General features: G+C 39.8%; 2 protein-coding genes across 2 annotated transcripts; one reads left to right on the top strand and one right to left on the bottom strand.

Moving 5' to 3' along the window:
- Positions 1-8,417: 8,417 nt before the first annotated feature.
- Positions 8,418-31,779, bottom strand: LOC124263565 (dynactin subunit 3-like). The gene is given in 9 exon segments (XM_046698229.1): positions 8,418-8,856; positions 11,256-11,315; positions 11,572-11,630; positions 13,293-13,376; positions 13,676-13,762; positions 14,589-14,673; positions 25,886-25,906; positions 31,668-31,710; positions 31,712-31,779. Coding segments are annotated over 9 exon segments (582 nt in total). The 5' UTR covers positions 31,765-31,779; the 3' UTR covers positions 8,418-8,766.
- Positions 31,780-38,956: 7,177 nt separating this feature from the next.
- LOC124263556 (la-related protein 6-like) lies at positions 38,957-41,566 on the top strand. Its single transcript, XM_046698218.1, has one exon. The coding sequence runs from the start codon at positions 39,125-39,127 to the stop codon at positions 40,661-40,663; it is 1,539 nt and encodes a 512-aa protein (XP_046554174.1). The 5' UTR covers positions 38,957-39,124; the 3' UTR covers positions 40,664-41,566.
- The last annotated feature ends 20,548 nt before the right edge of the window (positions 41,567-62,114 follow it).

The raw sequence follows: 62,114 nt of genomic DNA, 5'->3' as shown, positions 1-62,114 counted from the left end.
GTTCCACAGAGTGCAACCCCTCCATAGAACAATTAATTACGAACAGGGTCAGTGAAGATCTTCAGCCACCCGTACTTGTCGTAAGAGGCGACTAACGGGTGGTCGCCCTCGTTGGTTGGTTGGTGCAGGCTATCGTTTCTCAGTTGGGTAGATAAACTCTTGTCTATTAATTTTCCCGTCAAAGAGTACGAATTACAACTACGTAATCAATTACGAGCCTCATTGAACGCGTGACAAAACCTCTCTGTTCGACACCCAATCGCACAACGAACAAAATCCACACGTATACATATTGATACGCTGCTTGCCGTGGCGTGGATATACACGGCGGAGCTCCATATCTCCTTGAAATACATTTTTTTAATTTTCGTGTTGTGCAAATCCCAGATAATAGCATGGCAGGTCAATAATATAGATTAGCGGAACACTAAACGAGAGGCTTTGATCTGCTGCGTGTAATGAATGGACAGTTATTTAATGTTAATTAGATACCTGACTGGATGTTGTACAATGGACAATAACATTTCAAGTCAAATATTCAATCATCTATAAATGGGGGAAACATGTCCTTCACACTGAGACAAGCGGGGCTTTTATCAAAGACTTAACATGATCAATTATTTGTCGCAAAGTTGGTATCAGAATCATCTAATTCCGAAACACCAAAAAATGCAATGTATAAGACAAAACAATTAGCATTATCGCTGATATTGATGTTACCAATCTAAAATATACATCAAACTTTAATGAAACAGGGCCTACGACTAAGATTATGATTTTAACAATTACTGTATAAAACATACCGAAATCCGGACTCTTTGTAACCCGGCTTTCTCCATAAACCGGACTACTCCCTGTGTTCCGGAAATTGTTCTTAATTTATCATTAAAGCTTGCTTTATAATCCGGACTCTCTCAATTACGGATGACGGACTAAAATAAGAGTCAACTTGCTACGAGAGCAATGCTTTGTAATCCGGACGTAGCTGACTAAAATAACAGTCCGCTGAATAAACATCTCCTTTACCTGTGTTCTCAATGGTTAATTAATTCTATAAACACACATTATTTAATGTCATAAGATTAACTCAGTTTGAAGTCAGTTTGAAGCGGACTGAGTTATCACTTAGTGACAAAGTGAAACTTATTGACGAGTCAAATGAGTAACGGACAAAAGTTTACTAATCCGGACTGTGTTATAATCCGGACAAATGAGTGGGTCCCTGGCAAGTCCGTAATAGACAGAATCCACTGAAACAACAAAGTGAGACAAATGAGCTTTAACAAATATTTTTCACTTACCCCAATTTATACTGGAAAGGGTACATTTTCAGAGACTATAACATAGGATAATCTTTATTCAGTTTAAAGATCAAATTGACAAAATGTAGGGATCTTAGCTAAAGCGACCTTGAAACGTGAAAATGAACAGTTCGCGTTTTACTTCGTTTTCTGATTCAAATTGATCCAATGACACAATAACGAATTGTCGTTGTTCGTGGTGGTGTCGGTAAAATTCCAGATACATGACGTCGGGCTGTAATAATCAACTCTGATCCAGTGATTGATATCATGAGCATCGAGCCATACGGTCGGAGCAGGGTGACACGCAATCCATCAAATCAACGGAACTTGACCATCATGTCAGCCTCAGTCACAGCTGCTGTGGACCAATTCGAACCTGTAATCGCCATGGGGATGCTAATGTGTGACAAGCTCGTCCTTTCGTGATAACTGAGTATAAGTTTTCACACATTTCACATGCGAAAAGATAGAATGTGAGAAACTTCTCCTTTAACACAGCATTATAAATAAACACAACATCCTGCTCCATTTAACGACCTTCTTTCTCCAACATCCTCATCGCGTGCTTATTGAACAGCATCTGGGTTCAAACGACCTTAACCTTCCCTAAAGGAAATTATTACTCTTACCTCAATAAGACATTAAACACCACGTCAGAGAGATAGTGTCCCGTCTTCGCTCAATAATGGCATTAATGTCACCTACGGGGCGTATTGATATAATCTATGGGCATCAAACCTTTGCGTGGGGCATGTCTCTTGACTTGCATAAAGACAAGCGCCCGTCTTCATGAAATGATCATCAATTGGTTGCTATTTTGCACCACTTTCACCGAAGATCCGGGCGGATCACAGCATTTTGCCTTTATTACGGGATTAAGACCACAATATAATTTTGTATCCATGTGTCATAAATGACAGAAACCATTAGTAAAGAACATGAAAGGGCGTCGATTTTTTCGTTCTAAGAACAGTTCATGAAAAGTCAGGGTTTTATAACTGAGTGTTAACTTTTTTTGTATAATGGTGCAAAAAATATCAATCAGTGTGCTGGTTGAACTCAAAGCTTTCTCATGATTTTTTTATTTTGTTTTGTTTTAGGTATAATCAAATTCAAAAGGTCTAATTTTGAACTCTGATTATTGGGGTTTTATATACGTCAGATCATCCTACTAACTGTCTCATTGGTAGCCAAGTCCTCTAGTACGCGGGGTGGATTCAAACTCCAAAAACGTATTAGAATCTGTACTTTACTTACATAGTATAATCCCTAATATAACACATGTTATTTTAACAGTCTGTTATTTATAAGTTATCAATAATGTATTTACCAGCTTATGAAACCACGTAAATATATAACTAAAGAAAGTCTTGTACACAAGATTTACCATTTGAAAACTCACCTAATATATTAAGGGATTTGGTGTATGTGATTTGGATATATCTATCTCGGTATGTATATTCTACTCGTATCTGATACTGTGATGAACCGACAACCACAACCAACTCCAGCCAAGTTCGTCAGCACACTGAGAAGACGCGACTACCCATGACATCCCTCCGCCAGAACGAACACCTCAAGTGTGATCAAGGACTAACTGTCACTGCCCCCTGAAGACATAGACGTCACACTGTTCAAAGACCGCTACAGAGGGGTGCTGATGATGAACTAGTGAGGATGAAGAAGAGGAGGAGAGAGAAACACTGGACAGAGAATTCTCTTCCTATTTACAGTTACCCATGAAGATGCGGGTTAGAATTGGTCTTCAGCAACCCATCGGATGGTCAAGCCTCGGTGACTTGGTTGAGACATGTCATTGTAGCCCAATTGCGTAGATCGATGCTCACGCTGTTGATCACTGGATTGTCTGGTCCAGACTGGATTATTTACAGACCGCGGCCACATGGCTGGAATATTGCTGAGTGCGGCGTTTAACAACAAACAAACAATCCACTTTACAGATGGCGATAAAGACACGACTCATACGCATTTGCAAGTTCAACAGACAACGCTATGATCACTGGATTGTCTGGTCCAGAATCGAGTATTTAAAGACCGCCGCCACATAGCTGGGATATTGCTGAGTGCGGCGTAAAACTAAACTCCCTCACTCACTTACTCAAAGACAACGCTAGTTATCTACATGGACGGTACTTTCCTGATTTGTCGAATCGTTATGATACCTTCCATGTCATCCTCTTGTGTATGCTCGCGGGATCATCAACCGACTCCAAGCTCAATTGACACAGGGACGAAGACCCCCAATGCAATATCTGGACGGTGTTAACAGATTCAGCAGGAAGCTGAGACTTGATATAGACCGTAGTATGAAAGCTGAGCCTGCATTGCGCTGTCTCCAGTAATCGCTTCCAAAGTGCTTAATGATGTATGCCTGAATTGTACCTTGATGTGGTAATGCATCACTGAATTATGTATGTGGCTATTAAAACCTATGAAACGGGAAGACTTTTCACTGATTTATGACAAGTCTTCTATCACCACGAGGTAATGGACAAGTGATAGGGGGTATTATATATTAATGCATTGTGTAGTGGTAGTACTCAACGGTGGTATTTGTGATATATAAGTATCTGACAAATGGTGTGAGACTGCTTTTGTGTAATATCTATCGCACCCGGTATTATGAAAACAAGGCAGTAGGTAATGCACATTTGATATATTAATTACAGATTCCGTATGAAGATATTGTGGGAATTCTATAAATACACGTTCACTGTTTACACAATTTTGATGGAATAGATTTGGTTTGGTTCTGTAGTTGTTTAACCCCGCACTCACACAAAGGCTCACTTTGCCAAGTCTGAGCCACAATGACTGTTGTGCTGCCCTCTCGGTGAATCTTGGTTCGGCATCTCCCAATCATACCAGAGGATGAAAAGCATAAGTCCTTCCATTTCAGACTGATGGTTGGTTGGTTGTTGTTTAGAAGGGTACCTTATCGTACATGGTACATTCATAGCTGTGCTGACAGCGACCTCATTCGCCAGGAAACCCGCTTCATTGTATGTGTTCATGGATAGTTCACGTAATTCTTTCATTCATGCTGTTGTGGACGATCTGTGTTAAGGGACCGTTCATAATTTATGGCTAGGGGGGTTGATGATGATTTTAATGGAGAAGCATGTACAATGTGAATGACCACCACCCTCACCCCCACCCCCACCCCAAAAAAATATGTACAAAATAAGTGACCGCCCTGCATACCATGTACAAAACCAATTACAACCCACACCCACACCCTTCCCTTCCCTTCCCATGGTTTCTAAGCATAATTTTAAACATATTTTTAAGTCACAAACATCCGCTGAATTATTTCATGTACATTGCCTTCCTCGAAAGAGTCATTTGGAGATTTATGACTTACAAGAAAAAATATATGTCACCATATGAAAGTGATGGTAAATAGTTATTGTGGCAAGGAATTTATTATATTGGTAAGTTTGTAAACGAATTTTGGATTTAAGCCAGAGTGTGTTAAAATTGTCGAAGAAACGCAACCAAGCAGTGGCTGTTTGAATTACACAAAATGTGCAAGTAGCATGGCATATTCAAGAAAATGGCCAGCAATGTTAAAAAAGGACAGACAGGCAGACGCTTATTATTTCCCCCAATGCAGTTTTGAAGAAGTGCAAAAGTCAGAAAACACCTGCATTTATCGTTGTTAAACAAGTTCGACATGCCACGGGTCGGGGAAAATGACAGATGGAGAACTATAGGTATGTTTCAGTCTGAAACCGTCTCCGCAGTGGCCGCAAACCAGTAACAACCCCACGTCAAGACCGATAGATTGGAACCACACCGACACATGTTGGAGCCAGCAACCAGTTCAGTCTGTACCATACAACATAGGCATATCTGAGAGAACAGTTCGACGACGTCGACAACTTCAACTCGTCTACAGCATCCGGGCAACACACCCAGCCCGAACATCGCCGTCGACACTACAGCAGACAACTCTTGCAAAGGTCAACACGGAGCTGAAGGCAAGACATGTGTCTTCAGTCGAACAGGTGGATGTGGCATAGGGCCATGTGTTCTGGAAGCGGGTCGTTTTGTAGGTGAGGGCTTTATGGGATGAAATAACAGCTGCGGCAAGGACGTGATCGAGTCAAACTTGAATGCTGTCAGGAACCGAGAGGGGATTTTGCACATGACAGCCCAGGCCCCGATTTCTCGAAACAAATATGGAGATAAGACTAGATAGGACTGTATGAAATCTTCCAAAGCCTGTCAACAAGCTACCCCACCGCCCCTTAGAGGGTTCACCATTATAGCAGTGACGGTAGATACATTCAGTCTGAGATGGAAGGACATGCTTTTTATGCTCTAGTCTGATAGGAAGATGCCAAACCAAAGTTCACCTTGAGGGCAGCACAACAGTCATTGTGACTCCGACTTGACAAAGTGAGCCTTTGTGTTCCACCATTCTGAGCATGATAACTGCTTGCCCGATTCGGTTGACACCAGATCCGAAACTGATATCACCGACTGACAAGATCCATCTTCTGGTAATGGAAAACATTACTAGCGGCATGACAAACTTGTGGTTTAGAAATATCACATCGGGAATTTCTGAAAACACAGCTGAGCTGCTTTCAAAATCTCGACAGGGGCAGTAGTAGGACATCTTACAACAGAAACTGGAAAAAGTGGTGCTGGTGTGATTAGAGGAATGCTGAGACGCTTTGGCTGATTTGATACAGTTCCTTAGTTAATTGTTTGAAGAAAACCACTCGTACACCACTATCAGTATAATAAGATCAGTAATATCTGCTTTTCACGCGTCTATAGGTAAAAATCGAGCAATCAAAGAAGCAATGATGACCATATACAACCTTAAGAAAGACCTCCTTTGCCGAAATATGGGGGATACGTGGGACCCAGATCAGTTACTACATTACATGCAAGACGATACTTCCAACTTGACTGTTTTAACACTGACACACACGCCAGTAACACTGATTGCACAACATATCAAATTTATAAAAACTGACCTTCACAGTAGTGAAAATGACCAAAACTAGGAGTGAAGGTCAAACTCAACAGAAAGTGATCATACATTCCACAGCTTGGCAGTGTGAAAGATCACAACAATCGCATTATCTGCACAAAAACAATAACTGTTTTTAGGTTGCCCCAAACTACACAGGTTGCCCCAGTCCATGTTTCTACCATCTGTGGGTGGGTTAGAAAATATATTAGAGAGGATGGGATTCTATAAGTTATGTCATAAAGAAACCAGTAACATTAGATTTGCATCAACCATGTCAACGCCATGTCAACAAAGAACAGAACAAGTTCAAAACATAAAGGAGGCCAGAAATGATAAAATGTAGACCTTATTTCAGTTCATTCATAAAGGTTTATCCGTTGCTTACACTGAGTGGAATTATACAATTTCCAAGTTGTGTTCGTTGCACTTTTATAAGAAATAAGGACTTCATGGCGAAATATTGATACAAAAATGCACAACTAAAAATATACTGAGTCAACAAAGAAACTTCACATTCTTTCTTCAGGACACTATAAAAGAACAAGAGATGGTAAGATGGTTAAATTGTTATTATTTCATTGCTGAGATCTGTGTGATGTACTCGATACACTGACAGTGCCATAATCAGTTCCATTGGGCTACACCGCCGTTCCAAAACATGGGTATACAGAATGTCAAGTCACAAGAATAAAAATGCGAAATTTCTCACTTCAATATTGTGTATGGCCGCCCCGCGCATTCATCACTGCCAAACACCGTCTCCTCATCGACTGCCTGATGCTTGTGAACACGTGGTTGGGGATTCTGCGCCATTGCTCTTGCAAGGCAGCGCCAAGTTCCTGCAAATTCTGAGGTTGGTTCCTAAGACCACGAAGCCTTCTCCCAAGTGCATCCCAAACGTGCTCTATTGGATTATGGTCAGGGGACCTCGATGGCCAGTCCATGACGTTGATTCCAGCGTTTTGAAGGAAATTTCGTGTCAACATCGCGGTATGCGGCCGAGCATTATCATGCTGGAACTGTAGACCTGGGCTATGAGCCGCCATTAAAGGAACGAGTTCAGGGGTGAGCACCTGGTCGCGGTAAGCAGCAGCTGTGAGGTTTCCACGGATGACCAGAAGTCGGGAACGGTTGTTCCCACAGAAATCACCCCACACCATGCAACTTCCGCCCCCGAATCTGTTGACTTCCTGTACACAACATTGGGCATACCGTTCACGACGTCGTCTCCAGACTCTATGCCTGCCGTCCGTCGAATCTGAGGGTAAACCTGGATTCATCGTGGACGCCGATAGTTGGGGGTGAGAGATACAATTCAAGATCCTGTAGTTCATTTCAAGAAAATAAAAGTCCATTCTTATAAAAGTGTGTAACTATTCTGGGAAGTACAATTTCCAAGTGTTGATATGAAAAGATGAACCCGTGAGTATCTGGATTAGAATTGGTCTTCGGTAACCCATGCTTGTCGTAAGACTGACTGACTGACTGAGTTTTGGTTTTACGCCGCTTTTAGCAATATTCAAGCAACATCACGGTGGGGGACACCAGAAATGGGCTTCACACATTGTACCCATGTGGGGATTCGAACCCGGGTCTTCGGCGTGACGAGCCAACGCTTTAACAACTAGGCTACCCCACCGCCCCGCTTGTCGTAAGAGGTGACTAGGGATCGAGTGGTCAGATCAATTCCAACCCGAATCATCACAGGTAGTTTTGTCTAAGAAATAATCCGTCTGTATGCCTACCAGCTTTCCAACTAACGGAACCTTCCCAACAAGTATGGCAATAAATCAGCGAGTACAGCTCAATTCAGACTTGTTGTTTATGAAACAAGAAATTTTGCAAACACAAACAGGCTACTATTTTTGTCTAATCTCAGCAGGTCCAAATCTGCCCAATGGGTAGTGGTTGGTTAGTTGTTGTGTAACACTGTTCTCAGCAATAGTCCAGCTATATGGCAGCGGTCTGTAAATAATCAAATCTGGACCAGATAATCCAATGATCAATTCTAACCCGGATCTTCACGGGTTCCAAAGGGTAGTGGAGATCGTGGCATCAAGAATTCCCCAAGACATATGACATCAATCAGAGGAACAATATCAGCATGACAATATATTTAATGATTTATATGCATAGCAATATATACAAGAGATGAGAGCAAACAATTAACAATTTCAGGTGAAACTATGGTGAATGTACACAGGATCTACGAGAAGTCAAGAATAACAAAACAATACTTCCTCCACATACATGTACTAATACATTTCAGGAACTTATCTGATTTACGATCACGAATTTCACAAACCACGCAAAACATTTAGAAAATATTCACCTGAATCCCTTATCCCATAAGAAGTGATATTGTTCTGCAAGACAATATGGCTAGAAATAAATTAGGAGACTATTCAGATTGCACAGGAAGCCAGGGTGTTGCTGCTTGAGTTGTCATCAGTCCATGGCCTTCCTTGGCTGAGCAGCTATCTCTGCTTTAGTCAGGACTTCATCCCACTGGACAAACTGCTTTGATAACAATGTTACCTGGACAATGGTCAAGGAATCCTAGTGGACTAATTAATGTAATATGTACATGTAACTAAATATTACCAAGAAAATGTAATAAATTAACTACCACCTTCTAATCAAAGAACCATTTCATTTTTTGGTATTTTGTTTCCTTAAAAAAAGCATTCCCATCTTTTCACATTACCTTTCACTGCATGTGATGTAATGAATGCTTGGTAGAGTCAAATACACTGTCTGATTGGCCCGAACTTAGTGGGCACTGTGACTGTCCACCAATTTATATACAAAATGTTGCCACAGGGTACCATGGAAGTGGATCTGAAAGATTACTTTAATAGATTTCTTTATCACTCATGTTGAAAAAGATTTAACATCTGAAATGAACCAAGCATTCACGAGAATTTAACAAGATATCATTCTTTGTAGTTCAGAAAACCTGTCAACAAAAACACCCACAAATTGTAAGGTTTCATAAAAAGTCTTATTGGGATTAATCACCATAGCTTTTTCCATGATTACTGAGCAATGAATCTCAGTCAGCTGAGAAACATTTCCTGCCTCAACCACAGCACAACAAAAGATTGCACTTGCACGCCTCCATGTTTAAAGGGAGATAACTCCTCAAGCTGTAAACAGTCACAATGTCAAAGCAAATTTGGCCTCATTTTATAATCAACTTTTGCATGACATGATTACAAGGTTTGGTGAGAACTTTTCTACAGTTCACAGTTATTTGTGATGCTTTCCCTCTTTAGCAACCAACCAAAGTTGTTGGTTGTATTACAAGTCATATATGGACATTCATGATCACACCATACTAACAAATTCAGCATTTGTGGATGCAGGGATGATTTTGTTTTTCTTTTCAAGAATCACTGTTATCCAGGGTTTGGGAGACTGTATTTATGTGTATATTGTAATGGCATGTACATGTATCTCAAAATCACCTTTGCAATAAAACACATCGGTGAGCTCCACAAATCCCTGCATAAATACTATGGAATACTTTTTTTTTTGTTCTTTAATCAGCAATACTCCAGCAAAGTGTTGGTGGGTTGTTTAACGCCGCACTCAGCAATATCCCAGCTATATGGCAGCGGTCTGTAGATATCGAGTCTGGATCAAATAATCCAGTGATCAACAGCATGAGCATCGATCTATACAATAGGACACAACATGTATCAACCAAGTAAGCGAGCCTTACCACCCGACCCTGTTAGTCGTGACAAGCATGGGTAGCTGAAGACCAATTCAAACCCGGATGTTCACGGGTCCAGCAATGTGTAAATAATCAACTCTGAACCAGACTGACCAGTTATCAATTATTATTATACGATATTTATATATTGCACATATCCAGGCAACTAGTGTTTGCTCAAGGCGCTGGTATTTTTTCCCTCGATCATTGGATGTCAATTTCAACGGCACATCCTGTTATCAATCTCAACTGGGCTCGATCCCGACACCTCAACCTCGCTGGATCACTAGCCTGGCGCTTAAGCCAGGTCACCCACTCGCCAATACCATGCTACGGGGATACAGTGGCATGCAATCATCCCTGTCATTTAGCCTGATAACCCTGTTCATTAAAACTATTCACGTTTATGACAAGATGGCCAAGATGCATCAGTGGTAGATAGCATAAGGAATGAATGGTGGAGAGCACAGTACAGTCAGTCATGTCATACAACCCCTCAATATCACATGTCAAACCATGACAAGCATGGGTTCCCAGGTCATGTCAACACCAAGTCAGTCATACCATGCACCTGTGGGTTTAGAGGTCACTGAGTACGGTTTTACGCAGCTTTTAGCAATATTCCAACAATATCCCGACAGAGGACACCAGAAACGGGCTTCACATATTGTGCCCCTGTGGGGAATCAAACCCGGGTCTTCAGAGTGGCAAGCGGATGCTTTAACCACTAAGCTACCCCCCAGAGCTGGATGTCCACCAGGGATTAAGGGATTTGGTGTATGTGATTTGGATATATCAATCTCGGTATGTATATTCTACTCATATCTGATATTGTGATGAACCGACAACCACAACTCCAGCCAAGTTCGTCAGCACACTGAGAAGACGCGACTACCCATGACATCCCTCCACCAGAACGAAGACCTCAAGTGTGATCAAGGACTAACTGTCACTGTATTCGTCACTGGACCGTGCCCCCTGACTGACTGACTGACTGAGTTTTAGTTTTACGCAGCTTTTAGCAATATTCCAACAATATCCCGACAGAGGACACCAGAAACGGGCTTCACATATTGTGCCCCTGTGGGGAATCAAACCCGGGTCTTCAGAGTGGCGAGCGGATGCTTTAACCACTAAGCTACCCCCCAGAGCTGGATGTCCACCGATAAGGAAATCAGATTCACATCAAGATTTGAGCAATGTTTCTTAAGGATACTATAGAGTTGTAGGCTTCTAAACAGGCTCTGGCTTCATCATTAAACTGGGAGGCTTGGTCCTGCAATGACATTCACAACAATCAAATACATCTCTCAGACAACCTTCTTTGAGCAGCCTTTAACATGTTAAATCTCAATTTTGGTAACGTCAGTCTGTTTGAAACATATAACCCTCAATAACAAAAACACAAGAATTACACACCAAGGAAAATCCAAAGGAGCCATTCAGTATCATTATTAGCTTAACATTTTTTATTGATACATCAAAAAACAAAACTGCAGAAACATCGTTCACTCACTCACTCACTCACTCACCTGTTGTTTGATCTGGATTTGACTGAGTTCATGCAGTTTTCCTGCCAGTTTTGGTGCAGCTGGAATGTTAAGGTGAGTTTGCATGTCAAATAATAAGAGTTATCCCCCTTCAACCAAACTAGAACTTGTGAATACATACTAAGGCCAGACCAATTCTAGTTCTTGTTTTGTGGATCCGCCAGTCGTATTTTTTCAAGACTAAGAATAAAAATAAAAATTAATTTTCCCCGCTCAAAAAATAAATTCCTATTGTTTTTATTGGCCAAAAATGTAAACTTACAAGATTTCCTTTTTCAGACTGTTTCTTGCCCCATATAAACTTCATAAATTGAGAATAGTAAAATACTTTCAATATTTAAAAGGAATATTACTTTGACTGGTGATTTTTTTTTGATTTTTTTTCCCCTCCTGCCTTTAGGTTTTCTGATGACAAAAATCCGTAAAAACAAGAAATAAAATTGGTCTGGCCTTAACATTATCATTTTAAAGACTAAACAGTTAATACAAGTGTTTACGTTACATTTTAGTATCTTTGATCTATATATATCACAAGAATGATCCACTGGTCAACCATTTATGATCAGTGGAACATTATCTGTCACAGATTTATGCACTATGACTTAAGTATGATGCCTACCCTCAATGACATCTTCCTTGATGGACAAGGGACACGCACTCTTTACACATTCACTGAGAGCCATCTCTTATGTATTCACTGACACCTACCCTTAATGCAGTTACTAACACCCATCCTTTGCACATTCAGTGAGACCCACCCTTTATCAGTGTATGAAATAAGGCCCGTCCGACCGCCCGAGATGGGCTAGATTTCTGCCGGACTGTCTAATTTTGCAGCTAGCCAGCCCGATGGACAGGTGAAAAAAAATATTCAGATAATGTGTCCACTGGCACTGTCTATTTAGTATTTAAGAAGGACTGGTTAAATCTCTTCTGGGTTGGTAAGTTTTTGAAGGTACCCGCCCAGATGTCTGGCTGGGTTTTTAGCGTATTTCATACACTGCCTTTATACCTATCATTTATGCATTTACTGATACCCACCCTTTGTGCATTCAGTTAGACCCACCCTTTATACCCATCCTTCATGCAGTGACTGACATCCACCCTTTGCGCATTGACTGATACCCATCCTTTGTGCATTCAGTTAGACCCACCCTTTATACCCATCCTTCACCCACCTTTGGTGCATTCAGTTAGACCCACCCTTTATACCCATCCTTCATGCAGCGACTGACACCCACCCTTTGTGCATTGACTGATACCCATCCTTTGCACATTCAGTGAGACCCACCCTTTATCAGTGTATGAAATAAGGCCCGTCCGACCGCCCGAGATGGGCTAGATTTCTGCCGGACTGTCTAATTTTGCAGCTAGCCAGCGTGATGGACGGGTGGAAAAATATATTCAGATAATGTGTCCACTGGCACTGTCTATTTAGTATTTAAGAAGGACTGGTTAAATCTCTTCTGGGCTGGTAAGATTTTGAAGGTACGGGCCCAGATGTCTGGCTGGATTTTTAGAGTATTTCATACACTGCCTTTATACCTATCATTTATGCATTTACTGATACCCACCCTTTGTGCATTCAGTTAGACCCACCCTTTATACCCATCCTTCATGCAGCGACTGACACCCATCCTTTGTGCATTGACTGATACCCATCCTTTGTGACACCCACCCTTTATATGTTCATAGACACCCACCCTTTATGTGTTCACTGTCAAACAGCTCCTCCAAGTTCTGCATCTTCTCCAGTCGAGCCGCCTGCTGATGAAGGAAGTCCTCCTCTGTGAACACAATACCCAAAAAAATTAACATTACCCGGGTACATGATGTCCTACCATACAGAAAAGACCTGAGACATGATATTCCATCTACTGCTGCTGTGGGGACCATTCATTTACTTCCAGGCATTTAAGTCATCATCAATATGCAGAGATCTATGTTCATGTGTTGGTTCCATTATGATAAAAGTAAATATTAAAATTTATGCTCTATTATACCACCAAGTGAAATTTCAGCCGAGACTGACACAAGAGAAGAGACCCAGAAGGGTACAATGTTGTTATAAGTATCTTGGTCTAACCTGCAAGAATGATTTCAGCCTTGGTGTCATTGGAAGTGGTCAGTTCCTCGGTATAAGAAGGGTCAAGGTAGTTCTGGAGGTCAGGCACTGAAACACAGCAGGATGCAATATGTACAGACAAGTGAGTGAGTGAGTTTAGTTTTACGTGGCACTCAGTAATATTCCAGCCATGTGGGGGTGGTCTGTAATAATCGAGTCTGGACCAGACAATCCAATGATCAACAGCATGAGCAAGTAGTGTTCAACAATTTATGTAATTCCAATAAAATTACATGCTGATCGCCCACCTATAACCTAGATCTTCACAGTTATCAGACTTTGTGACTTGGATGTAGGAATAACTCATTGCTCATAGTGTCAATCACTGGATTGCCTGACAGGACTAGAACATTTACAGGCAGCTGACAGGCACTAAACAAAAAACAAGCAATCTCTCTCCAGTGGTGGTGGTCCAGTTAAGTAATATAATCAAAGATTGGTCGTACTGACTAAACGACCAAGCAATTGATCATGTTTTCTAATAATCGAACACAAACAATTCTGTAAAACTTGTTTGCATCAACAATATTTTTCAAAAGGTTGGTTTTGTCTGTTATTAAATTTACATTTCATAAGCACCACAAGCTCGTTCCAAGTCATGATTGAATTTATCTTAAAGACTCCATGAAATTTATGTTCCTAACATACTAGTCATCCTTTAAAGATGTGAAATTTGAAAAAAAAACACCAAAGAACTACATGTTTTTTCTTTATTTTTTGTGCACTAACAAATATAAAAGAAAAATTTGATAAATGTCGACCAACTATTTTCGATGATTGATCGGTTGTAAAGAACCAAATATCAATTATGAGATTTTACTCTCAAGTCAACCTTAAAGGTAGGCATATATCATGTGACTCATGGTAAACTCACGTCTTTCATATGCTTTAGGTATCTTCTTCCTGCCCGCAGTAGCTGCTTTCACCTTGCTCTGGATGTTCGACAAATTGTCTATACACTGCAATAAACACCACGAAACACCTGTCACCATACAGCTGTACACCTGTCTTACCTGTAAACAAAGCACACCTGCTGGAGGTGTGTCAATATCTACCTGCATGCACATGCTTGGAGAGAAAAAGGCTTTGTTGTGAGGATGAAATGACTGAATTATGCATGATTAATATGATGAAATATGAATTAATACAATAAGGCAATGAATATGAAAATCATATGTATGCATTCAATATGATAGATGAATCATGTGATTATTAAATTGTATTCCTCAATTCTTAAGTCTGATTTCAACAAAACTTGCATGTATATTCACAAAAATACCACATATATATACATGAACATAACCAAACAACTGATTTCATAAGTATCATCCTTATATTAAAAAACTAACCCTGGTTTTCAGTTTCAATGTCTAAAACATTATACAGTCAATTCTATGAAAATCCCACCCCTGCTTCCTTGACTAGTAATCGTCAACACAAATATACTAAATACACAATACATACAGGTTTGGTTACCAGGGTTACTACACTAAGAAAGGATGCAAACTGTGTCTGTATTTGAAGGCTCTATTACCATGGTAACTAAATATCAAACATATAATATGAAATGCCAATGTTCCCGAAAAACATTCATACCAGCAGATAACTGTGATGCTATCATGGTTGATATCTGCATTTTGCTTGAGTACCTGCCAACATTCAGTACCTCTCAACAGGTTCCATGATAAAATATTGAGGAAGATTGACTACTTCAACTTAATATCCTGGAAAGCTGTTAGCACATAGCTCCTCCATCCCAACCAAACTGTGTCAACATTATTCTATGCTGCAGCAGATTTTATATGTAAAAAGTTTGCATTAAATACAGTAACCTCAGGTCATCATTCACACTGCTATTCATTTGTCTTACTGCAGATGACATACCAGATGCATGAAACATGAATTAAATACGCAAAACCGTTAAAAACAATTAAAAGTGATCAATGATGATGATGAGAAACAAAATGTTTATAGGGAATCATTTGAAAGTCTCTCCTCAAATAGCCAGTGCATAAACCATTCATTCAAAGTCTCACTTTGTTTGAAAGCGAAAACACCTTCCATCTTATCCCTAGTTTCTTCCTGAAAAATTTCTTTGAAACGTTTCATAGCAGTGTCATTCGAATCAGATTGAGAAAACAGTTGTATCTAATGGATCCAGGGGTTTTCAATCACAACATAATGGAGTGAGTGAGTATGGTTTTACGTCATTTTTAGCAATATTCAAGCAATATCACACAAGACACCAGAAATGGAATCCAAACATTGAACCTATGTGGGGAATCAACCCCAGGTGTTCAGTGTGATGAGTTAGTGAGTGAGTTTAGTTTTAGGCCGCTTTTAGCAATATTCCAGCAATATCACCGCAGGGTACGCCAGAAATGGACTTCACACATTGTACCGGTCTTCTGCCTGATGAGCGAGAGCTTTAACCACTAGGCTACCCCACCACCCCTTCAGTGTGACGAGTGAAAGCTTTAACCACTAGGGGGGCGGTGGGGTAGCCTAATGGTTAAAGCGTTGTCTCGTCACGCCGAAGACCGGGTTCGAATCCCCACATGGGTACAATATGTGAAGCCCATTTCTGGTGTCCCCCGCCGCGATGTTGCTGGAATATTGCTAAAAGCGGCGTAAAAGCAAACTCAGTCAGTCAGTCAGTTTAACCACTAGGCTACCCCACCACCCCTTCAGTGTGACGAGCGAGAGCTATAACCACTCGACTACCCCTTAACACAATGAAAAGATACCCTGGATTATAGTGAATACATGACATTATGCAGCACTGTCTTTGGGGAACACTGGAAACACATATTCACTGTTATAATAGCTGATAAAAGAGACAATTTATGGACGTCAATCTCACCTGATGGAGGAGTAAGAGTACACTCTGAAACTGTGTTCCTCATAATAAATTGACATCCATAAATTTCCCCTTTATGAATATCACTGCTAAATGCCATTCAAAGAGTTAACATGATATGTTTGGAATGAACATGACACCCATGACAATATCCAGCGGGTTGTACAGCGTTGTGCAAGGTAAGCTGTGCAGGGCATGGTGTCCAGCCCACAACATGCAAGCTGAAACATAAACACCACTACACACACCATTGGGAGCATCAGGATAGGGGTACTCACTGCCACTGAAAGACACATCAAGAAACTGCCAGGACACATTAAATCCACCTTCCAGTTAGTGACTTGTCTTGACATGATATTAGTACATTCTAATCTCCAAGCACATCAGAACATCTCCAAGATGGCAATTTCTACATCATCAGCATAAGGTATCAAATCAAAATAGTTGGTCCTTTTCTTTTCCTGATGCGACTGAGACAAAAGGTCATTATTAATTCTGACATTTCTTTCACCCCAATACCCATTCCAAGGTTATCAAGCTTCCCTGGTTGGCCATTACAGTTTGAGTGAGTGAATGTGAATATTCCAGCAATATCACAGCGGGGACACCAGACATGGGGTTCACACATTGTACCCATGTCGGGAATTGAACCTGGGCCTTTGGCGTGACGAGCGAACGCTTTAGCCATAGGCTACCCCACCACCCCTGGTCATAACAAGTGACCTACCGGTATTAAGTACTATGATAAATGCTTAGTTTGGTGATCTGCCGAGTCCTTATCAACACTATCATTACTGACATACAGTATCCAACAGAGAGTGAGTGAGTGAGTTAAGTTTTACTTTGCACTCAGCAATATTCCAGCTATATGGCTGCAGTCTGTAAATAATCGAGTCTGGACCTTACAATCAATTGATGAACAGCATGAGCATCGATCTACACAATTAGAATACAATGACATGTGTCTACCAAGTCAGCGAGCCTGACCACCCAATGCCGTTAGTCAGATCTTACGACATGGGTTACTGAAGATCAATTCTACCCCGGATCTTCACGGGTCCATTATCCAACAGACTCATATGAGGAAAGCTAATTTTGAAAATTATGTTTTGCTGTGATGGTGTTCTTCAGGGAGGTACTACAGAATTTCAAATTTACAGGTTATTTCAAAACAATTGAACACACCCAAGTACAAATCTTCTTGACCTTATATAGTATGACCAGAAATTATTGAGAATTTTAGGAATATGTTTAATTGGATTTCTAGTATAAACAACCTTGACCAGCTATCAAGTGCTTGGTTTCATTCAAGAGAGTCAACTCCGTTAATCCTTTTTCATTAGTTTGTGAAGAGTTATCCCCCTTTGTTTACTTGTTTAGCAGACGACATTTTCAGTGATCCTCAGTATGGATGATTTAGAGAAGAGGAAGTTGATTTTAGAGTATTATAACAAGGACATCAGATCAGCTTAAGTGATTTCAAGTAGAACAATCATCCCTTTGTCCACTGTTTATCGTGTTTTGTAAAATATTGCAAATGGATATGGCATTTTTCAGGAATTAGGCTGATTTGGTGTGATGGTTTACCAATGTAGGGAATGGATATCTTGATGGGGGCTGATTCTGGTTTAGATCTTTTGGCAGGAGGAGATGGCGATGCTTGATGGCTCTGTTGACTATTTCAGGTGGGTAGTGGTTTGCGTTCCACAAAGACTTTCCTCAGGTGTTCAATTTCTTCCTGTAGGTTTGTTGAGCAGATGTTTTTGGCTCTTCTGGTCAATGTAGAGATGACGCCGGTCTTGACTTTAGGTGGGTGGTTGGAGTTGTAGTGGATGTATTGATCCGTATGAGTTGGTTTCTGTACGGAGGTCTGGAGTTGGTTGCAGGAGTGCGGGACTTTTAAGGACATCAGGAAAGGTAGTTGGTTGTTCTGCTCTGTTTCAATGGTGAATTTGATGGGGATGTTGGTGATGAGATGGGCTGAGCATCCAGCATCGCATCCAAATTCACCCATTAATATCCTCATGACAACCTGTTCCTCAAAACTAACTCATCGTGTACAATGACCATGCAGTCAACTACATCAGACATACACCAAAGTCATTGACGGCATCATGAAGCAAAACATCTGCTCAACTGCTTCCCCAGAAAGAAGTGGCTACCTGAAGTTCTTTGATGAGGCAACCACTCCTACCTGGCTTCATCGACATCGCTTCACCCTCACCTGCCAAAGATACTGAAACCGAATCGCTCCCCATCAGATATCATTCCCCTACATTGACCACCAAATCGGCGTCCTGAGAATAGCCACTAATCGAGCAGCTTCAACTTCCTCCGTACCATGCCAGCCCGTAGATCAACAACCGAATTGATTCCGAAGCCATTTACAAAGTGAATTTGTGTATTGAACGATACGATGTGGTATCCGATCAACACCGGTCAGAAACGCTATGCTCTGTTGCTAATTCGATAAACATCATCGAAGCCGGCCCCGTCATCAAATGTTTATTGGTCGGCTATCGACTTCACTAGCACTTCATAAGCGCAAGGCATTGAGCACCAGGGAGGTGCAGGTAGGCCCAGAAAATTGACTGTCGGTGACAGGAGGCGGCTTGGTATTCTTGTTTCTAAAAACAAACGAAGGAGTTTAGAAAACGTAAGGCTGGATATGATTGATAGAGGAACTGTGGCTGTCTGTAAGGAGACAATTACAACTGAGCTGCATGCAATGGGTTGGCAGAAAAGTCGAGGAATTCCATCACTGATCATGAAACCTGAACAAAAGGAGCAAAGGTTGAACTGGTGCTTACAGCATAGAAATTTTAACTGGGACAATGTGATTTTCTCTGATGAAAGTTCTGTGTGGCTGTTTCCTAATACACTGAAATTCTGGACCAAACTTACTGAAAAACCTTTGTATCAGCACCCAAAGTACAGTCCAAAATTTAGCGTGTGTGGTGGCATATCTGTGTTAGGGGCAACGCCCCTCTGTGTATTTGAAGGGAATATGAACAGTGAGCGGTACACAGATATTCTCGAGGGACATATACTTCCATCTGCTCACGTGTTCTATTGAAATTTTTGGATTTTCCAGCAGGACAAGGACCCAAAACATCGTTCAAAGCATTCACAGGCCTGGTTTCGGACCCAAAATATGACATTATTAGATTGGCCAAGCTATAGCCCTGACCTAAATCCAATAGAAAATGTTTGGAGACTTATGAAGGAAAGTGCCAATAAGAAAAATCTGACAAATATTGCTGAAATGAAAGAAGAGGTGGTCCGATATTGGGACAGCATGGACCACGACTTTCTAACTTCTTTGATCAGTAGTATGCCCCGCCGCATTGAAGCCTGCATTGCTGCTTATGGTGACTTGACAAAATACTAACTGTTCACCTGTCTTTGAATCTGGAGTTATGTTCTGCTAATATTCACATCTAATACGTGAGTAATGAGTGAAAAAAATAAATAAAATTACAATCTTAAATTCTCAATAATTTCTGGTTGTACTGTATCAGTTATTTCCAGTCATTTTAAGTCAATTCCACATGCTAGTATAAATGTTGTTGAATACTGCTGAAGATTTTATGTAGCTTGCTTGATATAGCTTTGACAGAGGAGGTTTAGGAAATTTTTCACTTGCTTTATGGATGTGCCAACATATAATCTTCAATGGAATAGTAACAAAGAGAATTATTTCAGGTCATGCCTCCTTTGTCTCCCCAACTTTTAGGTTAAGGAAGTGACAAGTAAAAATAACTATTAAAAAAAATATATTAACAGCACATACTAAATAAATACATGCCTAACACACTCACTCACACCTGTCATATAAGTGATTGCAAAGGTTTGTTTTTCACAATAACAAAACTAAAGACATGGAAAGTCCTAACTTCCGGATGTCCTACACAGGAAACAAAACATGTTGTTTGACGTCAACTACAATTTGTTTTTCCACACCACACAATGAATCATGTACTTAAGTATCAAAAATGACATTTGTGATAAGTATTTATCACAGCCATACAACACTGATCAGTCCTCAGGGTCTATGGGAACTACATCAAAGGCCAGTACCCTTTGTGTAAGCTATGTCACAAAGATCTTCAGTTTGTCAGCCCCAAGTATGACAGAGCACTTCATTTATTCAGGCATTAAACATTTACTCAATATATGCCAATATGACTGTAACCAGTTATTGTCTTATTTCCTCTTTTTGTACAAAAATGTTTATGTTAAAAACAAATGAAACTTCTTGTATTTCTAATTTCTGTTTATTTGATATTTCATTTGTTTGTTTGCTTAAATACTGCTGTCTTGAAGCTATACTCTTTAAAAAAAAGTAAGGGAACTTCATTTTTAATATATGATTGAAAAAATTGGGATATATTGGGAGTCAGTCAATGTTGATATGATAATAATGAATGTTTTGAGAGTGCAGCACCACTTGCACTTTCTTATGACCATAGTTGTTTGTACAGTAATCACTCTTGAAAGATGATTGGTGTATGACGTGAAATTTGCATGTGTACGATTTTCATTTTCAATAAAATGAAAACAGCCAGAAACAAACGCTAACAACTATGTGATGCAAGATGATTGTCAAAATTAATGGTCTACAGTGATTTATTGTCAAAATCAAGAATGACACCTCTTGCACGTTTATGGGGCTACTGCGTTGTGCACGTGCATCCCATGCGTTGTGTTTAGTGTTGGTGTTGGATGGTGGTTTAGACTACTGGTGGTGTGTTCATAAGATGTCTGTCTTTGAAGAGTTTGTTCACGCTTATATTTCCTATCCAAATTGAAAGTTCAAGTCCACTTATATTTTTTTAAGAGCATACCAGACAAACCTTTCAAAAATATTAGCAAGATTCACACCATCAGGGCATGGGGCCAGACAATCAAGCACGTCACTAAGTCTGATCACTGCATCCCTTAAGTCATCACATAGGCGGTTTCAGAGGGGGGTGCAGGGGTGCACACCGCTCTTTTTGTGCTGAAAGTTTGTTGAATTACCATTGAAACTCAGGTGAAAATGAAGTGTGCATCCCTCCTTTTCTCAATAGTGTGCACCCCCCTTTTTCAAAAAGCTGTATCCGCCCCTGCATCATGCACAACAAACACAGGTTGCTGGGGATCTATTCCAACCCAGAATTGCCTGGGACCCTCCATACATCTGCTACATACATCAGTGATTCAGCTAACAGCCAAACAAATCATCAACAAATCAACCCTTCAACAACAACCTTTAAATAAACACCAATGTGGATGGCAGGTTACCTGTAGGGGAACACAAAGCATTAATAATGACAGGCCAAAGTTTTTCGGTACATTTTCTGAACCTATTTTCTGTACAAAATAAAATTTCTTGTGTTTCAGATATCCAAAAGAAATACTGTGTCACTTGATTTTATAACAGAAGGAAACACTAGTCAAGAATCCCATATGTGATACTTGGACCAAAATCTGTTGCTTCCATATATTATCATCTATGTATCCTAAAACTCAAGTAGTTTCTGGTTTGGCCAAAACTATTCCGAGGCAAAATAAGATTTAACATCAAGCTCTAATATTTTACCACATATATAACCATGTGCAGTGGGGTGGTGGGATGAAAGTTTATTAAATGACCATTGAAACTTGGGTGAAAATGAAGTGTGCACCCCCCCTTTCTCAAAAAGCTGTATCCGCCCCTGACACTAGTAGTGTTCCGATTAATTGAAATAATCGAAGATTTCTCGCAGAGACGAAATGACCAAGCAGTCGATCACACTATTTTGTCACTACTGTTTTAGTGTTTGAAACACTTAATGATGGAACATATCTTAGAAGTTGTCAGGGCCTGAAAACATGTTTAATTCTAAAAAAACTCACTTCACTTACTGAAAAGTCATGACTGCATATTTCTTGAGGACTCCAGGGCGTTTATGAGTGAGTGAGTGAGTTTGGTTTTACGCTGCTTTTAGTAATATTCCAGCAATATCCAGAAATGGGCTTTACACATTGTACCCATGTGGGGAATTGAACCCGGGTCTTTGGCGTGACGAGCGAACGCCTTAACCACTTGGCTACCCCATCGCCCCCCAGGATGTTTATGTTCATGATATATTAGTCATCACTTTAAAGTAGCAAGTTGCATCATTTTACATTGGATGTGAAGTTTGAAAATGCAATTTGAAGAGTTCCTAAATAAAACAAAAGTAACAACAGGGAACCACGTCATACTTATCTGCAATAACAACCTGAACAGGAAAATTTGAAAAATGACGCTATGAGAATAAGAGAAAATGGTTTCTAACCCCTTTTAGCAATATTCCAGTAATATCACTAGAAATGGGCTTCACACATTGTACTCACGTGGGGAATCAAACCCAGATCTTCGTGTGATTGTAACACTTTAACCAAACGGCTGCAGGGCGATATCTTTTGAGAAAGGGGGTGCACACATTGAGAATCTGCACGCTTCATTTTCACCCGTGACGATGGCCATTCAATAAACTTTCAGGACAAAAGGGGCGACTTCCCTGCACATTGATCCGCCTATGGGCTAACACTTTTCAATTAAAGAAGGTATTAAAATATTGCAGGTAAGTGTGATATCCCATAGCTTTGACCAAGGGTACATGTTTTCACTTATATGAGGTGCCCAATTGTTGCCTCTCAATGACTCAAGGACTGGAGACTAGCAATGCAGTCACACTAGACTGTTCATATAAAACCACAATAATCATGATTAAAATTTGATGCAATTCAAACAGCATAACTATTATCATGATTATTATTCAAGGGAGCTCATACAGTATTACGGTTATGATTATCATTCAAGGAAATTCACACGGTATAATAACTGTGTTGATTCTAATTCTGTAAAATTCAAACAGTGCAACATATGATAATTATCATTCTAGGAAATTCATACAGTATATTACAATTGTCATGGTTATGTAGCTAGGCAAAACAACTTGTGAAGTAAGCGAGTATGATCGGAAACTGTTTTACTTATATTTCAGCAAATTAAGATGAAGGACACCAAGAATGGACTTCACATTTTGTACCTGTTACGGTTTCAAAAACAGCTTCTTGATATGACAAGCAAATGCTTAAACCACCAGGCCACCCCAATGAGAAATTTTAAGAGGTGAAGTGAGGTTTAAAGTCGTACTTAAGAATATTCCGCTCATATGACAACGTGCATGCATGTGCATGTGTGGCTGCTTGTACTAGCCCAGACGTAAACTGGTTTTATAGTGCTAGCTCACTGAGATACCATGCCGCAGTTAAGCATGAATACACTTCTCAGACACGTAAAACTGATTCCGAGCCGACCAGTCCTTCCTGTACCTATTAATGCTGAGCGCCAGGCAGGGACCAACAAGTACCATATATTAACGTCTTTTGGTATGACACAGCAAAGGCATCGAACCCTCCACCATCCGCTCTCCAGGCGGACGCTCTAACCACTACACCACGGAGGCGGTTGGAAATGTAAAGAAGCACATTAAGCACCACTGCTGTTGCTGACTTAATACAAAAAACAAGTACACATCACACAGCCTGAGAAAGTGAAGTCCCCATTTGTGTACAATCACAATCAATTGATAAGCATAGGTTATCATATGGTAGGTCTACATTGTCAAAGTTATTAGTTACTGAAACATGTATCACAAATATTGCCTCTTAGCTTGTAAAGACAATCTTCATGATATCATTCAGGTCATTAAGAGCATTGTACATTGATCAGCAAAATAGAAATAGTATCCTCCAGTGAGAGGTCCTGTTAATGAACACCCCAACCGTCATACATGGTAATATGTATTCATGGTAATACAGACCAAACCTGTTAGTAACAGTCGTAATGTCTTCTACAGTACCATATTGTTAACACATTTTGTTACACATATTAGTTAAAGGCCACATCAAATTAGTTCATTTCAGGCAAACATTGCTGCATAAAATAAACAGAAACTGCAAACAAATCACACACAAAAGTCAAATTAAAGTGTTAATGAACATAAATCTCAGATTACTCCATCAGGTAAGTCAAATAAACATTTTGTTTCTGAGGACTTTGTCACAATGTCTGGTTTGGGATCCATCTTACTGAAATGCAAGCCCTGAAGATATGGGGATGGGATTGAGAGGGACTGCTTATTTTTCCTTAGTTGACTTTAATATTAGACTGCAAATCTATAAATGTAAACTCTATTCTAATGCAAAATGTGACCTCTATTGCCTTTCATCCACTACAGTTGTTAAGAGCGATGACTATGAATTTCCGTGATGATAATACAGAATGTTCAGCGTACAGGGAAGACTTTGATGCATGACGTATGCTAAAAGTCGAAATTTGGTTAATAAGGAATCTGACTTGTTTTTGTAAAAACACGTAAACATGTGAAATCAACGATTGGGGTCATGGCATTTCTTGGGCTTGGTCAAGAGAAACAAGGAATTTATTTAACAAACTTATCATTACTGTGTTAGTGTTGAGAAAGAATCCTGATGGAACAACCCGACATATTTACCTAGATGTTTAGACCAAACACAGGAGATGAAGTAGACTCCCATCACCATTGCCCTATTAATCATTAACATTAATATTCCACTATACTCCTCAGATTGGGAATTGCAATGGGATTTGTCACTGTCATTTCTTTAGCAGACAACTTTACTATTCTCAAATTTCTTGACACAAAGACAGAATAATGTCCTTTTTGACAATAATTGTTTCTTACCATTCGCTGGCTTTTTACAAAAAACAATTTAGCAAACTGTAATTTGTTGTGGCCTAATGAAGATATTTCACATGAGTTCTGCTAATACACCAATAGGGCCCGTAAGTAGGTCACTGCACTTCACAAGACCCTAGTACTTCCGGTGACAAACGTTTCATACCTTTTCAATGGTCTCTTGGTTGTCAGTTGACACTAAGGAACCAATAATCCTTGCAGGAATAACAAATTTCGGATCTAACCATCCCCAAATTAGCTAACTATTACCACCGTCAACAGCTGTGACAGCATGGTTGGATACTTTAACCAGTATAGTAAAGTCATATTTGGCAGTCGCACAATTTTGAACCAGAACTGGCTCTTGAATATATGCTTGTCACTGGAAATCTGGTACTGGAAGTAAGCTTGGCAATAAGCATATCACAAGTTTGCTAACGCAAAGGGAGACGGAACCAGCTTAGTACCGGAAGTAGCGCCTTGTGAGACTTACAGGCCCTAAACTGTGGAGAAGCTGGGTTAGTGAGGTGACTGTGCAGGCAACAAGCATGTGAAGCAAGACAAGCCGTGTTTTACCTGTGGACCTAGGCTGGAATCCTGTGACAAGAAAACAAGGAAACAAACACAAGTTAATCAGGCTGCATGCACATACATGTGACATGAACAAGGCACAATGAGGAATATGAGATAAGAGGAACAGTAATGAAAGGAATAGTAAGGTGATAATTGTCTAATTCATTTGATTTACAGTTTGACCATCTTGAACAGAATGTAATAAAATATAACAAAAATTATACCCACTCTTTATGCAGTAGGATGGACAAAATATACACTTTTCTTTATAAGGTTCATTTGATAATGAGCAGAAAATGGGTACCCGGTCGGATAAGTCATGTGACTAAAACCTTCTAGCGCCTAACAGGCAGCTTGGGTTATCCGGGGTAGTAATGTGTTAGCGCTTTGAGCATGCACAAGTGTGCGGAATAAGGCACTTTATTATATAGTTTACAAATGGCTATTATTATATATCATTATATTAAAAATTTAATACTTCAGAAAATCACATTTGAAAATATATGTTAAGAAAGCTCCAACACTTAAAACAGTACTAACAATTATTGGGTGATTTAAGTATGGTTTCACTTCACTTTAAGCATTATTCCAGCCATAGCATGCAAGGTAGACCAAGAATGGGATTCATACATTTTACCCATGAGGGGAATCAAACCCATTTTCAGCATGATGAGTGAAAGCTTTAACCAGTAGGCCACCACATCACCCCTGCATCATTCAGCGTTTCATCACAGAACTATGATGCTTCTAATACCAGTGTCACTGATCAAGGAGTGAGAAGTAATTTACACAGGATCAGATGATAAAGCAAGCAGTTAAAGCCAATCAGATACAAGCTGAGTATTTTTTTTCAAGAAAGACTTAATTGCAAAGTACGGGGAATCAGTTACTCAAAATTACAACAGGTCATACCTTGCTTCCTTCAACATTATCTCAATCCTCGATAATCTCCAGGGTATACATTCCGATAAATCTCCACTACCCTGGATGCGAAATGTTACGAAAATTCTAACAATAACGACAGCAGATAAGAAAAATAAACTCAAACAGTTTAATGGTAAAATTAGGCAATATGATATTTCGTTGTAATTTCTGCGTATTCTTGTTCCTTCACTCCCTTGAACCGGAAGCGGGCAGGGGGAATGGAGGCGAAGAACAATTTGATATGCTACGAGTGGCGCTTGAAATGTTGAATTAAATATATTTTACGTGATTAACTATTAAATATGAGGTTGGAAATCAGAGAGCACAACCCTGTGAGGAAATGGGTGTCTACCTTTGATGGTGACAATATCTTTTTTGATATTAAAAATATTTTTCGAACCGAAGCGAGCGAAGTACGTTGCCAACCTTTACTCGCTTCACTCGCATATAAGAAGACTGGTCAGTTTCTCTCTGTTGCGCAACCCTATTTGCGCTACAGTTAGCCTGTGATCCAGGGTACCAGTGGAGATTTATCGGAACATATACCCTGGAGATTATCAAGGATGCATTATCTCAAAGACAAGGAAAACACTGTCTTCCTGCTTTTGTCTCCGACGTCCTGTGGTGCAATGACCATAAAGAGGTGTTACTAACGTCATGGAACTACACAGTTTGGCAGGTTTTTTTGTCAATGGTAATTGAGTGTCCTGAAAATGCTATGGCAACCAGATGCAAAATTGAAATAAGTAGAATATTGTTTTTTTATACACCTGACTGAAGCAACAAAATTTAAATGGTCTCACGCGAACATATGGATTTTTCTGATACTAAAAAGATAGCAACTGATACAGATATGTGTTTTCAAGATGTTTATTTCATTTTCGAATTCCAAACTTTGTCTAACTGCATGCCTGAACAAAGAAGAGAACAGTCTTTCGTTTACAGCTGGGAGAATTTGGTTTTTTGTTAATCTAATATTCTTGGATTAATAATGTTTCCATTTAAACCAAATAGAATATTTCATGTGCCTGGTGTATCTGTCATCTCTTGATGTGAGGAATGTCATAATTTGGCTCCACTACTCGTGAAAATATACTATTCAGACTTTGCTAAGGATCAAATCATGGATTCAACAGAAAACTATGATGTGGGGTCAAATTTGGTTTAAATATCTAAGCTTACTGTAACCATGGATACTAGATTTCAGTATGTCATTGCATCTTGTGGATCCCATACCTGCTATTGACAAGTGTTGTCTACTCGTCAATGACTTGTTCCATGATTTGCAAAATGGTTGATTGGTGCCATGAAAACCATTTTTATGGTTACTCGTGTATCAAGTGCATAAGGTTAGATTAAAGTGATTGTTTGCCTAAAGAGGGATTACCATATTATTATTTATCCAGTTTTAAATGGATACAATATCAAATTATAAATCTACGTAAAGTTGTGAATTTTGGTGATCCTTAGCAAAGTGTGAGTAGTATATCACATTTTTCATGTCACTCAATGACATACTTCATATTTCACTGGACAAGTGTTCTTGACATCATAGAACTGCACAGTTTGCCCATTGCCAGATCTTTCTCAGAGGCAAGTGGAGTTTATGAAAATGTTATGGCAACCAGACACCATTTTATTTGCTTGATGTACCTGACTGATGTAACAAAAATGAAATGGTCTCACATAAAATATCTGGATCTTTTCTGTTACAAGAGAAAGATGTCATAAAACTAAGCAACAGTCAGTGCAAGACACATTTAAGACATACAATTCTGTTGCAAAGTGAAAAAAAAGGATTATCCCCACTACAGGTTTTTTCAATGTTGTTTAACATTGGTTGGTTGGTTTGTCAGTTAACGCCCATCCACCAATTATCTAGCTCTATGGCAACAGTCTGTTAATAATTGAGTGAGTGAGTTTAGTTTTACGCCGCTCTTAACAATATTCCAGCGGTCTGTAAATAATCGAGACTGGACCAGACAATCCAGTGATCAACAGTATGAACACTGATCTACGCAATTGGGATACGATGGCATGTGTCAACCAAGTCAGCGAGCCTGACCACCTGATCCCGTTAGTCGCCTCATACGTCAAGCATGGGTTGCTGATTCTAACCTGGATCTTCATAGGTCTGTTATTTAACGCTGCACTCTGTAGTATTTAAGCTGTATTGTAAATAATGGCGACTGGATCAACAATTCTCGAGTTGACTTCGTGCATATCAATCTAAGCACCTGTCATACAATGACAAACATCAATGACAAATGACTAATCATGACTCTCTGATCCCATTAGTCACGTCATACGACAAGCATGGGTTGCTAAAGACTAATTCTCTACCACACACCCCTTTTGTGCGGACCTATCGTGTTGTGTCAAGTTCACACCTCACTTATTTGAGTTTACCTCTGTTCAGAACACTAGAATTACATGTTGGTAGCATATTTCACTTAACACATACAATATCCTCTACCTTCACTCTTAAGAAAACAAACTGTATTGCTGTATCTTTAGATGACAAACACGACAAAAACCAAATAATGGATCTTATCCACACACACACACACCCAACAACCCCCCCTCCCCCTCCCTCTCCCAAAACAAAACAAAAACAACCCATAAATATCAAAACCATAGTGTAATTCATAATAAAGACAACATATGCACAAAGGTGTCATTTATAGACATATGTATACTGAAAAATGAAAGTTGATTATGCACACACATCAAACTTTGGTCTTTTCCTTGGGGAACATGCTGTTATTAATGGATGGCTCACATATATCACCTATGCATGCAACGTTTCTAAAACTAGATTCCCATTGCTGGGGTCAATATTGAAAAGGGAATTGTCAAAAGACATTGAAATTTATCTTTAACTTAAACTTTACATAAGTACTAAAATGTTGTATCATCCTTATGAATGAAAATTAACTACTGGTAAAGCTTTTGAGAAATAATTTCCTTGGTTTGTTCTAAATAGCAACATTTACTTTACTTAGATAACAGTATCTGTTTGCTGCTGGAACTTTGGATGTGTCTAATTCAGTGTTTGCTTATTCTTATGTCCCAATCTGCAATATTACACATGTATCACCCTTAAATCAAATCACATTACTTGAATATATGTCTTAGCTTACATTTGAAAAATAACAACAAACTTGTGTGTAACTTCAGAGACCTTCAATTAACCTTTGGAACAACAAATACACTTTAATGTTCTCGTGACATTCTTTACCTGGATTCCTGTGCCGACTGCTCGCTGGGTTTCAATTACCACAAAACATGAACCTAAACCTCGTGCACAGATATGACTTCACAAATATGCTAGTAATATGCTAGTAATATGTTACGTCACAAGCTTGCTGACAAAATTCTCTTCTGATTATTCATTTGACTGTGATAGGACATCTAGTTTCCAGTAAGTTTTTATGTTAAAGTATAGATTGTTGTCAACAAATCTTAGCTTAGTTTGAAAAATAACAACAAACTTGTGTGGAACTTTAGAAACCTTCTATTAACCTTTTGAACAACAAATACACTTTAATGTTCACGTGAACGCTATCCATTGTATGATGAATATATATAAATTTATTTTTTCTCATCGTTAACATTAGGGGGGATACGGGAGGATGTCTTACGCTTTCAAATGACATAAGGTTATTCGAAGAAGCATGCTAAAACTTAGCAATGTGAAATAAATGCTCCCGTGTTATCAATGGGGGACTACTGCACATTACTGGGCGCACTTTTTCAGATTAATTAGCGCTGCTGGGGCTCAGGCGCTTCGCCGGAATACTGACTTCATTAATTAGTGACGTAATATTGGCGGACGCTCTACCTCGGGACCATGAGCACCATCACAGTTAATGAGTGCTCGTTTAACGGGTCATTTGCACAGAAGTGAGGCGGAAGCAGCGAGAAATGAAAACAAACAACTGCGCACGCGCAATGGTTTGTTTACATTTCTCACGCTTCCGCCCCACTGTGTCACGCCCTTCCCATTCATTTTTTTTCGCACCATTATTTCTTGGGCTGTACTGACGAGTACCGGATGGATCGAAATGGGTTTCAATTGGATATAATAGGATTATATTGCCCTAAGGTAAAGTCAAACCCTAAATCAGAGTCGGAAAGGGTCCCTAACCCTACCCCTCTCCCAACCCTAACCCTAAGGATCGGAAAGGGTGCCATACCCTAACCCTAAGGATCGGAAAGGGTGCTAACCCTAAACCCTAAGGATCGTAAAGGTTCCCTTACCCTAACCACTAACCCTAAGGATCGTAAAGGGTGCCTAACCCTAAGGATCGTAAGGGGTCCCTAAACCCTAAGGATAGTAAAGGGTGCCATACCCTAACCGTAAGGATGGTAAAGGGTTGTTTGACTCTAAAGATGCAAGTGAAGGGAGACGGAGCAATTACCGCGATATAGCAAGACAGCGCTTGAGACAGTGCGGTAGCGCTATAGCGCGATAATCATTGCCCCGCAGCGAGCAGCGAGGGTAGTCTGTCTCACAGTCCCTGAACCACATTAATTTCCCTACTACCAAGCCCTCTCTGCAGTGCTAAAGCCCTAAATAAAGCAAGTCTAGATTTCCTCAGGTTCTGAATCTCTGGTCTCCCTAGGGCTCCTTTTCAATATAAATGGGTTTGTTTGTCACTATCAAAATTATATATATTCAGAGACTAAGCCTTAGTCTACAGCGAGGGCTGCGCCCGGTAAAGTGCATTCTAGCCATCAATGGTATGAATAACAGATACACATCCATGTATTGGTCTCTGACAGGCATCACTCATCATGCTCTAAAGTGGATAATCACATTAAAAACACAGACATAACTAATCACACCGTCCTGTACCTTTGGGTATAACGCATCTTTATCAGCGTTACCGAAAACGAGCTTCTAGACTTTCAATTCTCTTCTCTAACACATCAATTTGACAGGTGGCCGCCATCTTTTCTACACCAGTGATGTGCTCTCGATAAATTTGTAGGAGAATCTTTCTGAATCATTCACTTATTACTAACAGTCAATTCGTTGTAATACTTTCATGATATGTTTATACACATGCTTCAAAATAATGGAGGATTAACCTTCCGCCGAAACGGGAAACTATGCCCCAGAACATCACTTTTATTGACCCCACATTATTACCTCCCTTTGATCGATGACTCATTTGAGGCACACTGTAAAGCCACGTGTTTATGACTATAAAAAATACCGTCGAATGTATTTCGCACATCAGGCGAAGCTGAGAACGAATACTTTTTCTCAGGATTTCTTCTATATTTTCATACATTGACAAAGAAGTACCCATTTATGTTGTATGCATTATTTTTGGTCAATAATAGCCTTCATCTTGCATATATGCAGTACGTTTATATATTTATTTATTGTAAGTTATATATACAGTAACCAAGAACAGGTGATGTCGTTGGTTGTAGATTTATAAACATAAATGAGAACATTCATACAGGCAACCGCGTGGAAGTCTTGAAGTGACGTCATATTCCACAAAATACTGAGACAGGAAATATATCTAAACCACTGTGTGGGCGGACCATTCCAATAGCTGACAACCAGACTAAGGCTCGGTCTCTCAGTATATGGAGAATGTCAGAACATGACATTCATATATATTACTTTTATTTTTGTCGTTTGAATACAACATACATTCAGGTAAATACTGCTACCAGGCACTCAGAACACAACAAAAACAACAACTGTAATAACTGGGTTTTTTTCAGGAATTATTCCTCTAACTTCCTTGTTTAGGAAAATAGCCGAATCAACGAGTGTTGATATATTTGATATCAGAAGACACGAGGGTGAGATTCTATTTATCATCAAAATTCACTCTTCATTAGTTTTCAATAAAAAATGTACATCTCTGAACACGGTACTGCCATTAGACTTGCAGTGCAGCGATGTCAAAGCATTGTGACGTCATCAGGTCTTTGACGTCATATCATTGTAAGTCATGAAAATGATGATGTAGTACAAAATCTACTGTCAAAACGATATCCTCTTAGGAGATATCTCTTGATCTCACACAAGCAATATCTCCTATGTGGAACAGTTTGGATGATAAATATCATTTGGACAAATAATCCCTTTAAGTTGAAAAGGAGCCCCACTGGGATGGGAGATTCAGAACCTAGAGGCAATCTAGATTTTTGTCATTTAGAGCTCTACCTCGATCAGCGCTCCAGAAAGTGTTTGGCGGAAGAGAAAATAATGCGGTACATGCATGGACCGGAGACAGATTAATTGACAACCTGCTCAGATCGTGAAATGTACACGTGTTCATATCCGTCGCTGGGGGTCTTGGAAACAGAGATAGACAACCCAGACAGATGTACATTGTAGCGTTGAGTGAACATTTGACATTGACAAAAGGCATATGAAGGTGTTTGCTTCGTGATGCTGATGTGTTTGGGTTTTGGCGGATGTTTTTTCCGGTTTTTCCTTTGCATATAGGTTGTGACAACGATTGGGGTATAAAAAGCAAATCTTCAACGCTTATTTATCCTTTGCAAAAGCAAAGCTGCAAATTTGTCCTTTGCATGTTAAACCCTTTCTCATCTGTGTTTAAGCAGAACAAAGTCTATCCCCTTTGCTGACACATAAGGTCGTGAACATACAAGGAAATCCTGATGAAAATGGGACCAAGAAAAATCTCTACTTTCTAGATTTCTTTAGTTAACTAAGTGAGTGAGTTAATATTTAACGTCACATCGGCAATATAGTTAACTAAGTACGACTTGCATGCCATTATTGAAGCATCTGCCTCACTTTCAGTATTCCTTGGTACACACGCATGAATTGATATGCGACGCACACAAAATCTGAATTTTATTTTTAACGAGGTTTGATATATTTTCTTCATTCTAATCCTAAACATACATTAAAGACTTTTTTCATCCCCAGAATCCATATTTGATGTTTATTATAACTTTACAGATCAACAGCTCACTAGCAAGAAACGTTATCTGATTGTGGAGGTTGTTTTGGTTCATGCTGCTTTGCTTGGTAACGGCAGTTTGTCCATAGTTACCATTATTTGCGAATCAGCCCTTAGCAACGTGTCGTCATATCAACGCATTGTCGGAAGCACTTAGATACGACATCATCCGTTGTTCATGACGTCCCAGTGAGTCCTATGTGACATCGTTCCAACAATATAGTTGCTCAGTTGATGTCTCCGCTTATATGATAGAGAAACGCACATTTTCCTTAGCTTATAACGTGTCCCTTATGAAGTGAACTGGACTTCCCAACAGTAACTGGTACCCCTGGGATTCGGGGTATCAACCATCTTAACTCCCGGGTTATTGTGTTGTGTATGATTTGCTCTGCCCCTCGAGTGCTATGTATGGGGTATCAAGGAATTACGAGACCCGTTAAGATCCGGGTTGGAACGCTTCCGGAAACATTTGAAATGTCCGCCTTCTCGTGTACGAAGAAAATAATAAGTGGGCCTTTCATGATTTTTACACGATATGGAAAGAAAGAAGTTTGGGCTAATGTTACACATACACACACACTCACACAGAGAGAAAGAGAGAGAGAGAGAGAGAGAGAGAGAGAGAGAGAGAGAGAGAGAGACAGACAGACAGACAGACAGACAGACAGACAGACAGACAGAGATTAATTGTTTTTATTTATTGCATAAGATTTGTGTGTCATCATTAATTCTTGAAGATGACCATATTCATACTAGTGCTGTTCAGTCTGTTCCTGAGAAGTATTGTTCTGTAAAGCATTTCGAGTCGGGGTCATCTCAAATTTGTTCGGGTTTTTTTTTAATCCTTAATGCCCGTGGCGCAAACTACCTTTTGATTGCCGGAGATATTATTCGTATGTTGTTAACACATTTGTAGAGAGCACCTGACAAGCTGTTGTTCTTTACACGAATCATGCTGATCATGACTCGGATCATTACAGACTTGCCAGCTCGTTGTTAGTCATCAGTTTCTAAACGAGCGGCCAGTGATGTGTTTCTTCCCGGCGTGAGTGACACCCCTCGTGGCGACCCCAGCAACGTCGCGCGATCCTGCAGATGTCACACAATTCCAAATAATATAGTGGTTTAAACAGATACACCTTGGGCAAATGTAATAGTTAATGTCAGAGGTTTTCCTGTGTCGCCGTACCCTGACTGTGTTGAACGATTGATGTACTGAACGACTTAGTGACCCCAGTTTCAGAACTTCAGATTTTCTATTGCATCAGTTCGCCGGCATCCGCATAGGATGTGAAAAGCTTTGTTGCATGGCAGCAATTCCATTAACCGCGGATATAAACAATTTGAGCATAAACGTGCTTACGTTTAATTTACATAAAACGAACACGTGATTTCAATGAAAACAGAAAAAATAACGTTTTAATAGCATGACGCAATAATCAAGTTAACAGCATCATATATAGGGATACGAACGAAACTTATGGGCCAGTTGGTATTCTGTGGGGATAGCGTGGGTTAGAAAACTAATTTTGCTCCCGTTTTAGTTTTGTTTGCTGAAAGCCCTGTTGTAAATTTATGTTTTTTAAATTCCGACTACTTGTTTCCGCGACAACACATGTTTTTCTAGAAGTATAGAACTGAAACATATTAAGTCTGTACTACCTTTTATAATCTAACAACCCCACACCCACGAATGTCATGGTCGCTGAGGTAGCCAAGTGACTTACGCGTTCGCTTGTCACGCTGAAGACCCGTGTTCGATTGCTCACAGTGTACAATGTTCTGGTGATATTGTTGGAATATTGCTAAAGGGACGTAAACCCATACCCACTCAGCCCACGAATATCAAATGGTTGAATCCAGAATATCAAATGGTTGAATCCATGACCATGAATGTAGAAAGACCATATTAGCTGGGTCCCGTCTCATATCACAAGTTGATGACGGAATAGAAAGCCGGGAACCCGTTTACCGTAATTTGGCTTGTGTAGTCCCAATGTGGTATGACGTCATAATGCTACAGCAATAAGAACAACACTATATGACGTCATTAATTATTCACGTCGTCACAAAATCATATCACAAAAACAGCTTTAGGAAATATACTGACTGTTTTCAGTATAGATTTTCGAACGCGGATTCGATAACTGAATACAGAACATTACTGAGACACCAAAATAGCACGTAATTTGGCATTGTCTTGGACATTACACACCTCTTTTATGTTTAGGCATTGTGACGCGGTAGACATAACGTCACAGTACGTGTTGATGTTACTGAATTTTACAATACCCATTCTCCTACCCAGAGTTCCTTGCGGTCAACCATGTGTAATGTTCAGTCTTCAATGCAAAGGAGCGTGTACGATACAATCTCTTTGCCATGTGCCACACACGCTGCATATAACGTAAGAACGACGATACAATACACAGTAATGTAAAGAAGTAAGATCACGATCTGAAACGGCCAAAATAGTTTAAAAGTTTCCAAATGTGTGAATATGGAAACCGATCCCAAATCACCAATTGTGTAGTTTCTTTTGTACGTCAGTTTATATATTCGTTTCTGGCAAGGTTGTCACCAGCAGAGTCATGGTCTAAAGTAGATTCAGTACCGCTGTCGTACCAAAAGGAATGCGTGATTCTAAAAGACCATGGCAGAATGAGTAGGTGTGTGATTATGGTTTTACACCGCTTTAAGCAATATTCCAGCAATATCACGACAGGGGACACCAGAAATGGGCTTCACACAATTTACCCATGTGGGGAATCGAACGCGGGCCTTCGGCGTGACGAGCGAATGTTTTAACCACTAGGCTACCCCACCGGCCCCATGGCAGAATGAAGAAAAGGTTGACCATGTAAGGCTGCTATTTCATTTTTTTTTAAATTGATTTTCTTAGTATTAAAAAAAGAGTAAAATTGCTATAAGAAATTGAAACCAGGAATGTTTACGAGTTAGCTTCAATGACTGCGGGGCTTATACGTCATACATACAGTCGGGATACATAACCTGTCATTTACAAACTTCTATACTTTCAGTAAATCAACAAACAGGAACAGGGAGCGATAGTTATTAATATGACCGTGACTGTATTGTGGGTATTTCTGTATTTCCTCGCATCTGAATGGCCATTGTAAAATTCTCTTTTCCGATTGGTTGAATATATTGCTTTTTCCGAACTCTTGTTACCTAACACGCCGCACAAAAGCACTTGTCTATTTCAACAATATAGGGATTGTATAGTCAAACTAGATTTAAATTTAACACTGGGCTAAAAGACAATGTCACTTGGAATTACGAAACAGCACATCAAAGGTTTCATTCACAGAAGACCGCACACCATTGTCGAAACAATAAAATTGTGTTGAGGGATTGTTCTTTGGATTTCTGTTAAGATAACCAGGTTGAAATGACTATGGGGTAAAGCAATGTATCCCCTGTTCATAAATAACACATTTGTTGTCGCACATGTCTTAGAGAGTATTTAATGTCTTTACGGGCAGAAGACTTGCAAGGCAGAGCCAGGTCCCATTATACTCGGGTACGTGTAACCTGTTGTCTGATGATTTATTAGGTGAAAAAAAGGGGGGGGTAGGTTGTGGCCTGTTGCGTGGATACATATCATCATACCCGATGACTGTTATTTCCGCTGTAATCAAAGCAACTGTATCCATTTTAAAATATTTTCATTTAAATACCATTTAAAAAGCGGTTGCTCGTAAAACTAAACCGACCATATACTTCGGTCTGTATTCTGATTTCACATGGAAATTATATACGAAGAGGGGTCATGGTTTATGTAAATCAAATCAAGTAAGGGCTAAATGAAATCCTGTCTATATGCGATCCAATTTGTTTCGGGTTTGGGTTGTTTTTTTTAAACATGAAAATATGAGGTACAAGAAAGTTATCTTCATTGTGAGGGACCCGTGAAGGTCCGGGTTAGAATTGATCTTCAGTAACCCATGCTTGTCGTAAGAGGGCGACTAACGGGATCGGGTGGTCAGGCTCGCTGACTGGGTTGGCACATGTCATCGTATCCCAGTTGCGTAGATTGATGTTCATGCTGTTGATCACTGGATTTTCTGGTCCATATCCGATTATTTACAGACAGCCGCCATATAGCTGGAATATTGCTGAGTGCGGCGTATTTTTAGCGAAACTCACACATTGTGATCCAGGGGTCGTATTGATAAACGGATATTTGTGTGGGTTTTTTGGTTAAATATTTTGAACAAGTACGGGGTGTTTTGTGTCATTGCTCTCCAGTCAAATTACAAAGGGATTTTATTTGAAATTTTTATATCCAATTTGTGCACGAGCATACTGTTGATAATCATGATTGATAAAAACATGACTGTTCTGGTTATTAGTATGTGACAGGAAGACTGGCTCGACCAATCAGGGCATCCGCTGTTAATGACGTGTTTTCCTGGGGTTTATCTGGCTGAAAGTTGAAAGAGGAACTTACACCTTGAGTTTATGTTAGATGTGCAATATACTGAACACGGAAATAGCCACACAGGTATACAAAGAGAGGTGCGGGTTTCAATAACAGGAAGTGAAGTGAAAAGAATTGTACATGAATGTGCCGTTCCATTTCGTATCTTGGAATACATATATTAGTCACTTTAATCAGGGATAATCTACAGCCTTCTATTCTCCCTGCTTTAATAAATGTTGTCAATACGAAGTTAAACACCACACAACCACAGTTGATGTTGTTCAAGGATATAACAGCAATATATATATATATCCTGTCCTCGAAACTAAACATAAACATAAACAAAATTCCACCGTCAAATATATATTTCATACTGTCGTGAATATGTAATAACGGATTTCCCGAACATGATGTAAGCGGTCCTCCATAGGCCTCGTGTGATTTCTCGAAGACGAATGACAAACCAGCTGACGTGGCACGACTTGGGTTTCCGTTGAGTGGACCACATGTGTCACCTTATATAAAAAGCCTGAAGTAATTTGGTCGCATATAGTTTGTGGTTCGATGTAAGCGAATCACGGTCATAAGGATGTACAATGATATCTGACAAATTCGCCGTCTTAGAATCATGACTATTGTTATGCTTGTTGACTTTGTTTACACAGAGCGACCAGCCTACGTCACGAGAAACAACCCCACGTGTTTCGCAAATACCACGCAGTGACGTCACACATCTAAAAATAGAAAGGATCACATCGAGACGGTCGGCACACAACGGCAGTCAGTGCGAGAGAGTGGTGGTGAGTTGGGAAGCCAGGAGTTTCTGTCTTGAGCGGTATATAGGCCCAGGTGAATCAACCCACACGGTTTTGAGTGTCCTGGTGTATTACCAAGGCAGAAATGAGCGACGATACAACCACGGAGGCACCAACTCCTGCCGAGGAGACGAAGGTAATTGTGAATATCGAGACAGTGGGCCCAGCTTCCGACCACGAGGGACGCGAAATTAAGGACTCAGAAGTGATAGTTCGTGTGCCGACACCGACCCTTCGAGTAGACCGTATTGAACAGTTGAAAGAAGAAGACGGCGGCAGTAGCAGCAGCAGTTTCGCCTACACAAGCGAGGAAGACGGAGGGAGTCACGGGTCCGATGAGGGTGACCAACCCCAGTTCGAGGCTCCAGACGATGAGCTGAAGGAAAAAATAATTAAACAGGTGGAATTTTATTTCTCTGATGTCAACATATTGAAAGACGCTTTTCTGCTGAAACATGTTCGAAGGAACAAGCTGGGGTATGTAAGCTTAAAGCTCATTACATCATTCAAGAAGTTAAAATCTCTGACGAAAGATTATCGTGTTGTTGCGTACAGCTTGAAACAGTCTGATAAGTTGGAAGTTAACGAGGAAGGAACGAAGGTTCGCCGTGTGGAGCCCCTCCCGGAATATGACGAAACCACTCCTTCGAGGACAGTCGTGGCTGTCAACCTGCCCACAGAAAACCCCACAATAGAAACTGTTGCCGAGATTTTCTCCAAATGTGGAGAGGTAGTATTGATTCGTGTGCTTCGGCCAGGGAAGACTATTCCGCCAGATGTGAAAAAACATTCAGCCAAACATCCAGAAATTGGAACAACAGTCTGTGCAGTGGTTGAGTTTGAAAAACACGAGCATGCCAAAAAGGCATGTGAGGAGATGAATGACACAAGTGATTGGAGAAAGGGCATGCGGATTGTAATGTTGGCACCTCCAAAGAAAATCAATAAGAAGAAGAATGGTGATTACATTGGTGATAAAAATGATAAGGACGACGTTTCACCAGATGAAGGAAAAGATGAGAAAAAGAAGCGCAGGAGGGGTGGGAAGAAAAAGAAGACAAGGCTGGAAGAAATTGCTGGTGAAAATGAATCGTGTCACAGTAGTGGTTCTGATGGAGAGGGGCCATCCAAACCTCAGCGGCTTAGTCCAAAGATTAAAGACCTTGATCCAAACCACCTCAGTCCAAATCACTCCCCACGAACCTCCCCCCGTACCACACCGAAAACTAGTCCGTTGTCTAGTCCGCGATGTCAACGAAGAGGCCGAGGAAGTCACGGCAAATCTCCATTGGCTGAACTAAGTCCAGGAGACAACCGATTGAGTCCTAGAAGTAGTCCAGAAATGTCTCGTAAAAGGTTTGAAAATTCCTCAGGAGGCGAAAGTACCCCAACTAGCCCGTGGGTCCAGCGGAGGCTGAAGGCTGCACAAGAGCTCCAGGATCGAAGTCCGGTTGGAAGTCCTCGACTAGGCCGCAGGAATCCAGATGGTACCTTGGCCACTGGTATTACCCCTAAAATGCTGGACATGGAGGGGGTATATCGTCACCCCAGGGGACCAGATGGCTCAAATGGGTTCTATGGTGGATTTGGTCGAGGAAAGCCAAGAAGTAACACTGTGTGCTGAGAAACAACGATGATCATTATGATCATGCAGAACTGTCCATCTTTAGCAACTGCCAAACTACATAAAATGTATATTGGTGAACTGAACACTCGAAGTTTAGGCTTCATTTCTGTCCAACATGTTAAATGTCAAAAAGTGTATGTAGGTTTTTGTGTTACCGATGATAAGTCCATAACGTAATATATTTTTGTAAGAACAGTATATTTAAGTGTTTAGACAGATATTTCCTTCACAATTGATCTTTGTAATTTATATTTCTGACTGGTTCATGAAATCTTTGAGTAATCAAACAGGTATATTTATAAAGTATTTTCACGATTGTTGCCAGAAATGTTGTGTATGCTTAATGTTTATTTTTGTTAAGGTAAATCAAGTCTGTTTTATATGAGTATTATTTATGCAAAAAGGTATACAATTTTGCGTCTAGCGTCAATGCAGTGCTCAAATTTTTGAGAAATAGATTGTGTTCATTTCAGATATTTTTCGTCAATGGAGATTACCAATGGCATTTATGAATAGACGTGCCCATAAGAAGTAGGCATTTTTTTTATACTTAATGTTTTAGTATACTTTTAGTGTACTTTTGAAATATGAACATCATTTTAGCGATGTTAATGATTGAACAGTGGGCAAACATCTCTCATCCATACATTTGTAAATATTCATGTGTTCATAGATGTTTTTGAATACTGTTGTTGCAGAAACTGCACATGCATTATTTGGAGGAGGATTGTTCCAGTGAAACTGGTACAGATTGTAGGAACATTCCACTGATTTCTTTTGTCCTTTTTTTTTTTTGAATATTTATATGCAAAAATGTCATCTTAAGTTATTTTAGTGTTTTGTATATCGTTAAGATTGTTACGTTTATTATTAAAATGCCAGTGGTTAATATTTTGTCAATATTGCATTTTGTCTTTTTTTTGAGTATTTAAACAAAGAGTTTTATCAGTTATTATATCAGACAGCTTTGTGTATGTCAGTGGTATTCATACATTAGGTGATGGGGCTAACAGGATCGGGTGGTCAGACTGACTTAATTGATACATGTCATCCCAATTGCGTGGATCAATCATGTCAATGCTCATGATATGTTGATCACTTGATTGTCTGCTCCAGACTCGATTATTTACAGACCGCCATCATATAGCTGGAATATTGCTGAGTGCGCTATTAAACAACAAACTAACCACTGGTGTTGTTTGCTAGTCATGCTGAAAAGGGAATCAGTTTCTTTTGTTACCCTGAGTGATATTCAGAGTGCATGGCTGAAAGCAGCAAGCAAAAGTAGCTGTTTGGGGTTTAAACCATCGGTCTCCCAGGCCCTTGGCATTAACTTTAAAGGAGTCATGTCAGGATTAATTCGGCTCCAGGCCTGAAATTAAGAATTGTTTTGGGCTCATTTTGGCATTTTTGCTTTTTTGTTCTGTTGGTATATATTTTTTCAAATAATAATGTACTTCTGGGACTAAATGTCATTTGAAATATTGGTAGTTTGTCTGACCTGCATTTGTTTTAAAGATAAGGAACTGATATCACAATTAGGCCATAGACAGTCTTGCCAGTTGAAGACTAACAAAATTCTAGTTTCCCAGAATTGAATTATAAGATGTAAATACATTCATCATTTAATGTCTTGTACAAATAATCAGTTTGCTCAATGAAGACTTTAATTTAAGCTGAAAGCGTCTTTATAATTGCCCAAACGTTAAAGGTAAATATTTAAGGGGTCCATTGATTCAACTACTACAGATTGAACCTTAAGGACTACTCTGATAATTGCTATATTTGGTGTCCTGGTATTTCTGGCAGCGTTGGGTGGTAAATTGTCTCCACTTTGGAATATGTTCAACATCAACATTTGACACATTTTAAGATAACTACACATGAAGATAAAGCTCAAATATTGCATGCTTGTTAACATCTTTGATGGAAAGATGACGCACTGGAAATGTTCGTGGTAGCAGTTGGTGTGATGAGTTTGTATGCTTCAATACAATGCACAATACTATTTTGTTTGTATCAATCATGATCAATACAAGACAATACACTTACCGAAATACCTACTAGTTTCTTAATGACTCTCCCAGTGCTTTTGTCATTTGAATATCACAAATTTGAATGAACTGTTTTAACTTAAACATAGCCTCACTTCTTTAAATGGCATTTAGAAGCTGGGATTATGAGCATTGATATGGACACCTTTGTTACAATGAGTGCAGCATTTGTGTTGTGTAGACATCAATCTATCATCATTAATTTTGGCATAAACATCAATCAACATGTATGTCACTTCCTTCATTATATTTCTGTACATTTGCTCGATAGTGTCTCCACCGAAATGTTGCACTGTAATAAAGTTTTATATCATAGAAATCTCCCATCTTCAAAACTGACCCTCGTAAAAAATGTCTACAGCCAGCTTTTCATTTGGAACCTTTACTAAAATGTTTGAACTCAAGCAGTTTTTAATATATCATATCATAGCCTATGTATAGTGATGTATCCTATTTGTGACCTTGCTGTATAGTTTCACCATTAGTGACAGTGACAGAAATTCATGTTTGAGATAGCCTGAGTTGAAATTTCATTTGTTTCTGGGTTAAAATTAGTTCCATGCATCCTGTGTTGGCTTTGAGAGGCTCTGTGACTCTGTCCATAACATCACTTTACCTGGGGTTTGGTGGGGTAGCCAAATAGTTAAAGACCAGGGCTCGATTCCCCATATGGGTTTAATGTGTGAGCTGATTTCTGGTGTCCCCAGCCATGATATTGCTGGAATATTGCTAAAAGCGGCATAAAACGAAACTCACTCACTCACTCACTTTACGTGGATGACATGGATGTTCAAACTCGCATTATCATACTATTGTCCGGACTAGTTTACTGTATTCTGCAAAGTTGTGGCTAGAATACTGTTAGAAACACACCTGACACAGTGAAATCTTCTTCATACTCTCAACCAGTGGTCAGATATCAGATTGCTTGTCATTTTACCCCAGAGGCATAGCTCACTGCTCATATCCAACATCCATGGAACACTCGGCCTGTCCCAAACAGTGTTACATGTGTATCACAATGTCATTGATGAATATCTGTCTGTTTATCCAGCAAAATATACATTTATACAGCAAATGCCAATATCAAATCACACAGTGAGTGAGTGAGTGAGTATGGTTTTACTCTCTGCTTTCCACAATATTCCAGCAATATCAAGGCAGGGGACATATTAACCTTAAGGGTGCTTCTCACTATATATTAGACATGGCTTCTTTTCCCGGAATAACCGCATTTGAGGTTTTTGTTTGCTCCAAGGTTTTACTTTTTGTAAGTAAGACCTATTTCCCAGTTTTACTTTTTCCTAACTCTGTATTAACATTCAAATTCAGATGATATGTGAGTGTTTGAAATCAATTGAAAAATATCATCAAGATCAACTTTAATGTGCAAACATTTTCCCTATCAGGGAATGGAACCCCATCTCTCTGGTTATTAAGCAAACGCTCTACCTCATGGCCACCAGGCCATCAAAGAAGCCAGGGTTGAATTATCTATTTATAGTTAGACCTACTGTCATTAAATTGATTTAACTAACGCTTCAGTTACTGTTATGTAGCTTCATTACATTATCATCTAATTATCCATCATTGACAGTTTATATGTATAATAAAGCTCTCCTCCTCGGTTATGGTTGGGAAAGTAAGCCCTTGACCATCGGAGAGAGAGAGGGGGGGAGAGAGAGAGAGTGCTACGCGCTCTGTCTTCTCCCCACCCTCTGGTCTCGGGTCTTACTTTCCCAACTATAACCTCAGAGTCGTGCTTTGTCCTACACATAAAAAATGGGCTTCATACATTGTAACCATGTGGGGAATCAAACCCAGGTCTTCAGCATTATGAGCCAACACTTTAACCACTAAGCTACCCAACCACCCTTGTCAAGCAAGTTTACATTATTAGAAATGCCTGTTATGTAAATTTGGAAGTTGAATTTCAGTTTAATATCTTAAGTTAAAGTTCTTTATAGGTGAACTAATACATGTGGGCAGTGTGAAGTATTTGAGTCTTTGTGGTAAATTATTTCTGTGAATGACATAATAACATCAATTTTCTATATTCATACAAAGCTACTGCATCTCAAACCACAGCCTGAGGTTGCACTGATTGATATCATCGCCATGTCTAGAGTAAGGCTTTTTATAGGATATCACATGTTACTGTTCACATCGGGTGATGTTTAAGGTGAAGCTTCAAAACTGTGGATTGGTTGGTTACAGTGTTTCCTGGGGCGGTGGGGTAGCCTAGTGGTTAAAGCGTTCGCTCGTCATGTCGAAGACCCAGGTTCGATTCCCCACATGGGTACAATGAGTGAAGCCCATTTCTGGTGTTCCTCGCTGTGATATTGCTAAAAAGCGGTGTAAAACTAAACTCACTCACTCACAGTGTTTCCTTAGTGGACACTGTCCCTCCTAATACCCATGGGATACCTGCTCACCATGCTCACCTCTCGGGAGTGCTCTGTCCTTACAATGATTCCTGTGGAGATTCCATGCAAAAATAGGTAGTGTATCACCATCACATGAGTCCACCAATGTGAATTTGATGGGTATATATTGTTTTATTTCATCATGACCAGGCTGCTCGTGCTATCAACCACTGTTTTTCAAGGTCAGTACTGTTTTGATGACAAGGTACTGCGATATACCTGAATACTTCTGGCAACCACCTAATCAAATTTTTAAACCGACTCACCCTCAGTATGAGCTTTGTTTTGAAAGCACAACTGTTAAAAGGAAGTTACACCGCTTTAAGTTAATCCTTTTAAAGAGTCAAAGGTCATGCATGTGAATTTATCATGCTGACCTTCCATAATATTTCAGGAAGTTTAAGCTGTTTCTTCACTACAGCAAAATGTTGATGTGACTTGGTATATTGTTTGTCATCAGACCTGATGTGATTTGCTGTTTGTGGATTCAGTTTGACAGGCCTAGTCTCCTTTCATCACAGACTGAACTCTAGTGATTGAAGGACACTGACAGCCTTGCTTCAGTACTTTGTGTGGCGTGAAAGGTATCTCATGGTGTGTCTGATTCTGCAGTGATGGGGTCATTGGTCAGGAAACAGTTCATGGTCAAGTGTAGGGACAGTGGGGTAGCCTAGTGGTTAAAGCGTTCGCTTCGTCAGAAGACCCGGTTCGATTCACCCAATGGGTACAATGTGTGAAGCACATTTCTGGTGTCCCCTTCATGATATTGGTGGAATATTGCTAAAAGCAGTGTAAAACTAAACTCACTCGCTCACTCATGGTAAAGTTGATAGGGCATCTGCAAGAGACTGTATTGTCTGTTATTTGATAACCTTGGTTTTGATTGTAACTAAAATTGCCTCTTTAAATAATATCTCCAGTGTTAGATAAGGTCAGGTGAACAAGTTGGGCCCTAGGCTCACATGTCCTAAAGTTATAGCATGCTGCAAGATGGGGTGAAAGGGGGCATTATAGTGTAGCCTAGCAGTTAATGTGTTCGCTCACACCCACAACCCTGGGTCTATTCCCAACATTGGTATGATGTGTGAATGAATTGGTTGACCCATGTATAGTATCCCATTGAGTATATCGATACTCATGCTGTTGATCACTGGATTGTCTGATCCAAACTTGATTATTTACAGACTGCTGCCATATACCAGGAATATTGCTTGGTGCATTATGGAGATAAATGGAGAAATGAGCCTTGAGAAAACTGGACTTCTTTATTGTTTTTCCAGAATCTGACTATCACATCTACTTTTACTACTATATCAAGGTTACCCATGAAGTTAGAAGTGGTCCTCAGTAACCCATGCTTGTCGTAAGAGGCAACCAACCAGATGGGATGGTCAGGCTCGCTGACTTGGCTAACAGGGCATTGTATCCCATTTGCATAGATCAATGCTCATGCTGTTGATCACTGGATTGTCTGGTCCAGACATGATTATATATACAGACGACCATAGCTGGAATATTGCTTAGTGTGGTGTTAAAACAACAAACCAACCAACTATATCAAGGTCATTCATGTTTAATTTGCATAATATTTTATCAGGTTGTTTTCTTCTTCCTTGAAGAGGTTTTAGACTTGACTAAGGTTCAAGGTCAGTATTCAGGCTCAGTCAAGTATTGTCATATCTGTTAATAAGGCAGGGTTACCAGTACAGTTATCAAACAGTATTTTTAGCTCACCTGACTGAAAGTTAAGAGGAGCCAATGTTACAACCTGCTGTGTGTTTGTGGTGCATCATAAACATCTCCTCAGGAACCAGGGGATGAATATAGCTGAAGCTTCACATCTTTCCACACCTTAATTGGTTCAAAAGGTTTTAATCCATCTTTCAATATGGCTTCCTTCAAGTTTGTAGTGGGGCTGAACAAATACCCTCTAGTTTTTGCAATGTTTAATATATTTTGAGTTTTTGCAATATTTAACATATTTTGAGTGTTTTGCAATATTTCATATGTTTTGACCACAGTGAAAGCTGAAACTTACTATGAGTGTGGATGGGTGTTGCTGGTAGTGGGGCTCAAAACTTAAATACTGTTTTTCAGGATATTTCTGTTTTGGGCCTTTGTCCAAAAATTCACTCTTTACACTATGAACATATCTACTAATATAAGAGTCGAGACAGAAGTTGTTCAAAAGTCTAGTAAATTTGAATGTGTAGTAGCTTCTTGTTCTCAACATATCTTTTTTATAATTTTAGAAAAAAATATTTGTTTTATGATATTTGAATTTTTACCTTGATGTGACCATCAACTTCAATTTACTGAAAATGCAGTTTTTGCTCTTCTCAGCTTTGGCATGTTTGTTTGTGGACATGGTAACACTGCAAAATGCTGAGATTTTAGTGTTGGATTGTAGTCCTAGGTATTCATGAGGGAACTGTTAGGATGTCAACACTAACTAGGACTTTGCCTGTCTTACTTGTCATTTCAGACTGTTAAATTCGGCCTTGTACTTCTTTAATGAAATGCCAAACTTCCGTTATTGTTGTTAGCACATCTCAAAGTAAGGTCCCCATTAAATATTGAAGGAAAGGTTTCATCATATTTCGTGAACCTCGAGTGTGAATGAACAGGCCACCTTGAGGCAATAAGTATATTAACTACGAAAACACATCCTATTTGTGTATATTTCTCATCTTATTTTAACATTCATTAATGGCTCCATGTTTAAGAACTCACAATGAAATACACTTAATTAAGAAATATATTTTGATATTAATTATCATGTTTATGATTACTGTATACCTGGATACTTATTGACTGTGTCAAAGAAAGTATCATGGTTCAAATTGGAAATCAATTCGTCTCTAAAATTGGAAATTGTATGAGGTGGCTCAAAACGTTAAATTGCTTTTATTATCTTTATGCGAAAAATGGTTTGATATACTATAAGCAAAATGTATATATTATTCACGTGAGACGTTGGTGCCATTTGCAAAGTGACACTGAATAAGTACGAAGAACCATTAGACTACTCACGAAACGACATACGTCAGTCTTAATGGGAATATTGCTTTCTAGAGCACGGAAAGCTCAGGGAGCCATCTATTGTCCTGTCATACATTTATTGTTTCCATCGCTGCAGTTCATGACGAACCAAATGAGTTCATACACACAAAGTGCGAGCATTTACGTCAAACATATTTATTGATGTATGCTAAAATTTCCTTTGTGAAAGAGCCGACTTTGCGGTCATTAGGGTGATCACAGATTTCCTCTGATTGCCCCAGGTGTGTCGTTCGTCTTCTGTGCAGAAAGTTCACACACTATTAATGTTTCCCTTCTAAACTATGAAATAAATGTTTGATAGCCGAGGTTCCATGTTTATTCCCATTGCGCTCACGGTCGCAAAGAAGACATACGCCCTTCTCGTGTAAATAATATGTTGGCCAGCCTGTTTATCTTGAGACGAACTCCGAAAAGGCTGGTCTGCCGCGTCCATATTTGGTGTTTTGGCTTACGTTAATGGTACACATTGACACAGTCGTCTTTAAGTCGTAATCAGTGTCGGTATGGGGGACCTTGGTGATGTTTCAGTTGCCGTTTCGATGGCGGATTCAGTTAGGTGAACTTAAAACCAGAGATATTGTCTTACCTTACATTTAAAACATTTTAATCTGACTAGATAATGCTGTTTGGACAAATGTATAGTGGATCTGTCCTGCATGTGGATTATTGAGGACAATTGTTTTATGATAAGATATTATGTTGAATGCATAATTATGGTAACAGTGTGCAAATTTACGCTGGCCCTGTGGTCAGTGGCTAGTAAAAAATCATCAGGACCACTAAATAATAAGTTTACAGTGGTCCTGGTGGCCAGTGAATTTTGTATTGATAGTTAAGTAAATATACGGATGTTATTTTGGACCAGTGAAGTACAGACAGGACCACTAATTATTGTCCACTCACTGGTCCTGTGGTCTAGTGGGAAATTTTGAAAGGTTTCTATCCCAGTGGTAAGGCTGGATAGGGTATTCAGGCTCGGCAACTTGGTTAATTGGCAACCTGGTAGAATATGTGAAAATCATACCCCGATTACCCGTGAAGATCAGGCTTAAAATTGGTCTTCAGCAACCCATGCTTGTCGTAAGAGGCGACTAACGAGATCAGGTGGTCAGGCTCGCTGACTTGGTTGACACATGTCATCGTATCCCGATTACGTATATTGATGTTCATGCTGTTGATCACTGGATTGTCTGGTCCAGACTTGATTATTTACAGACCGACTCCATATAGCTGGAATAAATTGCCGAGTGCGGCGTTAAACAACAAACAACCAACCAATCATACCCCGACAGTATGTGCGTTGTTCATTTTATCGATCACTGGTTTGACTGGGTGGGACTTGTTTACTTACAGGCCGGGGCTTTAAGGTGAAATATAACAAACTGCGACGTGAACACATGCAAGAACACGCATACACACTCGTGTTCAGCAATCGCCTTGAATATTACCGCATGTTTAATATAATATATATCTATATGTCACAGAAAACGTTGACGGCTATATAAGAGCATTAGTTATAAGATAAAATATGTGTTTGTAATCCATGTACTAGTATAAGAAATTTAAGGCTAAATCATTTCAACATCAAATATCGTCAATCCATTTACACTTTAAAACATATGTACAACATGTAAAATGATGACGAAACCTCGCACCCCATCATTCGTTCCCATCCTTATCAACCCACGGTGAGTATATTGCCAGCACCGGTATTCGCTGTTCAAACATATCTAGCAATGTCGGTTTAAATGTCAGATTTAGATGTGACCTCTGAACTGCTGTGGGCATCTTTTGTTGCCATGAACAGCTGACAGATCACTAAGCAATGTGTCGCCTGTTTTCAACGGTCACAGTGGCTTCGTTCTATTTATGATGCACAACCTGTCTACATACATCCTGGAACACGGGCACGCAAATTGATTGACATTTGAGAAACACACACGTTTAACACTTCTTTGATCTTTATGACAAAGTGACCAAACTGGTTTCAGACAATAATAAAGCGACATTATGGATAACAATTTCTCGTTTATTGCATAGAGCTACGTTATTTTATAGATTCTTACACCGTTGTCACTTTTAGCCTGAAACTGAAACGTCATTGCGCCCACGCAAATAATATTGAGTTGGCGCACTTTGTTGAACTAGTGCGAGATAAAGGTTAAACAAAACTAAGAACATAACACTTGGTAATCACCGCGTCAATCATTCACTGTGGCTTGTGTCTTTAAACGAAACCTATAATCATCGTAATAATAGGTACCTATGGTCTTGGATTGGGCGAGTGAGCGTGATCACATGACAGTTAATGTGACCACAAGCTTGTTCAAAATCATAAAACATGTTGGTCCTAATTGAGATAGCTATATAGGCGTTGGCCCACTTTCTTAAATCGGTGGGCTAATTTGCCCAGTTCTGTGAAAAGCTGCATCCCTGACAGGCGATATAACACGAGAGATGGCATTTGTCATTGCCTATGTAACATAGGATAGCATAATGTAAATACTGCATGAAATATTGCACATGAGTTGTATAAGAAAGTAAAAACATTGTACACGGATTGTTTAACACACACAATAACGTAGAATATGGGCTGTATAACACAAGTAAAAGCATTGTACATGGATGGCTTAACACAGAACAGCACTCCATAGATGCTTTATAAGACAGGAAATAACATTACACATAGGTTGTATGATACAGGAAATACCATCATTGCACATGGCTTATATAACACAGAATGGCATTGCACATGAGCTGTACAACACAAATAATAACATTCTACATGGACTGAATAAACAATTACCAGCAATGCATATGGGTTGTATAACACAAGTAGCAGCATTGTATACGGGCTGTATAACACATGAAATACCATAGCACATGGGCTGTACAACACAAGTGATAGCATATGGACTGTCCTAACACAGAAAAAGGCATTACATATACGCTGTATATCACAAATAATAGCGTTATATATGGGATGAATAAACATATAACGAATAAACAAATAATAACATTGTACATTGGTTGTATAACACAGAAGAATAACATTACACATTCGCTATATATCACAGGTAATTGCGTTGTACATGGAGTGAATAAAAAAATATAACGAATAAACAATTAATAGCATTGTACATGGGTTGTATAACACAGAAGAAAAACATTACACATTCGCTGTATATCACAAGTGATAGCCTTGTACATGGACAGAATAAACAAATACTAGCATTGCATATGGGTTGTATAGCACAAGTAACAGCTTTGTATATGGGCTGTATAACACATGAAATACCATAGCACATGGGCTGTACAACACAAGTGATAGCATATGGGCTGTCTAACACAGAAAAAGGCATTACATATACGCTGTATATCACAAATAATAGCGTTATATATGGGATGAATAAACATATAACGAATAAACAAATAATAACATTGTACATGGGTTGTATAACACAAGAATAACATTACACATTCGCTGTATATCACAGGTAATAGCGTTGTACATGGAGTGAATAAACAAATATAACGAATAAACAATTAATAGCATTGTACATGGGTTGTATAACACAGAAGAATAACATTACACATTCGCTGTATATCACAGGTAATAGCGTTGTACATGGAGTCAATAAACAAATATAACGAATAATAGCATTGCACATGGGTTGTATAGCACAAGCTAACAAGTAATAGCATTGTGGATCAATAAACTGTATAACACATGAACATAACAGCATTGTATATGGGCTGTATAACACATGAAATACCATAGCACATGGGCTGTGCATCACAAGTTATAGCATTGTATATGGGCTATATAACACAGGAAAAAGCATTACACATATGCTATATAACACAAGTAATAGCCTTGTACATGGACTGAATAAACAAATAATAGCATTGCATGTGGGTTGTAGAATGCACATAATGACATTGTATTTGGGTTGAATAACACATGCAATAGCAGTATAACACATGACAACATTGAAAAAAAGCTGTATACCAGGCAATAGTATTGCACCGGGAATATATAATACACGAAATAACTTGCACAAAGGCTGTCTAACATGTATAGATCGAATGGCGGTGAACACGGGTTGTATCACACACTGAACAGCAGTGTACGTGCCGGGGCTATAACATACACGATAGTTCCTGTGGAGCATTTCTTATGTTTCAACAAAAGTTGTGTACTTTGCATTGAAGAATATGTGATTGTTCCTGCACTGTTGCCATGACAACACTACGTTAAAAAAATCATCATCACAAACTGTCAGCATCACCACCGACCACCGTCTCACCATTTCCTTGTCCGTACCACCATTATGTTTATCACAACGCACCACACACAATGTCTCCACAGGCATCAGTATCTTCAACTTTCTACTAGAATGGCTGACCACGTACTGATTTAAACGTTCCACTCGAGTGTAGCCTCTCACCCCAGTGAAGTGTGTTCATGGCTCATATACATGTCTTGCAGATTTACAACCTAACCAATAAAACACAGGGTAAATTGTTACTTTTTATTTTTGTGGGAAAACAATGGGTCATATTTACAATCTGGCTGCTTTTATGGTGGACGCAACAACAGAAATACATTTATTGATCCTAGGGGCGGATACAACTTTTTGAGAAAGGGGTGGTCATTTAATAAACCTTTAGGACGTGGGGTGGGGGGTGCACATCCTTCTAAACCACCACCACCACCCCACCCCCCGATCCTCCTATGGATACAAAAGAGTACAGTCCCCAACCCCTTCTCGTTTCACATCTGAGCTGGGGTTTGTCTCGACAGTAAGATACATGTAGGGTGTATGTTTGCTTTCTGAACCAAACCACACACCTATTGCTTACGTTTCATTACAGCGAAAGATATACACCATTCTAAATATAACCCCTGCTTGAACTATCATTACAGCGCATTCTTATGCATGGTATCTTGTGTCTGGGTATTGGCAAAACATGCAGAGGTGGCAGCTGAACACTTCCGCACAGCGTCTAAACACCATGAACGCTGTTGGGAGTCGACATCGCGATGTCGTTGTATCATCGTTACAGTGCTAGCTTAGATCCATGCAGTCACGTGGCTAAATCATCCTGTACAACAAAGATATGAAACCCTTGTCCACTCGTATCACATCGTGAGAAAAGGATGTACTGTTGGTGCTATTTTTGCAAATCTCTTTTATGCATAAGCTTTGTCGTTGGCGTAGAGTGCAGATGTCGTCGTGGACGGAGGAGAGTGACACGTACGTTTACAAGTAGGAGGTTTAATCGCGTAGCCGTTGTAAAACGAGAACTGCTGGCTGATAAATATATTCTGCAGCTTAAACCTTCACAAGTCACTAAGGTAATAATTAATAGTTTAAATGACAATTTCTAAACAAAATATCAATAAGTAGGACACACTGTTCCTCTAAGAGAACCAGAGGCCTCTTTAAAGGATAGAATTATTACACATCAATGGGTAGTCTGTCGTACAGACCCTGAAGCAAATATATCCAGGAAAGCCCACGCAAATCTAGAAAATGTGGCAAGTCTAGATTTCCTCACCTTCAGGGCTCTTTACTATGAACTTTTTTCAGTAAAATATGTTCATTTCAGAGACTAGTTGTTAGTCTAATCCATGGGCGCAGCATTCTGTAATGGGCATGGGCTCAGCATTCTGTAATGGGCATGGGCTCAGCATTCTGTAATGGGCATAGGCTCAGCATTCTGTAATGGACATGGGCTCAGCATTCTGTAATGAGCATGGGCTCAGTATTCTGTAATGGGCATGGGCTCAGCATTCTGTAATGGGCATGGGCTCAGCATTCTGTAATGGGCATGGGCGCAGCATTCTGTAATGGGCATAGGCTCAGCATTCTGTAATAGAGATGGGCTCAGTATTCTGTAATGGACATGGGTTCAGCATTCTGTAATAGGTATGGGCTCAGCATTCTGTAATGGGCATGGGCTCAACATTCTGTAATGGGCATAGACTCAACATTCTGTAATGGACATAGTCTCAATATTCCGTAATGGACATGGGCTCAGCATTCTGTAATGGGTATAGGCTCAGAATTCTGTAATGGGCATGGGCTCAGCATTCTGTAATAGGTATGGGCTCTGCATTCTGTAATGGGCATGTGCTCAGCATTCTGTAATGGGCATAGACTCAACATTCTGTAATGGGCATGGGCTCTGCATTCTGTAATGGGCATGTGCTCAGCATTCTGTAATGGGCATGGGCTCAGCATTCTGTAATGGGCATGGGCTCAGCATTCTGTAATGGGCATGGGCTCAGCATTCTGTAATGGGCATGGGCTCAGCATTCTGTAATGGGCATGGGCTCAGCATTCTGTAATGGGCATGGGCTCAGCATTCTGTAGGGCATTCTGTTCTGTAATGGGCATGTGCTCAGCATTCTGTAATGGGCATGGGCTCAGCATTCTGTAATGGGCATGGGCTCAGCATTCTGTAATGGGCATGGGCTCAGCATTCTGTAATGGGCATGGGCTCAGCATTCTGTAATGGGCATGGGCTCAGCATTCTGTAATGGGCATGGGCTCAGCATTCTGTAATGGGCATGGGCTCTGCATTCTGTAATGGGCATGTGCTCAGCATTCTGTAATGGGCATGGGCTCAGTATTATGTAATGGGCATAGGCTCAGTATTATGTAATGGGCATAGGCTCAGTATTCTGTAATGGGCATGGGCTCAGTATTCTGTAATGGGCATGGGCTCTGCATTCTGCAATGGACGTGGGCTCTGCATTCTCAGCAAGTTTATCTGCACCTCAAACACACCATTGCTGTGAGGCGAAGTGGTACCATACTCACTTCCTCGAACATCTGACGAATGTGTTCCTTTTGTACTATTATACATCACGGTCATTTTATTGTTACAATCGACTATTAACACTATCCATAATCCGAAGAACTCTCTTACACAAATATAGCACTGTCTAGTCTGATTCCGATTTGTTCATGAAAACCCGTAAAGATCCGGGTTCGAACTGATCTTCAGTAACCCACGCTGGTCGCAAGAGGCAACCAACGGGATCAGGTGGTCAGGCTCGCTGACTGGGTTGACACATGTCATCGTATCCCAATTGCGTAGACCGATGTTCATGCTATTGATCCCTGGATTGTCTGGTCCAGATTCGATTATTTACAGACTGATGCCATATAGCTGGAATATTTCGGCGTAAAACTAAACTCACTCACACTCATGAATCACGATCAAAGAGGTGTGACAGAAAAAAGGAAATGCTGAGCCCAGGGATATTTCAGGGATTTAATCCCCTTTCTATATGGATAGTGGTTGTCAAGTGTTAAAGTCATATAGTTTATATAATAGTTATTGGAGAAATGGATATATATATATATCGGGTGAAAGTCTTGTGATAAAGTGACAAATATGGTTTCTCGATTGCCCTATACATTCAAATACAATCCCATATACATGCAGCCATATCTCTGTTACAGTGGAGGTTAGAGCGTCCTCCCGGAGAGCGGAAGGTCGCGGGTTCGATCCCCGACCGCGTCATACCAAAAGACGTTAAAATATGGTACTTGTTGGTCCCTGCCTGGCGCTCGGCATTAATGGGTACAACAAGGACTGGTCGGCTCGGAGTCAGTATAATGTGTCTGGGTGGGGTATTCCTGCTTCACTGCGGCGTGGTATCTCAGTGGGCTAGCACTATAAAACCAGCTTCAGTCTTGGCTAGTACAAGCAGCCGCACCTACACATACACACACATGCACGTCGTCATATGAGCGAAATGTTCTCAAGCACGACGTTAAACCAATTTCACCTCACCTCACCTGTTACAGTGGAGACATTTCTATACTCATGGAAACAAATAAGGGAACACATGAAAGCACAAGGTGAGTGAAATTCTGGAAAGAAATATATATAGAAACACTTGTACTTTCGTGTGTATTATCCGTTTCCATGAGTATATTTCTTTTAGTGCCTAGATATACCATAAACAGTAGCGATATTTCCACTGATGAACTGTAAAGACAAATAGGCACACGTGTAGTAATATTCGGGGCGATGTACCAGAGTTGAGTTTCGTGCAATGATATTCCAATACGAGCAGCGGTTGTCTCAACACAAGAACTGGGAAAGCCAGCTACGTTCTTAATTAGAATCATGTTTAGTGTCCCTGTGCATGTTTGTAAATATCGATAAAATGACATATTTATATTTATCATAGATGATAAATATGTTATATCACACTCCTGGGCGTATCCACTGATTTTACGAAACTCACGTACGAATGCATGTATTTTCCTCCTAACTCAGATAGTACATTCGTTTTGGAAAAAATCGGTGGGACACACACACGATCATAGATCGATAGATTGGCGTGTCTTTGCAAGTAATCAATTTGTCCAAAATGAGCCATCAGTAAAACATACAAATAATTTCACGCCCTCATATACACACTGACGTAATAAATACACTGTGGTTGATAGAATGCAAAATAACATGACTGAACTCACAAAAGGTATTTGACGTAGTTAGACAGCGCTATTCACACAACACAGACACCACTGCTGACGTAACCAAGGCCTCGTTACTGACATAATGTAGACACCATTATTGACGTAACTGAGGCCTCGTTACTGACATAATATAGACACCATTGTTGACGTAACTGAGGCCTCGTTACTGACATAATGTAGATACCATTGTTGACGTAACTAAGGCCTCGTTATTGACATAATATAGACACCATTGTTGACGTAACTAAGGCATCGTTATTGACGCAGTGTAGAATGTAGACACCATTGTTGACGTAACTGAGGCCTCGTTACTGACATAATGTAGACACCATTGTTGACGTAACTGAGGCCTCGTTACTGACATAATGTAGACACCATTGTTGACGTAACTAAGGCATCGTTATTGACACAACACAAACACCATTGTTGACGTAACTGAGGCCTCGTTATTGACATAACACAGACACCATTGTTGACGTAACTGAGGCCTCGTTACTGACATAATGTAGACACCATTGTTGACGTAACTGAGACATCGTTACTGACATAATGTAGACACCATTGTTGACGTAACTAAGGCCTCGTTGTTGACATAATGTAGACACAATTGTTGACGTAACTGAGGCCTCGTTACTGACATAATGTAGACACCATTGTTGACATGACTAAGGAATCGTTATTGACACAACACAGACACCAGTGTTGGCGTAACTAAGGCATCTTTATTGACACAACACAGTCACCATTGTTGACGTAACTGAGGCCTCGTTACTGACATAATGTAGACACCATTGTTGACGTAACTGAGGCCTCGTTACTGACATAATGTAGACACCATTGTTGACATAACTAAGGTCTCGTTTTGACACAACACAGACACCAGTGTTGACGTAACTGAGGCCTCGTTACTGACATAATGTAGACACCATTGTTGACGTAACCGAGGCCATGTTATTAACATAATGTAGACACCATTGTTGACGTAACTGAGGCCTCGTTACTGACACAACACAAACACCATTGTTGACGTAACTGAGGCCTAGTTACTGACATAATGTAGACACCATTGTTGACGTAACTGAGGCCTCGTTGTTGACATAATATAGACACGATTGTTGACGTAACTGAGGCCTCGTCACTGACATAATGTAGACACCATTGTTGACATAACTAAGGCATCGTTATTGACACAACACAGACACCAGTGTTGACGTAGCTAAGGCATCGTTATTGACATAATATAGACACCATTGTTGACGTAACTAAGGCCTCGTTACTGACATAATGTAGACACCATTGTTGACGTAACTGAGGCCTCGTTACTGACCTAATGTAGACACTATTGTTGACGTAACTAAGGCATCGTTATTGACACAACACAGACACCATTGTTGACGTAACTGAGGCCTCGTTACTGACATAATGTAGACACCATTGTTGACGTAACTGAGGCCTCGTTACTGACATAATGTAGACACCATTGTTGACATAACTAAGGCATCGTTATTGACACCACACAGACACCATTGTTGACGTAACTGAGGCCTCGTTATTGACATAGTGTAGACACCATTGTTGACGTAACTGAGGCTTCGTTATTGACATAATGTAGATACCATTGTTGACGTAACTGAGGCCTCGTTACTGACATAATGTAGACACCATTGTTGACGTAACTGAGGTCTCGTTACTGACATAATGTAGATACCATTGTTGACGTAACTAAGGCCTCGTTACTGACATAATGTAGACACCATTGTTGACATGACTAAGGCATCGTTATTGACACAACACAAACACCATTGTTGACGTAACTGAGGCCTCGTTATTGACATAATGTAGACACCATTGTTGACGTAACTGAGACCTCGTTACTGATATAATGTAGACACCATTGTTGACGTAGATACCATTGTTGAAGGCCTCGTTACTGACATAATGTAGACACCATTGTTGACGTAACTGAGGGCTCGTTATTGACATAATGTAGACACCATTGTTGACGTAACTGAGACCTCGTTACTGATATAATGTAGACACCATTGTTGACGTAACTAAGGCATCGTTATTGACACAACACAAACACCATTGTTGACGTAACTGAGGCCTCGTTATTGACATAATGTAGACACCATTGTTGACGCGTAACTGAGACTGTAGACTCATTATTGACGTAGCTATGTTAGACACCACCATTGTTGACGTAACTGAGACATCGTTATTGACATAATGAGGCCTCGTTAGACACCATTGCTGACGTAAGTAAGGCCTCGTTATTGACATAACTCAGACACAGTTGTAATACAGAAGAATATAGTATTTTGTTCTAAAGTATATGATCATGTTTATCATTGTTTGGGACACATAGAAATCTTCTCGACGAGTTTTCCTGAGAAAATTATTATCAAATTGGTATGCGTGATTAAGTTCGATTTTAATGCCGCTTTTACCAGTATGGTATTTACATTACATTGGAGGCGCGTGAACTAACTTTAGGGTTATGGGAGCCGACATGGTGCAAGACACAGACGTTTATCACTCTGGCGATCATGGTGCTGACAAACGTAGAAACACAGTCGGGGCGAGCCGGGATTCGAACCCTCTATGGTTCTCGATGTCATAAACGACATGGAAATGGTTTAATCTCTGTGTAATATATGCAACAGTGATGGAAGCTCATAAAACCCTGCAGTGCAACAAATACATTCAAACCGAGTTATTTACACAGTGCAACCAGATATGTGGCTTTCACTGGCACGTGTAACACACGATGCTGGAGTACACACAGGCTTCTATGTACAGCATGGGGTGGTGGAGTAGCCGAGGGGTTAAAGTGTTCGCTCGTCACGCCGAAGACCCGGTTCGACTCCCCACATGGGCACAATATGTGAAGCCCATTTCTGGTGTCCCCCGTCGTGATATTACTGGAATATTGCTAAAAGCGGCGTAAAACTAAACTATGCACACCACCCACGTCGTAAGACGTTTGTAAATACATATCACAATAACATGGATGTTGACATAATTCTAAAGATATGTAACGTCAGAATGAGCAGATGGTGGTGGACAAGTGGCATATTTTTAACACCGTTCTGAGACTAGACAGCTGACATTTATTAGTTCATGTGTCACAAGACATGTCACTTTCATGGCTTCCTCTCTGTAACGGATCACCATGTTTGTGTTTTGCCTGCGTCTTTCAGTATACGTAATAAACATGTTTATAGTGCCAGTTGTAAACACCCGCATCAGCTCAAATCGCACTTGGATGACCTGTTAAAATCCACAGTGGTGCTCACCTCTTTCGCATATAGCCATGCGTTTCAGGCAGAGACTTGAGAATGAGTCCACGTGGCGAATGATATCTTTCATTCATACCCGCAGGCCAAGTAGGCAGGGGTCATGATCTTAAGTTGTATTTCGTAAACTTCTAAAGAAGCATAAAACTCTTGGGGATTTTAAGTGCACTGGTGAATAATGGGGGTAAACATAAGGGTTGTTTGTTTGTTTGTTGTTTGTTTGGTTTGGTTTTGGTTTTGGTTTTGGTGTGTGTGTGTGTGTGTGTGTGTGTGTGTGTGTGTGTGTGTGTGTGTGTGTGTGTGTGTGTGTGTGTGTGTGTGTGTGTGTGTGTGTGTGTGTGTGTGTGTGTGTGTGTGTGAGAGAACAATGAATAATATTAATCGAGAAGATCATAAGCATTTTGTCGTTATCCTTAATTTCGTTTGCAAAGACACAAATTTGATAGACTTTTATTGTATTTGTGAATTCGTTGTTTGCAGTGAAAATTGCAGTTTTTGCATAATTGAAAACCGGCTGGTTTCATACATGTTCGCCTGGAAGACAGCAGGGTTAAAGGCGACAATATCGCGGGAATTTGTTCAAGCATGAGACGCCCTAGGCCTTATTCATCATAAAAACCCATCCATTCAGTGTCTTCAATGTGTAGAATAATTTGTGTGTACATTTACAGCATTTCCTTTAGGTATGAAGTTGTTCTGCTTAAACATTGTTTTAACATCATATCTTCATCTAAGACTGCTTTACAAGCACTGTTCCCAGAGAACAAGACATATTACCCAATAACAGGCACGGAGTGCACGAGAAAACTGATACCATGTGAAATAGACATCTAGGTCATCTGTCATCTGCGCTTTAAGACGTCAATTAATGTCAAAACAACAACTCGCTATCGCTAATACGTGTTCTTCACCCCGGGCTCATTTTGGTACATTAACTTTAATACCCAGGCAGGAAGTTGGTGATAACATCTATGGCGTGAACGATATATTGAAGGAACATATGTATTTCAGTTTCAGTGACGTAACAACGTTGTTTGTTTTGCTGATGTTTTGACCGAGTAACAGCGCATGACATGGTTAAATGATACCATGTAGAAATACAAGACGGATGTTGGGTGACTTACAAGGAAAGATAATGCCCTTTTCTCTTAGGGAGAAATAACACAGTTGTAATCTATACGTTTCAGTCATTCATTTACATAGATAGCATAAATGAGTGAAAATATCGGAGTATTGCATCAGTTGTTTGTTTGTTTTTAAATTGAATACAAGGTTACCCATTCTGGTGGATGCTTGTCTAATTGTTCGAGTATATGTGTATTAACTACATGCCGTGGGAGTGAGAGGGCATATGATACCTGCGAATGTGAGGCCAGCGTATGTGATGAGAGGTTTTGAGAAGAGAGGGTGGTGGTGCATGGGAAGGTGTGTGTGTGTGTGTGAGAGAGAGAGAGAGAGAGAGAGAGAGAGAGAGAGAGTGTGTGTGTGTGTGTGTGTGTGTGCGTGCGTGTGTGTGTGAGAGAGAGTGCGTGCGTGCGTGCGTGCGTGCGTGCGTGTGTGTGTGTGGAGATGCCTCTATATCTTAGGTTATGTCCCTACTGTAATAACGTGGAGTCAGAGATACTCTTCCTTTTAGAATGTAGTTTTTTATTCAGGCTTTCGTTTTAAATTGCTAGATTCCCACACATGCAGTTTTCTTAATATTCTTAATAATTCATTTACTTCTGTTGATATTACAAAATTAAAATATATAGCTTTAGCTGTAAAGAAATATGTTTTTAAGACGTGAGTCTTGTATTTAAGTGCTCTTATACATTTTATCTTCTTACTCTTTTAACTATTTCTCTTTTATATCATTTATCTACTGTGTCGTATGCTGTATATATATATATATATATCTTAGTACATATGTACTCGTATATCATGTTTATGTTCATGTACATGTACATGTTTAACGTGTAACACTTAAATAAATAAAATACTTCTGTCTGTCTGAAGGAGATTGGGTTTCTAAAACAAAAAAACTCTCAGTGCATGTTCCTAGGCTATGTAACTCACTTTGGTCAACGAACAAATAATGTTTTTATTTCCTAAGG

This window comes from Haliotis rubra, unplaced genomic scaffold (assembly GCF_003918875.1).
Source record: "Haliotis rubra isolate DU_JTF1 unplaced genomic scaffold, ASM391887v1 Scf120, whole genome shotgun sequence".
NCBI classification, from domain to species: Eukaryota; Metazoa; Mollusca; class Gastropoda; order Lepetellida; family Haliotidae; genus Haliotis; species Haliotis rubra.
This window is presented reverse-complemented; position numbering and strand designations above follow the sequence as displayed.

Coding starts and splice junctions, on each gene's coding strand:
- LOC124263556 (XM_046698218.1), top strand. CDS start 39,125: ATGAGCGACGATACAACCACGGAGGCACCAACTCCTGCCGAGGAGACG.